The 72,089-nt window shown below is 40.9% G+C and overlaps 1 protein-coding gene across 1 annotated transcript; it reads right to left on the bottom strand.

Annotated features, from left to right (window-relative positions):
- Window positions 1–22,062: 22,062 nt before the first annotated feature.
- jakmip2 (janus kinase and microtubule interacting protein 2) lies at window positions 22,063–67,633 on the bottom strand. Its single transcript, XM_048236633.1, has 22 exons — window positions 67,387–67,633; window positions 45,896–46,139; window positions 44,890–45,387; window positions 42,869–43,078; window positions 41,671–41,769; window positions 41,162–41,308; window positions 40,719–40,859; window positions 38,536–38,592; window positions 38,301–38,423; window positions 38,049–38,177; window positions 37,634–37,717; window positions 34,699–34,761; window positions 34,408–34,506; window positions 34,113–34,211; window positions 32,399–32,452; window positions 32,212–32,277; window positions 32,035–32,103; window positions 29,061–29,138; window positions 27,659–27,862; window positions 25,402–25,467; window positions 24,649–24,710; window positions 22,063–22,994 (listed from the first exon to the last, which is right to left on the bottom strand). The coding sequence occupies exons 2-21, from the start codon at window positions 46,022–46,024 to the stop codon at window positions 24,660–24,662; spliced, it is 2,466 nt and encodes an 821-aa protein (XP_048092590.1). The 5' UTR covers window positions 46,025–46,139; window positions 67,387–67,633; the 3' UTR covers window positions 22,063–22,994; window positions 24,649–24,659.
- Window positions 67,634–72,089: the final 4,456 nt, after the last annotated feature.

Below are 72,089 nucleotides of genomic sequence, written 5' to 3'. Positions count from 1 at the left end.
TCCATTCAGTATAGCATTCATAGACCACCCGTTCGCAGTCAGCCCTCCTCCACCATCCAGTAGCAGAGTGAAGTGGCACCTAACAGAAACAGAAGAAAAAGAGATAGACAGTGTTAGATAAATATGTTCAAATGAAACTGAAGGCTACTTATAATTGAACATTTAGAATAATCATAGAATATATATTATATATGTTTGTTGAGTTTGCTGTCATAATGCCAGGCTGAAGATAGTGTTAGAATAATTCAGTTTCGCAAGCTGGGTGAGCTCATTGAACATGCCGTGTTTGCTAGCAGCACCAGCCATTCGGGCAGCTCTGTTCGTCCGAACAATTTTGCTGCCCAATGAACGGTTAATGATAGCAGTCTAGTCAGATATGACTTAAAGTTAACTTATATCAGTATTGCTAAAGTTAGCCTATTAAACACACAAAAATATGATCACCAGGAGTTACATAAATGTTAGCTAAATCTCCACGTTAACCAGCAGCGCATCTTCAGCCTATAATTTTGACAGTAGCCAGAAGCTAACGTTACCGGTAGGCCTAGCACTACTTCATATTTTATTATCATGAGTATAATAAACTGTAACTTACTGACAACAAAGGTAGGACCTAATTATAAATCAGACTGCCAAGTAACGTTAACCTAACATTATGATGAACTGCCATAATGTAAGTTAGCCTAAACATTAATTTGACAACAGCAAGTACATTTAGCCAGCCTAGCATTTGAATGAGTTTGTAAGTCAGACAGTACAATGTACATAGACTGTAAACATGACCGAATTTAATGTAGTACACTTTTACAATAAAACATAATCGTTTGATAAATAAATGCTTGCTTACCATTAAGGAGGAGTGAACTTGACAGAGAGCTGAACACCCCCGTTGGTCTGACTGAACTGTTGCTGAAAACAGTTTCTGGGGACGTCACCGTCAGGTCCCTCGGATGACATTTGCATTTGGTCATTTCAAATACCTCCTAAGGACCCGACAATAACGTTATACCGGGGACATGGGGGGGACGTTTGTTTATTCACACATGTCAGCGGAGTTGAGAGCGCTCTGGCTACCGCCTGCAGGACGGAGACATCACATCCATGCACGACTTCACGTTATACGTCTGGGGATGACTAAAGTATCTATCTATCTAGTCTCTAGCTGTAGCTGCATTAGCCTACCGTAGTCTAAGGCAACATATCATACAGTTTATGAAGTTACTTTGCTCAAAGACGCACAACTTCATAAACTGGGAAAAGTGTTGTTAACGTTAAACTCAAAATGTATGTGCTACATAATTCGCAGCCATGCTCAAATTGGCTGCGAATTATGTAGCACATACATTTTGAGGTTAACGTTAATGTATAACGTTGCAAACTAGGGAAGGGATTTATCAAATTCATGTTCGCTGATGTGATGCTTAGTGTAACGTTAGCCAGGGTTGCCAACTCTCACGCATCTGGCGTGACACTAACGCTTTCAGCACCAATCTCACGCTCTCACACACGCAAGAAATGTCACGCCAAATCCATATTCTTCTTTTTTTTTTTTTTTTTTCCGTTAATTTTTTTTGTTGATGACTAGATTATAGACCACAGCATTGTTTCTAAATAACAGGAGAGTTTAAGACATACATATATGTCTTTACACCAACAGCAGGTATTAGGTCTAATATCTGCCTACAACGTTTACAGCGCAGTTCTGACACCTTCATAGAACACGTTGTTATTTAGACCTATGAGGCAGACGGACACGAAGTGTGGCCGCCCATTCTTCTCTGTTGAACTACTCACAAAGTAGGCTAGCCTAGTCATCACACAGATATCACATTAAATAACTTTTTCTCGTCTTTTATACGGTGCTATAGCCGCTATTTGCTGTGATAAACGGTTCGCGAGAAAATTAACTTTCAAGAAATAATCATATTACTCTACAACTCTGTGCTGATCTCAATTCATATAGGTGGAATATCTCACACACTTTCCGTTCAACTACAAACTGTAAACCAGAATAAACAGTAGAGTTTACCGAACACAAAGGTGTAATGCAATCCCCTGTTAGTTCCAGAGTAGGCCCCTAGGCCTAATCCGGTTTTGAAATGGTAGCAAATTGTCTCCAACTTTGGGCTTTAAGTGTCTTAAAACTGAGCTGTGCTTAAATACCTATATATCTGTAAATATTGAAATCAGAGGATATACAGCTCATAGCTAAGAGTTTGTCTATGTTTTTATTTTCACAAAATGCTAAGCATGCATGTATTTAAGTGTCTTAAAAAAAGTGTGCTTAAATTGGGCAATGCATGATTTCATAACAGGCCAAATAGAAAATAAATGTTAAATATAGCCTAGATATAATATTAAAATTAGATGATAGGAGTATAGAGTTAGATAAAGTTGGATGGCTCCAGAACTCAGTGGCTCATAATCCTCCCATGCCACAGGGTAAAAACACTGGTTGTTTTCAAGTGCAATCAATAAATTAATTGTACATTTTGAAGAAACTTTTCCATTCTATTAGTTTTTTTTTACATAGGCCTAAATCAGGGATTATACATAACAAAAGAGTCAGGGGACAGACATTTTTCAAATTAGGTTTGGGGAAAAATTTAACGCACACGCACTATGACTTCACAAAATCTCACTCCAGCCAAACACCCAAAGTTGGCAACCCTGTCTATATTCAGATGTGCTGGTTATCAATGGGTTTGTGATTAACGCTCTTCAGGTGAAAAATGGAGGAATTGAATGTGATTATTGTCTTTAAACCTGATATAGATTAGCTTGCTAGATGGCGAGTTTTATGGCGTTATGAACCATGGGCTGAACATGACATGAAGTAGGCTAGTGTCCACGACTCGTGAACGACTCGTTGTTGTTACTGGTGCGTGGCTCTTGTGTCCCTTGCCAGCCCAGTCCTGTGCCACTATCACTGTTCCAAATGGGACAGTGGCACAAGCAGTAGGCGGGTGTGGCACGAGCGTGGTCGTGGCACAGTATAGCGTCTGTAGCCTACAGTAGGAGTTTTTGCTCCAACTGATGATCGGTTTCAGTACATTTAGTTTTCAGTAATTTTACATTTCGTGTTGGTGTTCTTGGTGTAATAATTTTGATTGCATTATCTGCCAAGTAATTTGTCAAATACATAGCGAAGTTTGCATGGAAGAGACTGACGTGACAAGAGGGCATTGCCTTTCATTAGGTCAGTGATCTTGTAAGTAGGACAAATGTCTTTTTTTGGATAACTGAAAAGTGTAGTCAGGTTAGTAGGGCATAGATCACTCTGAAAGTAATCCCCAACAAAATCACTCTTCATGTTGTTATTGTTATAGTTTTGTGTGGACTTGTGGCACCCCCAACCAGCCTTGCAAATGGTTGGCTGTGTATGGGTATGTAAAACTCTTGCTGGCCTCTTGCTTAGGTTTCTGCTACTTACTTAATGTGTTGTCCCAAGTATACACTGAGTGTTACCTGCTTTGTTCTCTCCCTCCATTCTCCACTGTGCCTGTTCTGCTTATCCAGGACCAAGGATGCAGAGGACAAGAAGGGTGTGCGATATATGACTGGAATAGTTAGATAAGATAATTTTTTATGTTTGAGGTCCACACGATGGGGCCCTTACACAAATGGAGTTGTGTTGATCCAGCATCTTCCACACCTCCCATAACACTCCCGACTCCAGCCAAATGTTGCATCCTCCTTACCATGGTAGTATAGGTGTACAGAGTACACGGAGGGCTACATCCCTTCCACATTGTGTCTTTTGTGTAGTTCACACACAAGTTTTGTTCAAACTTTGGAAACTGAAATCTTTTTTTTTGGAAACCTAAATGAGTGTCAGACCTCCTTTTTATGTTGCAGTGTCACCATACCTTCCTCCCAGACTTTTTTGCATTTGTTCCTATTATTGTTTTAAACACACATTGAAAACTTAATAAAAATTCAATTGAAAACCTAACATGTATCAGTCATCCTTTTCATGCTGTAGTCTCACCAGCCCGCTGAAATATACAAGTTATAAGTATTTTATTGAAATAGTTGATTGCTTTTTGAGTTACAAGTGTGTTAATGAAACAGTGGGTGTCTCATCTTGCAGTATTAATCTATCTATAAAATACAAGTTGTTATTGATTCTTATTTAGCCTATGTGTTTTTGACATGTTTATGGCTTAGTCTTAAAATGTTACCAAGGCCGTGTGGTGGCCACCTTTATGCTATTTCTCTAAAAGAACTGAACAGATTTAATGCATTGATCAAACTTTTAGAATTTAAGGTGTTAGGCTACTGAATGCCATTCATATATTTGATAGACGTTTATTGCTAGTCTTACAATGATCAAAGTTGTGTGGTAGACCTTCATCTTCATCTCACCAAACGAACTGAAAAGGACACTGGATCTAATGTCCACACACAAAAAGGATGCAAAATGCATAGCCTACGTTTTGACAATGTAAGTAAAGTATATGTAGCGTGATACAGGCAAATGTAGGAATCCAATAACAGCTCATGTCCAGCAAGGAAACAAACATTCAATGTTAGAACTACCAAAGAACATATTTTAGATCGATGTTGCAAACTAATTATACTCGAACTATATAATTGACACTATAATGTAAGCATGCTAACACATAATAACACTCGTGTTTGGTTGTCGTTGTTGTAATGGTTCCCGTTCAATAACGCACTCGCTGCTGTCCATCCCATTGAAATAACACGACACGCAAAGAGCTGTTTGGAACTGTTGAAGCGTACGTGAACCACGTGGCGGCGACTTCAAAGAGTGTCGCAACTCTCTTTTTCTATGGCTCTGGCTTTGGCACTGTCTGCAGGTGCCAAGTCCTGTTGGAAAATGAAATATGAATCTCCATAGAGTTGGTCAGCAGCAGGAAGCATGAATTGCTCTAAAACTTCCTGGTAGACGGCTGCGTTGACCTTGGACCTCAGAAAACACAATGGACCAACACCAGCAGAGGACATGGCACCCCAAACCATCACTGACTGTGGAAACTTTACACTGGACTTCAAGCAACGTGGATTCTGTGCCTCTCCTCTTCCTCCAGACTCTGTGACCTTGATTTCCAAAGGAAGTGCAAAATTTACTTTCATCAGAGAACATAACTTTGGACCACTCAGCAGCCGTCCAGTCCTTTTTGTCTTTAGCCCAGGCGAGACGCTTCTGATGCTGTCTCTTGTTCAAGAGTGGCTTGACACAAGGAATGCGACAGCTGAAACCCATGTCTTGCCTACGTCTGCTGCGTGGTGGTTCTTAAAGCACTGACTCCAGCTGCAGTCCACTCTTTGTGAATCTCCCCCACATTTTTGAATGGGTGTCTATTAATGTGCTTGGACACAGAGCTCTGTGAACAGCCAGCCTCTTTAGCAATGACCTTTTGTGTCTTGCCCTCCTTGTGCAAGGTGTCAATGGTCGTCTTCCCCATGATTGTGTAGCCTACAGAACTAGACTGAGAGACTGTTTAAATGCCTTTGCAGGTGTTTTGAGTTAATTAGCTGATTAGAGTGTGGCACCAGGTGTCTTCAATATTGAACCTTTTCACAATATTGTAATTTTCTGAGATACTGAATTTGGGCTTTTCATTGGTTGTCAGTTATAATCATCAAAATTATTATCAAGTAATAAACACTTGAAAAATATCAGTATGTGTGGAATAAATGTATACATACAAGTTTCACTTTTTGAATGGAATTACTGAAATAAATCAACTTTTTCATGATATTCTCATGATGTTCTAATTATATGACCAGCACCTGTATTTTGTGACAAATGTAGCAAGTATTTGAAAGGTCAAAGGACAAAAGAGAGTCTAACAAAATGCGCAGAGTTAAGACCTGATGACAAAATCAGAAGAGCAGCCGCCAGGAAAGGTTACAAAAGAGTATTATCCAGCCAGTCGTGACTAAAGCCCTCCTTACACTGACTTTGGAAAAATTTGGAAAAATGTGTTGAAAGACTACAGTCTCAGACCCTCTCACATCTAAAGACAAGTAGTAGAGTTTTAAGTCACAGACTATGATTTTGCAATGAAAAGGGATCTTGCAGGGTCACTATTTACAAGACTGCAACTAGATTCCTTTAAATTATTACCCATCGTGCAAGAGATAAACAGGAACTGAAAATTATAGCCTATAAACTCAAAGTCGTATTTTCATGTCTGCAGCATTGTTTCATGCGTGACATCCTTAACCGATATAGAGTTCTGTCACGTGAGAGAGCCGACTACATATGTATAAGAAATGACCAATATTATAAGATAACAAATAATTATAGGCTACAGCTGTCGCCTACTTGGCCCCTTCCTGTTTGCTGTTGAAGAGAGGTCACTATTGTTTTTTATAGTTCACGTCAGTATTTGCATGAGCCACAACTAGAAAGACTAGTCAGTCAGAAAGACTAAACATGTTTGATATTGTCGTAACGGCAAAACTAGAAAAGGACTGACTCCGACTGACTTAAAACCGCTAAGATTGGTACCTTACACATAACGATCTAGTTGACGGGAGCGCGCCGCGATTTCAGTACAACTCCCATGATTTCTGTCCGACTTTGGAAATTTAGTCGCCGACTGTGAAAACAGTAGCCCTGGCAGCAAATGTAATTTGCTAGGGGCGCGTCTAGATTTCTAGGCTATGAAAACAGACCAAAATCGTACAATGTAAGGCCGCCATTAGTAGCAGCAGAAGGCCATTACCATAGATCCTGCTACAGGGCGTACACAAAGGAAGATTCAGACATAGACAAAGATGAAACTAACTTGGCCTGCAAATGTGTACGGACCTGCAAACTTCCTGACTGCTCCTGCCTTTCAAACAAATTAAAGTGCACGGAATTGTGTAGGTTACAAACTTGTAGCAATCAGATGGAGGAAGAGGAGGATGAGGAGAACATACTGTTAATGCCAGTCTGGATGAATATGATGATAGTGATGAAGATTAAAAATATATTTTTGAGTCCTCATTAATCTTGTCTTCAAACGTTTGAGCACATCCACCTATAAATTCCACTGTAGCCTATGTTGAGCCCTTTTTGCAGCCAAGACATTATGGTCTCTATCAAAGCCAAACATGCCTATTCAGCCATTTAATCCATATATTTTTTAAAAGCCCATACTCTCTAGATGTCACAAAACATTTTATTTAATTTAGCCTGCATTATTAATGAAAAACTAAATCATCTATCTAAATTTTATATTTTCTACAAGCCTATGTCATCTAGATGTGATATAACATGGATTAAGACATGTCCCACCTTCCTCCAGACTTTGAGGCACCCAGATATGTACATAGGCTTGTATTGTATAATTCACTGTGTGCAGGTATAAAAGCTAGGAAAAATACAACTAAGCTACCACTTAGAGAGGGTTATCATACCAAATAATGTCCCTCAGGCATGGAGGATTACAAAAATCATTGGTAGATTTTGCCACCTCAGGTGATACCGATATGTGATTTTTTAGGTCCTGGCCCATAGATTGCTTTATAGATAGATAGATTATGTCCTGTCCCAACTTTTTCTGATTTGGGGTTGTACTCTCCAAATGTTCATATTTACATTTAAATGTAAATTCTGTTCCAGATAATCTGGGCCATCAATTGTATTCATTTTTTCTTCCTAATCGTTTGCTTTAGTCCTTTACTTTGTTTAAAACCCATTGACAGAGAAATGCCAGTGAAAACTGTGCTCTGGCAATCTAAAGTGATACTACCAATTGAGAAAATGTATTCATGCATTCAGGAGCTGAACTGATTTTTCCACATTTCCGTGCTGTAGACATCACATGTCGTCTTAACTGCACATTGTCTGACAGGTGAACCTTTGGGGCAAGGCAAGGCAAGACATTTTAAGTCAAGTGATGTGAAAAATGATGGGATGAATGAATTGAGCCTGGATGGGGAGACAGATGGGGCTGCATGCATGTGTTGATCACACTTCTTAAAATGTCTGTCTTATCCTGAATGTGTCAGGAAAAAAGAAAGAAGGTCCAGAAGAAAATCAACTGATAAATCATGGTCACTTTCGCCTTCTACAATAGTGTTAAGTATGGCCATTGTCTTGGTAATTAGGCGGTAGTCTGTCAAAATGGAAGCCCTGCTATTCTGATTACTTGAATTCTGAGCATCTGGTGCACCGGGCTCATAATTAGCCTTGTGGAGGGGGGAGCAAGACATATGTGCTTCTATCAGGGCTCTGCCTTGCTGATTAACCTGCCCACTGAAAGCCAGTGGAAGTCACCAGAGGCCTCGATCTCAGCCCTCCCGTTTCACCTCACCTCTTTCTGTCTAGAGATCCATCAGTTGGGTGGTGCTTCACGCTCATTTTTCTCCTGATTTTCCATGGTGAATCCACAACATCTTGTTGTAAGGGATATGAATATCCAAAATACATCACAAGCAATTCTGAACTTAAGTTGTTTTTGGGGGCCAAGCAGCGAAGCTGCGAAGGCACCCATTGTGTTTCTACGTTTTCTTCCCTATTATTATTATTCTGCCATTGAAGTCAATGGCAGCCCATAGAACCGTCTGGTGAAAAGTTGTGAAATTTGGCACACTGAGAAGGGACAGTCCCATGATTCATGTCACCAAGTTTCATGTCGGCACCTCCCGCGCTCTAGCGCCACCAACAGGCCAAAGTTGGACTTGCGTTCACGCACGTAACTTCTGACCTGTTGACCCGATTGTCAAAAATGAGGTATCATTGGAATCCTTGTACTATGCACCCTAATGACGTCATTTTCCGCCATGATGGATTTTCCACCATTTTGGATTTCATCAAAATCACTGAAAACGTATCAGAGGTCACAAATGTTGTCCGATCGACACCAAACTTCACAGATATCATCTACAGACCATGCCTCATTAATGCATTGCTTTTTGTCTTCGGAACTAAAACCGTTCGCGCGTAAGAGCAAATCGAAATTCATATCTCAGCAACCCATTCATCTATCATAACCAAACTTAGTCCATGGACTCAGGACCCAATCAGGGGGACGCTCTTTCTCTAATTAAGAAACATGCCTTTTGGCCTGTAGCAGCAGTTGTGCTTAGAATTAATGCACTAGTGGTGTCTGGTACTACTGTTGAAGGTCCTTAGGCCGACCCAAGCCAACTTGTGATGTCATCGTAATTGATTCGGCCGCCATATTGGATTTAATCAAAAACACGTACAAGTTTTCGCAGGTCACAAATTTCAGCGGATCCTCACCAAAATTGGCAGAGACCATCTTCAGACCATGCCTTATCAGTGCATTGCTTTCTGGAACAATTGACAGAAGCATTCGGCTGTAACAGCCAATCGAAAGTTGCGGCGAAGCCGCCAAACAGGAAGTGAGCTCATATCTCAGCAACCCTTGCATGTATCAAAGCCAAACTGGGTGCATGGACTGAGGACCCAATCAGGGGGACACTCAATAATTCTGGTGACCTTTGACCTCTAGGGGGCGCTGTAATTAAGAAACATGCCTTTTGGCCTGTAGCTGCTGTTGTGTTTGGAATTAAAATGTACTAGTGGTGTCTGGTAATACTGTTGGAGGTCCTTAGGCCGACCCAGGCCAACTTGTGATGTCATCGTAATTGATTCGGCCGCCATGTTAGATTTAATCAAAAACATCAAAACGTTTTTACAGGTCGCAAATTTCATCTGATCTTCACAAACAGTGGCACAGACCATCTTCAGACCATATCCTATCAATATATTGCTCTCTGGAACAATTGACAAAATCATTCGGCCGTAACCGCCAATCGAAATTGGTGGCGAAGCCGCCAAACAGGAAGTGAGCTCATATCTCAGCAACCCTGCCATGTATCATAACAAAACTTACTACATAGATTCATGACCCCATTAGGAGGACGCTCATGTTGCTGATGACAACATGTTCCATCCAGTTAATTGTAATGCGGGCTGGGGTGATTAGGTGGGGTGCTGGCTGGCGGAGGCGGTGGCAATACTCAGCCCTGTTTCAGCCCTGTTGATCCCGGGTGTCTGCTGAGTTCTATCTTGTAACCGTGGCTACTCCGGCCTATTTTGCTTGGCCCCCTCATTCCTCATATATTTTTGTATAATGTCTTTACTATTATAGTAGGTCAAGTCAAGGAAAACGATCTTGTATAAGATTTGTACGGTCATAAAGTTGTCATTGCACTCCATGCCGGACTCAATTTTGGATTTGCTTCCTTCTGGGCAATCACTTCTTGTTTACACTGTACACAGTAGGCTATGACAGAAATTGAAAGATTACTTGACTGTCAGTTTTAATAGGCTATTTCTTTTTTTAAGTATATTTTTGGGCTTTTTATGCCTTTAATCAGATAGGACAGTGGAGAACGATAGGAAGTGAGTGGGAGAGAGAGTCGGGGTGGGATCCGGAAAAGACCACGGGGCAGGAATCGAAGCCGGGTCACCGGCGTACGGTGCAGGTGTCCCAGCCAGCTGGGCCACAGCTGGGGCCATAGTAGGCTATTTCTAATTGAACAACATAGCTAAAGTTATTTAAACAGTTCAATAACACCAGTTGCTTGATTAAGGTTAAGCACATTTTAAACCCTTTTCCTGTTTGCTGGAGTGAGTGGCACTCAACATTTTCACAAAGTTGGTCTACATTACCATGAATCGAGGTCCTGAGGACAATGACTACAGAAAAAAGCCATTTGTATAACGTAAACAGGAGGTTGTTATGCCAGTACAAGCAAATCAAAAATGGAGTCGTACATAGAGCCTATTGCAAGATTTGTTTGTACATCGAGAGAATGTGGACTATTTTGGTTTAGCAACGTTGATAATGTCCTTAAATCCTGGGAGAACTACGGGGCTTTTTATGACCGTGTTACAGTACCTTGTTTACTGAACATGCTGCTCCAAGGTGAATGTTGCACTGCTTGGATGTTTGTCTGGCAGAGCTCTCAGCTTGAAGCCAGAGATGTGAAAACGCTGTATTTCACTTTTGATACTGAGATTTTTTGCACATTTTGACATCAGTTGACGAAACCGGGGTTTGGTAGGTCTAGGGTAGAAAATCACATCCCTCACCATTAAATCGCTGTTGTCTAACATTTTAAACCGCTCAGTCTATGTCTCATTGTTATGCGCCGGTTGTTGTTGTGAGTGGAAGAGAACCGGGATCTGGAATTGAAAACAAACCTTTTTTGACCTGCCATCATTCGTTTGACTTTCTAAGACCTCCTCCACAACAAAAATAAATGCTGTGAACACATCAAGATATTTTGTTGGATTGATGATTTTAATGTCTTTGTCAACATTGGGCATCTAATCCAAGAGTCCAAATGTTTATCAGCTATTGACTTCCTCTATCTCTTCCTCCCACCCCTCTCTATGTATCAATCTGTTATTCTTTTTTTGTTGTATCTCTTTGTCACTGTCTTTCTTCTTAATGCTCAGTCTCTTCCCACCTCTCACTTTCTGTCTCCCTCCCACTTTCTTCTTCAGTCTTGCTCCATTCCAAGTGTTGCAGATACATGTAACCCTTGTGAGCACAATTAGTGTTGATTTAAGTTTAAAATGTAAAGATAACTCACATAATCTATAAAACCTTAATGCATCTAAAAAGGACATACTTTTCTATTTATTTTCATTGACCACAGGATTTCAGTGGAGCAGAGGAGCACACCTACACTGGGTGGCTATTCTTACATTCTTACAAGGAATTTGAGCTCTGCATTTATCCCCTCCATGAATTAGTGAATCACACAATGAATGAGCATACAGTGAGGTGAAGCACGCATTAACCCGGAGCAGTGAGGGGTTCAGCTGCCTTGCTACAGTGGCGCTAGTGGAGCAGTGAGGCGTTAGGTGCTTCAGCCGTGGATGTGGGCATGGGAGAGCAGTGCTCAACCACTTCCCTCGCCCACATTTTTCCTACTGGTCGGGGATCGATTTGGCAACCCTTCAGTTTCAAGCCCGAAGCCCTAACCAAAGTCGTTTTAGGCAAGTCCCTCCACTCGGCGGCCATATTGCAACGCTTTTTGGGCACTCATCGGGCATCTGTTTCGGCAGAAATGCGCGTGCGTAAGGCTTCAAGACACCAATCTTGCTCCAGCAGCAAGATCACAACACATGATTGGCACAATGTGTTCACAACACACCACATTATTGGCTCAATGTATTCACATGTCGACGTTTTGCCGCGGAAGGGGTGTGATATGTGTAGACACGGCCATATTGGCGTTACAAACTAGTCCCATGCATTTCTATGTAACATTTTTTGAGTGCTGTGTCTCCTCATTAGAAAGTCTCTGCCCTAACCAGTAGGCTACGGCTGCCCCAAGCATATTGCTGCATTACCATAGCCTAGGTGAACCCAGACAAACCTGTTGGCAAGGTCCGTCTAAAAAGAATCCCATTGAGGCCCCTTCACCGGCAAGCATTACCATGACACTTTGAGCAGAATGTATGTTTTTGTTGCTTGCTGATAAATTATCACGTCATACTGCTGAGGATTATTTTGCAGCTTGTGAGGACAAGAATTCACAATCAAGACAGAACCTACAAATAAACCTTCAGCATTAGATGAAGACAATTTCACATTCTTTTGTGGACACTAAAGAAGTATTTAGCTAACATTAGCTACCACACTAGTTACCCCTCTGGTCCGGTAATGAGTCCACATAGCTTAACTGAAACAGATTCCATTATCATGCTCTATGGTAAGGTAGTGGTGGAGGACTGTCTGGAAATACAGTACCTACAACAGGCTCCAGGCATTGAAGAAATTGGATTTTTTTTGGAGTGATTCTCTTTGAGTGAGTGAGGAACATGGCCTAGAACACATTGTCCCATGGACAAGGAGGTGTGTGAAACGGCACCTGAAGAGCAGCAGTCCTAGCCTGACGAGCCAGACCCACATTAAAATGTATGGTCTGGGCACTCACCGTTGGCAGTGCTCAGTCCGAAGGGCGGGATAATCGGTTGTCTTTCAAATTCCCTCTGCACGCAAAAGGACAGCGCAATCCCATGCGTTTTCCCACCAGCTGAGCTAGTTGGCTAGTTCAAACTTTTGCCAACTTAAAAAAACCTTAATTCGTGTCACGCTGTTCGCCAACAGCAACATCCATTTTCTTTGTTTTCAAGTAGCAGGGAATTCAAGCCAAACCGTTTGCAACTCTGCCATCAATCATTATGTTAAGCCCGCCTAACGTCTCTATACACGATTTGATTGGCCTGATAGAAGTTTATTTTTTCCAGCTCACAAGCCAACAGAGAGTTGCTAGACTAGCTCTGGCAATGTAATTTGCTGCCGCTAGGGTGCGTCTAGATTTCTAGGCTACAGCAGTCCCTTACCTACAACTGAAATTTTTTATTCACCACAATAGGTTTTGGACTGAATTAGATGTACAATGTGGCACATCACACTTAAAAAAAAAAAAAAACACATACATGTGTTTGAGTGTGGTAGATTGTTTAATCTCCAGTAAGCTATCCATTTTGTACTTAATTTAATTAACAATTTTGAGGGCACGGATAAAACTGATTTATAGTACGTAATTCACTTACTAGGCTGGCGTAATTGGAGGTTTTTCATCTGCTATTTATTTCAAGGTGCTCTTGAAACATTACTTGGCTATGGTGTACAGGGTGAAGAATAATGGTTGAATTATTTATTATTTTAATTATTTTGCTTTTGTTGGATACAATGTCTAAGATGTTTGCTGGGAGAAGAATTACAATGTGTTCATCTCTGTGCATCCACAAATGACTTACTTTGAATTTCAAATAAGCAGAGACAGTGGAGTGTCCTCATTGCCTATATAATATGGCTTTCCAAGGTCATGCAATAAGCTAAGATGTTACATTCTGAGACATTACATATTCCCTGCAGCCCACCGGTTGTCTTTGCTGTATCCAATAGCCCACACACCATATCCTCTCAGGTGATGGCATGATGAGAGGAGCGGTAACCAAGTGGATAGAGGCCTTACATTCGGAACAACCATGATGTCAGAGAGTAGAGAACACATGATGTGGCCATTTACACTTAGACTTAAGTGTTATATCCACCATAACCTGCAGATGGCTTCCATTGATTTTCAATGGAATACACTGGACTATGGCTCTTTCCCCCTAGGGTGCAGTTGAGTCAGGCACAAAAGAACAGAGTACTGCAAACATGCGGTTGGAGGTATGCACAGACAAGTCAGAACCTCTCCTTGTCCTCAACTACTGCACAGGGTCTGTTACACCTTGAAGTACATAAAAGACATCATCTTAAATCATCTCAATGTAATGTCATGATCAGTTGCATAATACATTTTAACACCAAGACTTTAGACATTGGTGTATACATTAAAGCAGAATCATAACAGAATGTTGGGTTAGAATGCGACAACAGTGCCAATCTGCTCAAATATATGTTTGCCTATGTCTATATCTTTATTTGTTCTAACTGTGTATCCCATTGAAACAAACTCTTTCAAACAAACTCACTGCAGAATTGCAAACTATGGCTGTTTTTCTGTCTTTGGGGAATGTATTGTCACGTATGCCTTCTTTCACTTGCTCTGAAGTCTGCATGCAATTAGCAAATCACACCAGTATATTTGAGTAAATTCACAATTAACAACAAGCTTTTACACTGCAACTTTAAGCAGATCATTTTAGATCTCATATGTTCAATGATTTACAGAGATGAAGACCAAAGACCTTACAATAAACGATGTACTCACATGGGTGCATACTGTTTGGCTCTCAGATACTGCAGGGACTTACATTCACCATTTCTATTGTATCAATAAAAACCTGAGATGGAAGTGAAGGAGTTTTTCATAAAGTTTTAAACGGTTTATGGTAAGCCATTTTTTTCATTATGTGTCAGACTTTTTAATTATTCATTACACAGCTGCTTACAGTACATTACTGGCATGTCAGCAGTTTTAGAAATTTGGATTGGGGTATGGATTTGGGATTATAAAAAACATAATGTAGTGCAACACATATGGAGGATAGAAATGAAAATATTTTACCACAGGCTGTATCAATCAATCTTGTGTTTCAAGAAGAGAGTTTTTCCAATGGATTATCAAGACCAAATGGTTTAATGACTTATATGTATGACTGCATCATTTGTTATCAGATTATTTTGTGGTTTCTCTACATTGTTAAGTTGTTTCTAGTCATATGTGTTTATTGTGTAATGACCACTAAACATAGAAAAGGATGCGTCGGTTCAACAGTGGTTGACAGTTACTTAATTGATATTTCAGTCTTAATTAATAAAAAAAGAGTCATTCGCGGTAAAATGAGGACACTGCAGTAGCTTAAACTACTATCTTCATTATTGAAATAGATCTATTATTGAGGTGTTGGACTAATTTTGGACAAATGATTTATTCATGTTAACCTACTCCATTGTGCCACTTCAGTCCATAATGTAATCAATCACTCAAACAGCATTAATCTGCCCCGCCGATACCTTGGCAGCCTGGCCGTGCTTGCCTGCAACTTCCTGTTCTCCCTCAGACATTCCCTATTTACACTGTCGCCTCAGATTTGGAAAATGCTCTCAAGCCAATGTAACAGTCAATGACACTGTGCTTTTGTGCACACCCCAACCCTGAAGCTATGTTATTCACTTGTTCAGCACCCACCCTGTATTATACAGAACTCACCAATGTCTAGAGGGACATGATTGCCCTCTATTGGCAGCATCTTGGTGGTACAAGTTGACATATGGAACGAATGCCCAATTCGTTTTTTTTTGCTGTAGAGTCCAAATAGATTGCATTGCAATTCCTCAAGGCTCCTCATGTGATGCTATACTAACATGTTCACTTTTCACTTAGATAGTTAACGTAATATGGTAAAATCTAAAATATACAAACAATTCAATATAAATAGAGACAAGTACGGTGGTTTTAGGTACTAAAGCCCCTCTCTGGCCACATTAGGGATATTACACGATACAAAAAAGAAAGACAGAAATGGGCGATGTGAGCAGAAAAGGGTTTGTGCAAGTTCGGTGATGTGTGGCTTTCAAGGTTACAGTTATATGGGGGTTATACTGTACATCTGTACTCTGTACTCTACATGATGGGGGAATTGCAAAGTCTGGTTTACACCAGACCACTTCTTAAATCTCCAATTCAGATTGAGAGGTTGTATGCAAAGGTTTCATTGACTTACAACTGAAATTAAACTTAAATTGGTGCATTTGATTCTTACCAAATTGTTTCAGAAGTGCAGCAAGCAAATCTTTATTGTAAACCTTCAAATCCACTGGTTTACTCACTTCCAAAAAAACAATACACATCCATATCCATACCCTATCTATCGCCACCAGCGCAGCCATTGGCTGTGTCATCATATAAAGACCGCCCCATGCCGGTTTCGTCTGGGTTCTCCTAGGCTATTACACTGTAGATGCATCCTACAAGTAAACCTTTACGTCCAATGACAAACATGCAGTTACAGCTATGGCTAACCATAGAGCTTGCAGGCAACAGTTGTTGGTGTAGCTGCAGGTGTGTGTTCTCAAAATGGCTGTCTATGTCCTTGTGCTTGTCCCATCAGTTTGCAAACAAGGATGTTTTGCTGTTGTTTGCGTGCCACAAGGAGCAGCCAGATAATCATGGCTGTGTGTCAGTTGTTGTGCGCTCCAGTACGGCACACACAATCATACTGAGGTTAGGGCCTGGAGCCCTGTAGAGGACAGACTCCATTGTCACACCAAGACATTTCCAAATGAAAACACAAACAGATGATTAGCCTCCATCTGCATTCTGATGAGTGGTGCTTACAGCCTGGAGCCTGGATTTAACAATGTGCTCTCATTTGTCTGGGAGCTCGACCAATTCCTATACAGAAAACTCCATTCTGCTTTGTTAGTGCAGTCTACCTCTCAGGTATGCTGATGAGAACCGCAGTGAAGCACTTTTGGAAATAAAGTACTGGCCATATTAACATAGCATTATTCAGCAACAATTGGTGTGCTGTGTAACACCCACCAATGTAATTACTTCCCACCAACGTATAATAAACCACCAGTGTAATAAAAATTGGTACAAAATCAGTACGTTTTAAACGTAATAATCCTACCAACGTAATAATTCCCACCAACGTAATAACTGTTGCCTACTGCCAACGTAATAACCCAATTTCCCACCAACGTAATAATTATTACGTTTGCAGGAAGTTATAATGTTGGTGAGAAGGTTAAAAAAATATTACATTAACTTCCCACCAATGTAATAAATCACTGATTTAGTGATATTATATCTGTTTTTATCAGTTGTAAGGGTATAGTTTTTAATAATTGTCACCATCTAAACCATCTCATGACCATAAAACTTTATACCCCCCATCCTTTACTTATACCTCAACTTATTATTCATCACCTTTACTAGGAGCCAAGCAAAGCTACATGGACATTATTTCATGTAAATAAATGTCAGAATTGCAGTCTTGTGATTCTTTTTTTAAATGTGAGACTCCCAGACTTTCATGCAAAGTTGATTTGTCATCCATTGTGTTTTTGCCTTACACAACACCTTTAGTGGGGGCCAAGCAGTTTACTGCATAGGATATCATTGTCTTTCTACCTTTAGTTATTTTCATCATCGTTTTACTGGGGGCCAAGCAGAACCCATTGTGTTTCTGCCTTCTCTTATTAGGGGCCAAGAAGTAAAGCTACAGTGTTTCTACTCTACTGACTTATGTTTTGTTAATAAATCGAGGTGTCCCAATATACAGAATTAATGGACAAGACGGAGACTGAGGCAGAGCAGATCTTCTTGACTTTAAGCAGATAGGTAATTTACCCCCAGAGTTTGAAAGGCTAGATGATGGACATTAAGTAGAGAGGGTGAAGGGAATAGGGGGATAGCCTCCGGATTTCTTTTTGTGAGGGTCACCAAGTACCGCTAATAACTGACGCTATACAATGTCCAAGTGGCAAGTTACAGGAACATAAAACAGAAGCCATTTTCACCTCATGATAAGTTGTGATTGTTGGTAGATGAAATGCTGAGATGGTGGCAGTCAGCTACAGTGCTTTGAATGGCAGGCACTGAAAAGAAGTTGCTGCAGTGGTCTTTGACCGCGCTAACAAAGTGGCGGTCATATAGGTTTAGTCAGAGGTTTTTTTTCTTACGGATTTTTTCCCCTTAAATGAATGAATTTCTGTCAACGATTTCGGGGACACTTTGATCCGTTGCCCACCCGCTGCATCGGGCCCCCCAATAGGAGGTAGGCCCGACACAGTTTTCTGTGAATTTTCTGATTTTCTTAACATGTATTCTTTTGTATTCCTGATGTGAGGCACCCACTTAGAAGAGGAGTAAATTTGTCATTATGGATTAATTTAAACTTGCATATGTTGATTGATTTTAATACACATACTATTCTGTCATGCACTTCCTTAATTCTCCAAATGTATCTGGTTCACAGGAGATATTGATCTTGTGGTATAATAATCTTGACCAATACAGACAATGAATTTAAATGCACTTGACATTTTTTATGCTTTGTATTGGCTAAAAAGATGTGTAATAACCAGTGATTTTAGAGGATAAGTTTTAGAACGCTAGAATCTAAAATTGCCCTTTGCTGAAGTAATTACTCAATAATTTCCGGTGTGCTAGTGAAATCAGAGGTCAACACAATTGTTATGTTAATCTAATTCATATCTCACCACATTAGGCCTACAATAAACAACCATTGATAAATTCACAATGTATTTATTTAAAAGCCTTTGAAAACAGACCATGCCAAACATAATGCCCTTGGCATGTCTGAGCAGGGGTGTGCTGGTTCGGGGGGGGGGTTAGGAAGATTCCCAAGAGAGCCCCCCGATAATACTATATTATCAGGGAGCCAAGAATTATTGTCTGTCATAGGGCCCAAATTATCTAGCAGCGCCCCTGTGTCTGAGACTGACCTCTCCTTCCCCGCACAAAGTGGACTCTACAGCTACAGACTCCCCTTTAATCTCACGATTGTGGCCTGTGGCAAATCCAATCCATGTCTGGATTCTCTTTCCTAGCACAAAAGAACAGAACAGAATATGTAGTATAGTGGCATTAGTGCTGGCCTGCCTTTTGTCTTCCCACAGGATAGCAAACGTAACAAAGACTATATCACGTCTGAAAAAAAGTGCCTCAACATTCTGAGTCTGTAATTATTTGTGCGCATTTATGTGGAATTACAAGTGGCTCTGGAAACAAATAAAGTCCAAACAGAATGAGGCTACAGCCATTAATATAGTACCATTGGATTAAACATACTTTAATCATTACTAGGCCACTAGATGGCAGCAGCCATCCCCTGTGTTAGGCTGAATTTTTAATTTGACTCACTCCATCTGCCCACCTAATCATGTAATCAAGTATTTTCCCCATCATTCCCATGTAGCAGTTTGACATTTTCTTATCTTTCATGCCATGTCATGCTATGCCTTTCCAGGTCGGTGCTGTTTATTTTGCCTTTTAAAGCAAGTTATTCAAGAGGCATGGCATCTGTAACTTATAGACATTTAAGCACAGCAACACTTTATACGCTTTTGACAAACTGATAAAACTGGCCATGGCAGCAACAAACATTTTGTTGAATGTTTTTTAAAAGCACATAACGCCACATAATAATTCTAATCATTCCATCATTTCCGTTTTGCTATTTGATTCTTTCCTGTCTTGGCTTTGTAATGGCATCATCATGTTATCCAGTGGCCATCGCTTTGTCACCATCACCCAGGTCCAATCTGCCGCCTGTCCCGTCCTTGCCTATTCCCGAGTCCGATCCGGATCCTAGTTGATCCGGATGCCATTCCCGAGCCCAGTCCGAGTCGGGAACGCAGTCCCAAGTCCAGTTTGGATAACTGTCCTACTCTGCTGCCAGGCAGCAACATCTCTGGTCAGCCCTGTCGCCTGGCCATCCTCCTGAGCTGCCCCGATGGTCTGGCCTGCATTCCAGCCATCCTCTCAAGCCACCCAAATGTTCTGGCCGCGAACGACCAGAACTACCCAGAGGGTCTGTCCACCCGAGACACTACGACAGGTTGCCCCCTTGATGGGCCTCACCTCCAGACCCCCCAGGAGAGAAAGGGGGTAATTGGAGCAATAGGGCCTAGAGTAATAGAGGTGGAGTTGGGATGGGAGGAACGGCAGGGTGTAAAGGGGCAAGGGGAAACGCTTTCGTTGCTTACCACAGTGAACACACCTGAGGTTCATGAAGTTGACCAGCTCAGGCTTTCATCACGTATGGCCATTCCACACAGGCCAAAACCACTCCGGTCTGATCTCGGAAAGGGGGTAGAATGGTAGGGCCTAGAATTAGGGATATGGAGAGTGGAAGGCACTGCACAATACCCCAAAATTTGGAGATTTCGCATGGATACGTCAAACTTTGACCCATGTACAATCCGTGTTGGACATCGCAGACCACGGCTGATGTAAAAACGTCATATCTGGAGCTGTCTGATCTCTGGATTGGGACCACTTTAAATCTGGAATTAATATATTTTTCCTACATGGCTGATGCTGTATTTTGAATAGCTTGTATGTCACTAACAACATACAATATGTAAACAGCATTAAAAGAACACTGTGAAGCATGATCAGAATTAAGACTTTATGATTAAATTTATTTATGCATCCACTTCTCTATGTGTGTGTGTGTGTTGTGTGTTCAAGGATTCCACATTTCAGTGTCCAGTTCAGTTCTGTACTCTGGGTTCCATGGTTCAGTGTTGATTATGAATATAACCTGGAATTTAAAAGATGTTAGTCATTTTGCAAACTGTCATCCCGTTAAAAAAGTGTCTGACAGAATATAGTATCTCTGACACTATTTCAGCCAGTCAACATGCTGCTTCAGGAGCAAGGATAGGGAGGGAAGTTATTTGATTGGCTGCTGAGTTAAAATATCAACAATCTTTCACCTCCATCACAAACTAATGACTATCCCATTAAATGCACTTCATGTGCACCTCACAAACAGACATTTGATTTGATTTCCTCAATTTGTATTACTACTAATTGAAATGAAATTGTGGATATATACACCTGGAATTCTTCCTGCATTAAAGATAAAAACTTGAGTTGACTGATAATTAATTTGCAGATATCTGCCATGAGATATTTTATTAGTTATTTTAATTATTGATGAAACCGTGGAATTTGGTGATGGCAATGTATGACTAATCAAAAATAAATTATGGATGCCTTCTATTTTAATTATGACCTCTCAAATTTAAATTGTCGATATTTTGGATATAACTTAAATTAGAATTGTTAGTAAAACTACACTATAGTGAGTAAAGGTCATTGTATTGTAGGATAAAACAGCTCGCCATATTGCTAAGGGACGGCATTAATGGACGAGGAGTTGTAAAGTATTGCTATGGGGTAGCAACACTGTGGGGAATGTCTTGACAGAAGTCAGAGAGAGAAATGTCTGTTGCATCCAAGATTGCTGGGGTGTAAAAGTTAACAAATCAAGTCAGGTCATGCCTGTAGAGTGTAGAGGTATTTGTAAAGTGTTTGTGTCAGGTTAGTTTGCTGAACCTAAAAAGACAACATACAAAGCCCAGACGTATTTACAAGACCGGACTGAGCTTTAAAGGGGCTTGAGCATTCAGTACAAACCAATCAGAGGAACCTCTAATGGCAGGCTACAGAACATTTCTTCATCAGTAACAAGTAGAAGTGTGTGTGTGTGTGTGTGTGTGTGTGTGTGTGTGTGTGTGTGTTGGGGGGGGGGTGGGGGGGGGATTAAGGAAGGAGAAGCGTTGAGTTGGGCCATTACGGCCCGTAGAGGAACTGGGGAAGAAAAGTTTGCAGCTGTCACCACAATAAATAGGGCAATTTATACTGTAGACGGGTATAAACTGCTTTTCAATTCTATTGTTCAAGCTGCAGACAGAAGATCAGTACTCACAGAATTAAAGGCAAATAGAGGAAGATTTCAGACAACATGTACATATCAACAAACATAATTACATGTAATTTATATATGTATACATATATATATAAATTACAAACCAATTGAGAGGGTATAAGTCTCAAATATTGAAATATTTCTACGCAATGAATTCCTGGGGTTGTCTTTAAAAAAAAAAAAAAAAAAAATCCATCAGATCTATTTGATTTCTTTAAAAAATAAAAGGACATGGGTGGTTCTCTGAAGCACCCTGTAGGCTCGGACTGGGGGTGGTCTGGTTGGTGGGTGTAGAGTTTGTTGTCCGACCACCCCTCTCCACCCCCCTGTCCCATCTGGCATGCTTCCCTGGCAGGCTGAGAGGCCTCCGCTCTGTCCTGTCTCTGGGGATGAAATGGGTGGTGGGTCGGAGGACCTGAGTCTGAGAGGGGCCCCTGGACATTATTAGGGCTGGAGGGGTTGCATCAGCGTCTGTATGTGTCTTTTCCTCTATTTAGGGAGAGAGAGAGTGCATGGGAGAAATCTGAGTAGAAGAGAGAGAAAGGAAGGGAGCAAGAAAGAAAGGAAGAAGAAGAAAGAAAGAATAAAGGAGAAAGAGAGAGAGGATCCAGTGTATTGGTCTGGTTGTGTATAACCTTCAACCTCTTTTCAGGTGGCAATGGTGTTCCCCTGCATGGCAGAGACTTTGGTTTCTGACTCTGTGTGAGCATTTGTGTGTGTGGTCATGTGTGTGTGTGTGTGTGTGTGTGTGTGTGTGTGTGTGTGTGTGTGTGTGTGTGTGCCTGTCTGTCTGTATGTCTATAAATATCAAACAGAGAGTGAGATAGAGAAAAAGAAAGAGGTTGAGAGGCTTCAAGCTGAAGGTCTGTTTCCAATAATTCCACAGTAGTTGCAGAAAGCTCCCAGGAGGAGCTAAGTCCAGCACAGTCACACAGTGGAATCTCGGAGAAGGGTCCCAAATAAAAAATATCTCAGAGGGTCCAGACTGAGTCCATTTGAACATACGCCACCTCCATCCACACACAATATTAAGAGTCATGAGTAAGGCCTGGGTCTTCACCGGGGAGATGCTGCTGCAGACATGATCTACGGGATGCCTGTTTGACTGTGAAAAGAAAAGACCTGGTGTAAGTTCTACCGGACAGTCAAAACACAAGACAACACATCCAATGATGCACAAATGTGTCTATGTGTCAACATGCATGAATGAGCAGAGCTGATGTCATCAAGTGATGCAGTGTTCATCTAGCCTAGTTTCACCACACCCATACACCCCTTTCACCACACCTGTGAATAGACCCTTTCAAGAGAGTTCCATTATCAGCATCATATTGGCCCCACAAGGCTTCCGTTTTAACATTCCATATGTTATCTTAATGCAGAGGAAGATTGGCAACCAAATAGAACGTTCAAGCATTGTTTTTGTTTTGATTGTTGAAAGGGTCTATAGGCCAGCATCAGTAAAAACTCTCAACCTCGCAAGCCAACGGAGAGTTGCTAGACTACCCTCGCTAGGGTGCGTCTAGATTTCTAGGCTAGGAACCACAGCGGAATGTTTTCAATCGTAGCATCCTAATGGGCGTAAACTTAACCTTAAGTTTGAAATCATTGGACCAGCCTAACCAATCGGAATGATCAGGGATTTCTAACCTTACTTTGTACTTCAACACTAACCTTTTCAAACTGATAATAAACTGGCAGTTTTGGCAGTAAAGACACAATGTCTTTACATTTGCAATGTAGCCGGCTGCAATTCTTTGGTGGCTGCTGGCATCGCTACTACCGTTTCACTGCTTCATCTAGCTCTGCCACAGCCCCTTTTCATTTCAAAACTATAACATCATCTCATCAGGTCACTGATTGGTTTACTATCCCAGCATCTGACGGAAACGACAACGAAACGTTGATAGGAAGAGCATTTCTAGACTGATATCTCAGTGGGAAAATGAACTGAGATGCCGGTGGGTGGAGTCAGACTAGTGTTCATCCACTAATCGGGAGATGAGCAGAGAGTAAGCAGACCACACAACTGCACCAACATGAGTGTGTCGCACTCCGCTTCCGGTGTTACTCAAATTCTCTTTAGGTTTGTCTCTGAAGAAGACGCATTGACGTCGAAACGTCATTTTGCACTAACAAAATTCACTAAAAGTTTGTGTGCTCCGGTCCCGCTCCCTGGTCCTAGATAGACCGTGGGTCTCCTTATTGACTGCTGCGTCCTGTTCCGTGAGCACTAACCAGGCTGAAGCGCAAGTGACCCCCTGCTACCTCTATTGTTTTAAATAGAACCCCACACACCCGAGCCAAACCCTTTCACTGCCATCGTGCTGATTGCCATTCATTTCATTTTTGTTGGTGCTGCTCAATAAAATCCATTGTTTATTGAATGCTTGTCATTTGAAGATTTCGGCGATGGTGTGCGGGGCCAAGTGACAGAATTGGCGCACTCACTCATGTCGGCAGCGGAGCGTGGTCCACTTAACCTTAATGATGGTGTGTTTGTAATGTGGTGATGCAACAACGATAAAATGTCAGACACCAACTGTCATGATAACTAATAACAGGACAGGGCATCTGCTATTACATATTTATGAACTGGTTTTCTTGGTCCTATGAGACAGGGTTCAAGTCAAGTGTTTATACATTCATAGCTAGTCAGATTACTGAAAGAGTGAAAGACCAGTGACACAAAAGAACAGATAGAGTGGTGATACAGTTTAGATGTTCAGGAGATGTTTAGAGCGCATCTCAGAACTTACCTGAGCAGACATCAAGGCCAAAGGATAAAGGCAAGAGAAAAGAATAAAAACAAAAATAAAAACTGAAGAGAAAGAGGAAGCAGAAGAAGGTAAACAGAGATGGAAAGACAGATGAGAGAAAACAAGGAGGGGAAATAACACAGATGTGTTACACATTTGAAAGAGACACAGATATTACACATAATTAGTTAGGGGAAGAATAGTTTGAAGCAGTCATTAGCAGTGATACATTATTATTCCCTATTTACTTGAAATACGTTGTGTTTTAAAGGAGAAATCCGGCAAGTTTTTGAGCTAGGTAAAACCGCTTTTTTTTTTTCCGTACCGACAGTTTTTGGTGACCTCGAGAAATGGAGATCTATGTGAAAACTTGCTGGACTGCTCCTTTAATTCTAACAAACATTGGAATTTGATCAGTATATTCTCATAGTGGAGAGATGAGGTTGAATTACATCACATAAACAATTAGAAAGCTAATCTATTCTTTTCTATTTCAGAATTCTATTGCAGAAAGTAGTTCAAATGCAGTTAGTTATGTAAAGTATTTTTAATGGTTTAAGGCAATATGGCGATCCTTATTCTTCCTATGGCAAATCTAGGCAAATTCCTAGGGGTGCTCATTGCTGCTATCAAGTGATCTTCACTGACTGGGAGTGAGTTCTTTGACAGTAATACCACTACTAACACTTCCCACTTCCTTCTACAGAAAGGAAGGATGCAGCAGGTGAGACCACTATCACTCCACCTTCTTACCTTTTCCTCAAGGTCTTTGATCTGTCTCCTCTGGATGTCTGTTTTATCCTCCAGATCACGTATCCTCTGTGAAAATTAGAGACATGGTATGCAACCTCAACTTGTCCATTGGCATGCATGTATTTACATGTTTGACTCCTCCTAGCACCCAAAGCGCATTACATTTGCTTTACATGCTTCACATTCACCCATTCACACACACACACACACACACACACACACAATGTAGAATGCATAGTTTCTTAATCATGACCATAATCATGATATTCATAAATAGTTAAGAAATAATGCAAGGATCAACATCTCTGGTAAGGTTAAAATAGCACACTTATGAAGATCATAACAAGGGCTGTCAAACGATAAAAAAAAGTAATTAATGTCACATTTTGAAATATGGAACAGTAATAGAACAGCACAGCACTTGTTTTCACTTACAGTTTACAGTAGCTCGCACACAGTGCACCACTGTCCATCTAACTCAAATGTATGATCCAATTAGCAATTAGGAAGTAATGTTCAGTGCAGTTGCAGCAAAATTTCAGCTCTGTCTATTGCAAATGACAGAGCTGTCATTCATCTTTTAGGGTATAGGGGTATACGTGTTTTGATAAACCGATTGCATATTCACTTGCAACTATATTAAACTAGGATATTCAGTGAATTTCGCTAGTTTTGACAGGATACTTTTGGAAATATCCTTAAAAGTTTGGGCATGATGGGAGAGAGAGAGGCTGGCGGCTGCATGACAGGTTTCGCGTCTTCCGTTATGTGACGTCAGCCCTCCACAAAGGAGGTAGGTAAACAAAATGTGCTAGTTGTGTTAATATCTTTTAAAGCGCTGTGTATTTCAAAATGAATTGCTGCGATTAGCGTAATAAAACCGCAACTAACAGCCGCGGTTTATACATTGATTTTGCAAAATTTCTTCAGCTATGAGGTTAATACACAGGGGCAGTTAATATGGTATTAACATGGTTTTGTTTTTTTAAACTAGCATAAAACACTGTTCTGCTGTTTATACACAATGCGGGTAATACACAGGAAATTACCGTAACTGTAATTTTGACAGCCCTAATCATAACACATCATAAAATGTGAAATGGTCAGACTGCTGAGGTTTAGGTAATCAATTTAGGTGATCAAATCCATATTAGTGGATTAACTGATTCTCTCAAACCGCCTACTTGCACACTTCAAATACTTAGTTTAAGAATTTAGTGCAGATATTGGGACAAAATTAACCATCAAAAAGTGGACCCTATGGAAGTAAGCACTCAGTGCACGCTAGCAGTGTCCTGACAGAAGTATGCGGTTTGAGACACAACCACACTCTCTCTCTCCTCTGTGTGACTCAGACACAATGGGTGAGTTAGGACGCCCTCTGTTGACAAATTAAAGAACTGCAATATTTGAGCATCAGATTTTTTTTACACCAGTGTATCTAGCTGACAGCAGGGCTGCCTCATTATTACTTTCAGCTATTGTTTGAGTGTAGCATAGGAGTTTTTTTGGAACACAGTGCCTATTATAAAGTCACCTGACCATTAAGTAGCCAACATTAGTCGTGCTTGTCTTCAATCATACATGCTAGTCACTCTCCACAGTGATGGAATTGTGTATGTTTGTTTCGGTGACCTGTTTACCTAGCTACTGACTAGCTATTTAAAGCCATGGTGTACTGTAGCTTTAATGGAGAAAAGGTTTGGCATGGTAAGACTGGCCTGCTTGTGAGCCTACCAGTGCCTCTATGTTTCAGCCTTAGAACACCAGTTGGGATTTCCTTTGCGTTTGGGTCTGTTTTTGTTGGTTTTTGTTTTGGAGTTTTCCCCCACATTTTGTGAACACTGGAGATATGAGATTCACATGTGGGCTGGTCGTCCTGAGGAAACGACATCCAAGCACGAGTCCAGGACTTGGAGGTAAGCTGGTGTCCTTTTCCATTCCATCCACTATTAGTTTGCTCCTGAACTCCACGTTATTGCACACACCTAGGTTAGGGACTTGGGTCTGGGCAACACATTACAGTATGTCCCTAGACTTGTTGTGAGCTTGATGCCGGGCCTAACATAGTGCAGTGTCAGCAGGCTTCAACTTATATTTCTTTCGAATGAATATTCTTTCAATATGGATATTCCATAAACCGCATTTCTGAATACTGAAGTGTCATGGCGACCCCCCATGTTTAGCTCAGCTCATACAGAGTGAATACATGTCTGAGAGTGTGTTGGTCTATGTGTGCCTATGTGTGTGTGTATACCTGATGTGCCTGGTGCAGCAGCTCCATGCGTTCCTGCAGCACCTGGCAGTCATACTCTCGGCTCTTGCGGAGCATCTGCCTGCGGAGCTTTTCCACGGCCGTGCGCAGCTCGTCCTTCTGCGTGTCCGTCAGTGGCTCGCCGTACTTGATCACCTTGTCCTGCTGCAGGGCATTGTACAGGGTGGCCTCCAGCTCCTGGATTTGCTTTGGGAGACAGGAACAGACAGGCAGGGTCAGCAGCGCACACACACACACACACACACACACACACACACACACACACACACACACACACAGGCACACTGCACACACACGCACACCTGAGTACATCCACTGCACACACACGCACACCTGAGTACATCCACTGCCCACACATAAACACACAGACACATGCGTACTCTACACACACATATGCACAAACACACAAATGAAAGATATATTGGACGGCACAGGATTCGGTGAGCAGAAGTTAATGCAGGTCAGGCAGAAAGCGTTACTACTCGAAGTGCAATTACCTTCTGCTACCCAAATGGCATGAAGTCCATTATCTCACTTATACCAATGTTGTAACACTTGAGCTGTGTTCATTTCTACATTTCGATAGTTAAAACGGTCTTGTTTGTAAAACTACTTTCTGCCACACATCGACTTATTTACAGGACAAACTGCCATTAGAAATACTAAATGGATGGTTGCAGCTAAAGCCCTGTCATTATAGTTCTGTCTCACTAGTTGCCAAGCTAGCATATCCGACTATTCTGTTGAGCCTTAGTATTGCAAAATTGCTGTTGTCCTCAGTCCAAATACAGTGTAACGGGGCTGAAAGTCATCTCAGTCATGTTACAATGTTGCTACGCTCTGAAGGCCTGTTGCAATGTGAAAGTTAAAGTTTAGCGAATTGATATTGACATTGGGGTAAGCAAGGCCTCTCTCTCGCCTGTAATTTGTCCAAAATGCTGCAGGTTGTCCTTTAACTGGTACCCATAAGCATGAGCACATCTTCCTCATTCTAGCCTCCCTTCACAGGCCCCCGGTACATTATAGGACTAACTTCAAGATCTTACTGTTAACTTTTGTATCAAGGCCAAACCTCTCATATCTGTTACAAAGCTATACCTCAGCAAGATCCCTCAGATCCTCAGATCAATTTCTGTTGATTGTCCCCAAATATTAAGGATTATTGTATTTGTATATTATATATATTTGTACATTATTGTATACATTGATATTGTATTTCTTTTCAACTGTAGCCTTATGCAAACACACAAAACACACACACAGACACACAAAACCCCCCACTATATTTAATCGAATTCCAGTGTACCCCAAATCATCACTGAAGGGTTGAACATCCAGATAAAGAAGTGATTTAAAGAGTGTATGGGGAAATGCACTGGTATACCATGTAAGCTTGGTCCAGAGCCTGCTTTCGGTAATCCAGCTCCTCTTCAAGGTAACCTTTCTGCTTGCAGAACATTTCCTAGGAAAGAACATCATTGTAAGTAAAAGCCCAGCTACCCACTTCCCCCCCAACCCTATGGCAAACACTATGTCATGCCTCAAGTGTCACCATTCCCAGCAAAACTATATGTTATTCATGGACAGGTTTGCAAATTATTAGCAAGACACAACCCAGCCGCTGTGCATACAGTGTGTGTTTATTCTACAACACATAACCCATTTACATATGTTAAAGACTGATTCCTTCTTTCTCATTTCAGGAATCAGGATCTATCTGACCTGGTCGGCTCTTTGTACAGTGCTGCAGCTGACACATCTTTATCAAGAATACGCCCACCCCCAAGTACTCAGAATTGGTTCAGTACCCTTATGGTGGTCAGAAAGGACTGTAGTTTGAATTTGCATACTGAGGCTGTGATTGGTGGACTGTAGATCCAAAGCCATGAAACTGACTGCTTATATTTCGCTCGTGATATGTCTTGTAAAACATAGTACACATCGTACTGACATGTTAACAAGGTTAAAATAACTTGATTTTCTCTGAAGGTGGTCTCTAATGCAATGCTTGGTTGTTAGTAGGGAAACCTAAATAGTAGCAGTCTGGCAGAAGAACTGATCACCATCAAGCCCTCTTTTTCCCTGTGGAAAATGGACATATACACTGTAGGTTCAAAAGGTTACTGCGCCTTTGGAGTCTAACCCTTTGGAGTCAACAACAATAAGCTGTGAGGCTTTTCCTCACACTTTTCAAAAGTTTGCACATTTCAGACATTGAGGTTCTACTAACATGGTACTTAGTTTACATTCATATGATCCTTAGTTTCAGTTTTTATAAACAGTGCATTCAAAACTTGAGGCTGTCAGGGTAACTTTAACATAAATGCCCACCCCCTTTCCAGCAAATAAATGTCTTATTTGACCATTTCTGAAAGAATTGTGAATCAGAATAAATCCTGTGCGTATTTCTTATTGTTCCTTGCTCTAGCACTCAGACCACCTAGAGCCAGGAAGCAAAGTGAGGTGTGAGAAACACTACATTTGTAGAATCAGTATGAGGCCAGGCCTCTGAGAAACATCCCAAGCAATGGGGAGTTCTAATTTAAAGAACAATAAAAGGTGACCAGACATTTACAGTGTTGGAGGGTCAGCCCTTCCACCTATAAATCTTCAAACAGAGGTATAACAAGAGGCCACGTCCCCAGCCCCCTTTTGTTTGTAACATACTTAGGTCAAGGATATTCCCGTTTCATTAGAGATCGAGTTAATCCTCTTGGTGAAGCTTGTGTCTCTCCCTTAATGCGCATCATTAAAAGAATAAAGCCTATTTCCTGATTGACCATCATCCTGACTGATTTTCCAGATAACTGTGGTACTAGGAATATTACCATTAAATCTTTCAATTTTTTTTCCACCATTTTAGAAGAATTTCAAGGTTCAAATTCATGTTAAAAAAAGGTGGATGGAAACCCAGCTATAGATATGAGTACAAAAATAAGGGAGAGAACATTTTATACCAAAGGCCATTCTGCCTATCAGACATAAACAAATAAAACAGTCAGTCAGAGGTTTTCCATTCAACACCTTTGCATACAGTATGTTAGGTGCATTCATGAAAAAATGGAAGTGCAAGTGTCTGTGCATTTCTACCTGCTGTGTCATGAAAATCTCTCTCCTAATCAAAGAGGCAGTTATGTGGGTGCAGTGCATTCAAAACTTAACCACTTTGATCTCAATAGAATTGCCTGAAATTGCACTGTGCCTATTTACAAGGGCATTGCTCCCACCTCTTTTGGGGCCTAGTATCAAATGTTGGACCTCTATAGAAAGCTGAGAACCTGTAGTTTTCGTAGGAAACAGTCGAAATAACTTTGTGATGTACTCACACAGAGTTACAGAGACTAGAATATACTTTTTTCTTTCTGCCGGATTACAAGCATCTCTGAACTGACCACATTTCAGCCCTCTAGGTCACTTGATATCCCTTAGAAACACAACTGAGCCCTAGCACCAGGTCTTGTGAAGCTGTGTGCAAAAGTAGATCAATATAGAATGAAAATATGAGTGCTTTAGACCATTATTTGCCAAGGTATGCTCATGCATTTTGTAAAATGCCTATGGAAACTCCCCATAGGATTTTTTGTGCATACTGACAATCAAATGCTTACTGCACATGAACCCCTTTGTGTAGAAGCATAATCCTGGTCTCAAATGAAAGGTAACACTTTGAGGTTTCTTCTGGATTATTTAGATTGTATGTCAGGTGTTCTGATATAGACTGACTACACACAATATGGAATAATTACAAAAAAGTCTCTATTTTTGCATTTACTTTGTTAGTTCAATGAGTGTGTATGAGATAGACTATACATCTGTACAACTAATATTAGATAATACAACATGAAGATTCAATTTCTATGGATTCTTGTGAATATTTCAGTACCCAATATGCTGCATCTACTGTACTTATTGTGCTGCAGCTACACTGCAGCCAGAAGTCAGGGTAGCACCAAAAGCGGTGGAGGGGGGCATTTTGGATCAAATTTAATTGAGACATAATAAGATTAATCTGAGAATGTAAAGCACTATACAGATTGTACAAGAAAAAAACATTTTTGGATTCCCAAGAGCCAATGAGCCTTTGAAATGGTGTATAACATTACTATGCTACATAGCAATATGGTGCATATAATTGATTTAGAATGTTGGGGGGGAGGTGTGTGTGTGTGTGTGTGTGTATGGGGGGATTTAAGGTGGTCCAGGTAGTCCATTATCTCTACCTACCGTTTGTGAATATTCCACAATGCCTGAAATAATGCTTCATTCATCGGCCTGCCATTCTGGGCAGTAAGTGCAGTAAGTGGGCCACACTGAACTGAGTCAGTGAGTTTTAGAGACAACCCCAGAGCATGACTCACCATCTCCAGCTCCAAGTCCATCATTTTCTGGTGTAGTGCTGCCTCCGTTCCCTCAATCTGCTGTATCCACTAGGGGGCGACAGAGATTTAGTGTGAGAGAGGTTACAGTATGTGCTGATTGTCAGTAGTCTTTCTCAATCTGTATGTTACACTTTAGACATACCCTCACTCACTCACCTTTTCAGCAAGAGAAAGCACCGTGCTTGCTTGAATAATGGCTACTTGCTCTTCATTTCGTAAGTTCTGAAAAGAACACACAAAAAACAATGCTAGAAAAACAATGGTCAAAAAAATCGTATTTATTAAATATACAGTGAAAGAAACACAACTGTATGAAATATACTACAGTAATATTCTTATTTACCCCATTGTCTCCCAGTATGTCTAGAAGTTTAATGAGATCAGGTATACACACATCCTGAAAAAGAAAAGAAGGACTTGAATCATGACCTGACAGACTGCGGATTAATAGCAATGCTTTCCGGAACATCTTTTTCGGGGATAGATGTTCACCTATAAATCTGAATTCAGCACACACAGCACATTCTCTTGAAAAGAACTGACCACATCACTCCCATACTTTAGTCCCAGCACTGGCTTCCAGTGAGTCACAGAATTGACTTTGAAGCACTACTGCTTGTTCATAAATCATTAAATGGGAGATGACATAACTAGCGATCAGACATACTTCAGCAGTTCAGGCATTCCAGATCTCTCAGGTCACAGGAATATATTTGTACGTAAGACCTGCTGTAAGAATTAAACATGGTGAAGGACCTTTTAGTTGCTATGTGGTTCAGATTTGGAACCAACTTTGGGATGACTTCAAAAATGTTCCAACTGTTGCTAGTGTCAACTACTGTAGCTTCAACACATCAAAGGCACCCTCTGTTTATCAGATGCACTCTGTTTTATGACTTTTAATTAAATTAATTTAATTCAATTGTATGTACTTTACTTTATGACCTATTCTTAAGCTCTTGACCTTTTATGTTTTTATTTACTATTACCATTCTTTGCTTGTGTAAACACATTGCATTGCCCCTGCGTATATATAATTGCCCCTGCGCTATTAGGGCTGTCAAAATAATGTGTTAATTCGATTATTTACAGACAAAATAAAGTGTTAAAAAAGTTAACGCTGATTAATCACATTTCGTTGTGACTTTTGACCCAGTGCAGTCTGGCTACAGTGACTGAAGGAGGCAGACGAGAAAGCACTGCTTGGTCCTCCCTTACAGAAATTTCAGGTTTCTGGCGAAGTTGCCGCAAATTTGCGGCAAGGTCATATTTTCACATGCAAATTAGGTTTCTGGCAAACAGTTGCGGTTAACTTTTGGTAATGTCTCAGCAAATTTTCAGCAATGTCATTATGCAAATTAGGTTTGTCACCAGAAGTTCACTGGAAGTTTGCCATTATTGGCAAGTGTGATGGAAAATCACTGGCGAACACATTTGCCACCAGTGGCAAATTTCGCATTGTTGCCAGAACTTTGCTGGAAGTTTGCCTTTAGCGGCCAACACTGGCAAACTTCTGGCGATATTTTCTAGTGAACTCATTTGTTTCCCACAAATCACCCACAAGTTTGCTGCAAATCTGCCACAAACATTACATTTTTGTAAGGGCTGTGAATGAAACATTTAGCCTACATTTAAACAAACACCCAGACCAAACCTGTTGACAGGAGCATCATTCTCTACTATTTCTGCAGTAAGGAATTTCTGTTGCCTACCATAAGAGTTCGTCAAGTCTGAAGCATCACCTCAAAGCAAAGCAATCCGGAGGTACAAGTTAGCACAGCTGTTGATGATAATAATGCTAGCCGCCAGCCTTGTCAAAATTAACTTGGCAAACTTTGTTTAGGCCTACTTAGCCTACCCTATGGTCTACCCTCATTTCCATTCCAATAACTTCACACATTACATTTCCGTTCTTGTTTGTAGAACTACTTCTTTCCGCCACATACAGTATCAACTAATTTCTCAGCTTGCAGGACAAACTGCCGTTACTAGTTCTAAATGGATGGTTGCTATGACCAAAGGCCAGTCTTTAGTTCCATCTCTCCAAGGTGCTTTACCTTCACCCCCTCTTTCATACAGTAGATCTGGAGAGCGCTGACTCCTTCAGAGAATGGATGGATCCGGAGGTTAAAAGGAGGAGACCTCCTCTCTCGTTCCTTTAAGAAATAAATACATACTAATTTCATCACCTTCAAATATCCATCAGATTACAAAGATGACCACCTCTCAGATTATATTATATTTAAACCTCATGTGCTTATAAATTCAGTAAAAAAGTGCAATGTCTCATGTTTAGTTATAAATTCAGTAAAAAAAGTATAATGTCTCATGTTTAGCTGGCAGAAAAAGCACCTCTAGCTCCAAGATACGGAACTCCAGGAGCTCATTCTGGTCTTTGGAGTCTTGCAGTTCCTGATGAAGTCGCCCAATCTCACTGTCTTGCTTTTCCACCTAAGGGGAAAACAGGTGTCGTAGCAATAGAATTACTAAAGCAGCACTTTTCACCTGTCTGAATGAAATCAAGAGATCAACTTGACAATTAAAAGGTTGTCTTGCAATTAAAGGTTGTTTTGCAGAGTAAAGCTATTATATTAAATTAAGCCAACTAGGGGAGGTTAAAATATGCACATGAATTAGACAAACCTTTTCCAAGAGTTCTTGGTTCCGTCGCAGAAAGAGCTGTTTCTCTTCCACCCATTTTGAGTCCTGTGAATGGAAAACAGCAGATCATGGATACTGGAGTCACAGAAACCCAACAGTGTCCCAAGGGATAGGCATATCAAGGCATATCAAATCACATGTATGTGTGTGTACAGTACATATATATATATATGTATGTACACACACATACATGTGTCATATGTTTATATATGCCTGTGTATATACACACATATATTGCATCATGTTTTACTTTCTCATGTATCGCCAATAATATCAGTTCTTCAACAGCACCCACATTTTCTCAATGTTAGTGTAACAGTAGCCAGTATGCAGCTGTGCAGTAAGTATGCTGTGTAAACCTCCCTCCCGATGCCTTAAGAGTCGTGTTAGTGACAGAGCTTGCAGCCTGGGCTTTTAGCTAAAATGCTAGCCTGCTCGACTCAGATCCGTCAGTTGTTAGTGACAGAGGGCTTCATGCAGCCTGGGCTTTTTCAGCTGTAAAAATTTTTACCAGGTGTACACACTGTAAAATTACTTTTATGTAAGATTAATACTTTCCAAGATACAGCCAGATTTACAGTGGGAGGGGTGTGTCCATCCAGACCAAACGTGACGATTTTGCTATATACTATTCCTATTTATGTACCAGCATGCAAAATGTGAGCCTCCTACATGGTTTAGTTCTTGTGCTATGGGCTTGTGAACTTTGACAAAAAAAAAAGAGGCCGAACAAAATCGACACCCCCCCCCCTGTAAAACTGGCTGTATCTTGAAAAGTATTGATCTTACATAAAAGTAATTTTACAGTGTGTCTCCTGGGTAACATAGGTACACCTGGTATTTTTTTCAGAATTTTTTGAGACCTAAGTGCGTGGGCCCTGGTTGAATTGACGTGGAATGACCCAATTCTCATTCACTTATATGGGGTGCAGCTCTCAGTTGTCTCAGAAAACAATAATTTCTCTAATTTTATATCTTAGCAGAGGCTGTTATAATTAGCTAAGCTGTGGAAAACATAAAATAGGTAGGTAGTCTTATTGTTGAAACAAACCATTTTTGGAAAGAGTTTGCTTATGTTACTACTTGCCCACTTCTCTCAAAGGATTCCATTCAAACAACAGCTTCTGGTCTCTCTTCATAGACCCCATGGCCAATGTGCATATGAATGATTATTTTCTTTTCAAAAAGCACACCGCTACAATACTGCTTAAAGTGCAGTACTGAAATACTGAGTTATGAATTCTCATGTGGCCTTTTTACCGTGAAATGCAAATAAACTGAACAATACACAGTTTTCTTTTCTTTTTTCAAAAACATACCTCAGAATTTATTGGATAAATATGTAAATATCAAAGAAAAGAAATTATGTAAATATAAATATAATACACAGTTTTCACATCTGCTGCCTTTTGGTATGAGCAGCAAAAGATTACAATGCATAATTTTGTAGGAGCCATCCGTAAGTATAGCTACTTAAGCAGTGTCCTGTTGGAACACATTCTTCAATCAAGAACAACAATTAGATTATCCAATTTTACCTGATATGTTACAACCTTTTGACTTGGTGTGTTACAATGTCCACTGACTGTTTCTGGAGCTAGAGAAATATGTTATCATAATCATGTCTGCTAGAATTGGAGGAAAATGCAATTTTGTAATTTTTCCCCCCTTGCACAACACGGTTTGATGTTGTAGCTATTAAAGACCTTTCCTAGAAATTAAATTGTTCATGCTTGGCCTTTAAGACTTATATGAGACAGAAAGAGCCCAACAGCATTCCCTTCTCAGCTGGCCATGCCTAACCTGACTCTCGCCAGATGAATTTTGTTCCGCCTAGCTCCACTCATCCATCTGGGACCAATCCATTGGAGTGTTGCTGTAGAAGGCTGGGCCTAATCAAAAAATGCTTGCATATGATTGAATAAGCCACTTGTCCGTCATCTATTGACGTGCTACTTCAACCACTCACATCGAAGCCAACCCGTGACGCTGATAACAGTCTCACGGTCGCTTCTACGCTATGTCACATCTATGAAACTCCCCCCTGCGGCCTGATTGGCTGTACCATAAAATCGGGTGCAGAAATCACTCTCAATGGAAGAGGTCCCAGATGGATGTGAGTGAAGCTAGGCGGAGCTAAGCGGAACGAAATTCATCTGGCGAGAGTCAGGTTAGGCCATGCCAGGGAGGATCTTAAACACTACTTCCAGGCTATGGAACAGTTTTGAAATGCACATCTTACAAGCATGAATCACATTCATGTTCTCAGAAATTCATTAGGAAGAGATCAGCTAAACCTGCTCTTTGTGGTATAACTAAGTAAGGGATAATGTATAGAACGCCGGTAATTATTGGGAAAATAAGACCCGACCGGGCGAACCGGTCTTGTTCCACCCTGAAGGGACTTATTTTCCCAATAATGACCAGCGTTCTATACATTATCCCGCTTATTACATGGCTACTTGCCAAAATGAAATAATAAACTCCCCACGATATGACTTTAGCCTAAATAGTCTAGCCTATTTGTTTGTTCATCGTGGCATTTGCTGAAACAAATAGTTCGCAACAACACACGCTGAACTTGAATCAAACATTCTTTAGAACACAGCTGATCAACCGTCTGCTTTCACTTTTGAAGTTCCAGTCCTTGCGTAGTGATATGAAATACCTGAATTAGAAGCACAAACTCCGTTGCCATTGACAGCGGTCATTATTTTTTTCAGAGGTCCTTTCCTCGGAAATAATGACCGCTAGAACAAATCCCATTCAAGTCAATGGAGCGTTCTACTTGCCTTGTGAAGAGCCATGTAATAACGACTGTTATGTGACCACCCTCCCTTCTTCCAACCCTTCTTTCTTGGTCACATGTCCCCGTCTCAGAGCCACAAGACAATAACACAAACGGTCTGGCCCTTACCTGTCCTTTGAGTGTGAGCTCCTTCTGCAGGTCCTCGATTTTGGCCTGGTAACGCTGCACATCTGCCTGAAGCTGCTCCTGAGCCTGAGAGAGACAGAGAGAGTGAGAGAGAGACACACAGAGAGAAAGGCTACCAATATTATACTACTGTATATTACATAATACAGACACAGAGCTTGTGATAGAAACTCCAGATGAACTGATTTAGTTCCACTACTTGCAGTAGCAGCCCAGAAGTGCTAGTATCCATGATTCTGAATCAGTAGAAGCAGACAGGTCTTATCATTCAAACGTCACAGACTGGAACGGTACAGGAAGCCCGAATATTTACTATTCTATGACAGTATTACAAAAGTGTCTTTTCTAGGCTGCAGTGTGTCTCAAGTGCGGGTGATGGATCAGGCTCTGTGTGTACCTTGGCCTCCATCTCCGCATCCAGCATGCCTCCCTTCTGCTCCTGCAGGAGAGCGTATGCGCGCTGAAGAGCCTGGTACTCCCGCGTCAGCTGACGGAAGCGCAACTCTGCCTCCTCACGAGCCAGACCCTGCACACACACACACAAAGAGGGTAAGAACAATCACACCCACAGAACAATTTAGGCTTAAAGAGGCAGGTTACATTTGTACACAACAGAAGAGATCCACAAGGCATTTGAACATATTCTAACCTCGTCCAAATCCTCGTCTGGAGTAGCAGGAGTCCTATCCATTCTCAAGGAAGCTACTGACGAGGTCTCTGAATCCATTGACTCCTCATCGTACCCAAAGAAGGTGTCCACAACAATGTGCCTCTGCATCGCAGAATCATTAAGTGAGGAAAGGCCCTTCTCACAGCTACAACAGCCTTACAAAAACATTTCACATTGGAGACATTTCACTGCCTTCTATTGCAATAACACTTACCTTGATGGGTCTGGAACTTCGTTTATGTCTCTTTTTCCTTAGCAATTTCTCTCGGTCCTGTGAGACAGGGTGAATCAGTCAAACAAGGACAAAACACTACAAACATCACACAACACAATACTCAAAAGTACAGATGTAGCCTGTATGTACTGTGTGAATATGTAAAAAATGTAGATAAGATTATGTTATCTGGCAGGCAATGATGATATCTGTCTTGGATATGAAAACTGCATGCTTTTGTACCAAATGTGCAAACTTACAGGACACTAGATATACCGTGGTGTGGAGCATATACTGTACTGCTTCAAGCACTGAAAGAGTACAGTACCATTTGAATCCTTTACATTTTAAGAAAGGATTTGAAGAGGAGACAGAGGAAACATGTTTTGTTGTAGTGATCAATTGAGGGTGATTTGTTTTAAATTGGGGATATCGCTTTTACATTCCATTATGAATGAGCTGACAATGTTCCATGAAGATGGGCCATTTGTATTAGCTTAGCTACTGAATTTTATTGGCCAAATTTAGCCCAGAGATGATTCCAAAAGGGTAGATTACAATCTTAGCTGTTTTCCCGTTGAGAGAGAGAGAGTGCAAAACAGCATTATGTCCAATATTCCAATATGTGGTTTAATGTTATATTTTATATATTTTTTGCTATATTTTTCATTAGTGCAGTAGGTCACTTTGACCCTGAAGTAGCGCTCCTACTGGTCTCTATATGATATCTGTACTGTGTGTTCCCAATCAGGGACAATGTAATTGTCATTACTGATTGCTTGTATGGAGTCAAATGCCATGTACTATACATCATAGATTAGGGTAGCCTGGATGTCGTCTGACGTCTTGGGGGATGCATTGGGGGGCTGGGCCCGTCCTGGAAGACATCTGTGCCCGTCCTGGACGAGCTTGGCTGCACCAACCAACCCACCCCACTTCCCCAATCCCATGGATTGATTTTGAACAGTAATTTGATGTAGGCCTATATAGGATGTCAATATAGCAATTATCAAATAAACTGGTAAAATCTGTATTATTCTGTAGACTATCAGAAACATTAACTAAGCCTTAATAGCTTATCACCTTTATGGAGAGGTTTTAGTGGTATAGTTTAGGCTACTTGACTTCTGCACTAACCAGTCATCTGATGACAAATATAGGATTTATCGGCCCACAGGTAGGCTGTCTCATATCGTAGTTAGTAGTAGTAGTAGTAGTTTCTGGGTTTGTTTGATTTCGCTAACGTCAGACCTAGTCGGAGAACATAGGGGAACTTCATGTTAACGCACCAGGGCCGAAGTTATCCGTAACATTGGGGCTAACTCCCTTTTCCCTCTATCTGAAAATGGTTAGCAAATGAATGAGGACTTCGGTTTTGTCTGCGGAGTTATTTTTTGCATTTTTTTCCAACATGACTCGCTCCAGTCTCAACAGCACGTCTACTTTCTCCATAGGCATCTCAGTTCTTAACAGACATACCTCGCTTTCTCTCTCCATCCCGGCCTGCGCACGGGGCTCTCTTAAAGGAGCTGCACCAATTTACAACAGTAGGTTATGTTGTGTAGATACAGTTAAGCTACTTGGGTTTAAGTATGCAAATGACCGTGATTTCCTTCTCCCTCGGGGGTTATAAGATCTACACTCTATAGGCTACCCCAAACATCTAGATTTTCATATTAGAATGTTTTGTCAAGTGTAAGTTTGTAATTGTCATTCTCATTGGTTTAAAGGATGTTACGCCCAAAGCACACCCATGACTGATTAAGAAACATAAGAACTACTCTATTGCACCCGGCACCCAGCTTTTGATCACAAAATCACGTCATTAAAGTAGTGATTGTGGACTAGCCATGCCTTTAATGTCTATAAACTTTGCGCCCCTGACCATCCGTTTCTGATCGCCAATATAGGGCCCTACATTTTTACCAACACCATTGACAAAAAAGTAATGGCTAACTAGCTGTAGCTTGAATCATATGATTCACTTAGAATCAATATCACCTTGTTTCATGTGAATTAGTTACCAAAAATTACCAAAAATAGGTGAAAAAGAGATAAAATAACAAAAATGTTGACATAAACCAGCAGTAGTGTAGCAGCAGTAATACAAGTCATATGACCTGCAATCAAATCGCACCAAGAGTTCAAATTGTGCATAAAACACATTAAAAGCTTTCACTTACTCTTGTCAGTTCATCTATCATAGTCTGTTGTTCGAGAACCTGAAGCTTAAGGAACTCAATCTCCTGGTCATCGTGAGCCTGGTCAAGGTCGTTTAAGGACTTCAGTTTCTTTAGTGGAGGATGAGAACTAATTTTCTCTTTCTGAGATAGAGGGAACACAAAAGTTATATATACAGTACATCAACAGCTAACACAGCCCCACAGATTTGTACAAACGTCCTTACAGAAGAACATTTACATACTGCGTATTAATTATTATCTATAGCACACGCATCAGTCAACTTCAAAGCACCTAACCCTAACCTTAACCCTAACCCTTGCCTAACCCTAGTGCCTTTCATGTAGCGCTGCCTGGAAGACGACGTTGGGAGCTTAAACCACCAAACACCCATACAGTATGATTTGTATTAGCCTTAGGGGCATGAGGAGCACTCTCTCCTCACCATTTCCATGTTCTCCCTGGTCAAACCCTTCAGTTTCTCCTCCATTCGCTGTAAAGACTGAGTCAGCTCATCGTTCCTTTTATTCAACAGCTTGTTCTTCTCCAACATGGGTTTGCACTGCTTCTCTGACTCCCGCACACGTTTCAACTAATGAAAGAGGGACATAGAGAGAAAGAAAAAGAGAAAAATAGTCCATGCGTATAACATCATAAGCAGTTGTAATGGCCTGAAAACTCAAACTTGTAATCAGTTTCTTTCATTTATGTCGTGCCATTAACAATCAACAATGACTTGACACTACATACACCCCTAGACACACCTAATTTGACTACATTTTGAAGCTCTGCATCTAGGCATAAATATGTATGTTTTATTTTACATTTTCACTTTTCTGGACAATTTGGAAGATCAAAAGTAGAGCAAAAATAATCTGTGCATAACGATTAACTTAAGTGGACCAGCGCAGTCTTGGCCAGTACGACCAGTACATCTCCCACCAAAGTTCCTACCAGCTCATTCCTCTCCTCGACCAGCAGTGTGTTGCGATCCTCCAGCTTCCGGATGGTCGAGTTCAGCTCAGCCACACGCCTTTGATTCCTTCTCATGTCCTACATACAAAACACAGGCAGGCAGGTTAGGGGTGTTATAACAACCCAACTTTTGCTGAAACACGATTCTACCCCCCCCCCTTACTTTCCTATTTCAAAACGCCCCCCTCACACACACACACTTTTAAAAAGCTTGATACGCGTCACATACACACACACACACACACACTTATGCTTCTCATATACATAGCAATTGAAAAAATAGTGGTGGATTTAGCAATACACCATACATAATACCATATCATACACATTTTTACATGTGTAGGTCAAAAGGTCTGGTTGAAATTTTCATGGTCATGGGACTCAGACACAGGAAAAAGTCCCTTCCTTCTTCTTAGATGGCAGCATAACACTGTTATCTCTTGAGGAAGGAATTCTGATAACACAAATGTTGTGTAATGTTTTAAAACCCTTTTTTTCTGATAACTGGTAAATAGAAATCATGTGCAGATATCCGTCACAAATGAACTTAACTCATGAAATAATTTTGGATTATTGCAGCAGCATGAAGACACATCCCACAAGCCACTAAGTTTCACTGATTTGTTATGCACCAGCCACAAGCTCTGAAGCAAATCCCAAGCACATCTTCCCATCTCCCAGCAAAAAGGTAAGATTTATTTTTCTTTATCACATATGACAGCGTTTATATATCTTTTAAATGAAAATGTCAGTGTCAGTGACGGAGGCTAATAATTGAATTTAGTGGCAAAATTAGACAATTGGACTGAAGCACTGAACAAAAAAGAAACCTCCTTACATTTGTATGTCTGAAACACTGCATAATCACATTTGATCTTATACAAAGCCATGTTTCATATGCAGTACTAGACAGTTTGAAAAAGGGAAAAAAAAACCTTTGGGGCTTAGAATGGCTAAAATATAGCAGAAAGGGAGTGGATACATCAGATGAGGCATGATCCTCAGACTACACTCAGCTCATAGTAGCATCCTGACTTGTGGGAATGTGGAACAAAACCTTCATAAGCATTACATCAATTTGTGGCTTTGCACATCCTGTAACAACACAAAACAGCTACGAGTGAAGCTAAGGCTGCTTCCCAGATGATGTCTAGCTCGTATAGGCGTAGAGACTCACGGGGCTCCCGCAGTACTCGGCTCCGTCGCCTGCCCGGCCAGGGATCTCCCTTTTGGGGCTGCCCAGGTTGCACTCAGCCTCCTTCACCAGAAAGAGCTGCTCGTCCAGGGCATCCTTCTGTAGCTGCAGCTTCTGTAGGAAGCCTGTGGCTGTCTCCAGTTCCTTCTCCAGGGCGAAGACGGTGCGGTCCTTTGCTTTGATCTCATCCACCTAAACCAAGAGCAACATCCATATTTGGACAATCGGATTAAAATGCATTCATCATCCATTCCATTTACGATTTAAAAACACTGATGAAATCTAAAAGTTGATTGCTGAGGTACTGGATTTAAAAGTGACGAAGTGGTTAAGTAATATAAGAAGCTATGTGTTGATGCTTGAGTAACAGCTGAACTAAATGTCTCATGCAATGAAATGGAATGGTAGGTTTTTGCAGCAGAAAATCGTTGTTACCGTAAAACCTCAAATTATGGCCGGGATTCTATTTATAGCCGGGCCTCGGATAATAGCCAGGGTCGTGGTCGATTCGGACAAATAAAGGCCGGCCCCCAAATACAAGCCGGGGTAATAATTGGCTATCAGTAGGGCTATCAGTCCACAAGCACTAGAATACATTGTTTCGATTTAACTCAATGAAATAAAAGAGCACTTTTTAATATTTTATATTAAAATAAATATTTTATATTGTTGGTTGGTTTAATAGTAGCCAATGAAAAGTCATTGTACACTATGGGTCTCCAACAAGTTGCTCTCAAGATACCAGTCGCTTGCTGCCCACTTCTGAGCTTGCCAGAGGCTGAAGCAGTTATTAGGCTTACTACATTTAAACACAATTGTTGCCGCGCTAAAGCTAGTGCACAGAGCCCATTCACTGTAATGTAAGTGTCTTGGAAAAAAATGTCTCCACCATTATGAGGCTAAATATTATGTGGCTACTTTTGCTGTGCGGTGTCACACCAAATCCCTTTTCATTAAATTAAGCTTTTCAACGGCAAACGGCATTTGTTTGTTGGGGAAAGATGGATAATAATATATGTTTGTACATTATGCGGTAAATGGTGAGGATTCCGTTCCACTGACACAAAAAGGCTGCCAATGGGAGCCGCATCAACAATAGTGTTCCAGGTTCTAAATAAACTAAAAAAGAGCACTGCTAGAGTTACTTTTGTCAGAGTGCTATTCAAGAGTTTGAAAACTGCTAATACGAACAACTCATACCAACTGTCGGGGAAAGCTTTCCTTCCCATTGAATAGTGTGTGTGTGAATTGACTGAAACCTCAAGGAAACGTCAAGAAAAATGTACTACTTGTACTACTTTTTTTTTGCATATCTGGGCTTGTCAACCAGATAGCCAATATGTCTGGCCACTTGCTAACGTCGTCTACCAATTGGTCTACCAATTCTGTCAGCTCAGGGTCAGGCAGACAATCGCTATTCACTAAGTCTAATTTATTAAGGATACGGCCCTTGGGTAACAATGACTGTGCATACCTTGACAGCACAAGCCTTCTTAGTGTTTCAAAAATAGCGATTTTGATGCGATCATAGTAGTGCCCCTAGCACTCCCATTCAAAAGGCCATTTGACCCTAAAACCCGAAAATGTGGTCAATCTTAAAAGCGGCGCTTACTTCGTAATTATGCTTTTAAACGAAAGTTTGACTCAGGTATATTCAGAAAAAGACCCTGCATTTTGGTTGCATTTTGGAGAGTTTTACTTTAAGGGAGGGAGTCTAATAGACACAGCACTGATGTCAAAGCCGGCTTATGTCAGCCACATGACAGAGAGTAATAGATGCTGGACCAAAAAAGTGTAGACTCTCACATCTCCCTTTGGGGATCAATAAAGTATCTATCTCTCTATCTGACATGCCAAAGTGTCCTAACATCCAATGACCAGCCGATATGTAAGTTGTGTCCATAAACCACACTTGGGGTTGGGACATCTAAAGGATCACTGCTGTGGAGGTGCCTGGCTGCAGTGGGGTCAAAGGGCAGAAGCACTGTTAAGGGCTGTCGTACCAGCCTGCGTATGTCTCTCTCGCAGTCCCACTTGATCTTGGTGATCTGCTCCTGGTGCATCTGGTGCTCTGAGCGCAGGTCTCCCGCCTTCATCTTGTCCGCCTGGATGATGGTGCTGAGCGCCTCGTCCGTCTGCTTCTTGGAGGACTTGAGCTCGGCGATCTCCTGCAGGAGCTTGACGCGCTCCTGGTCAAAGAAGCGCCGCGCCTCCTCCTTGGCCTCCAGCGTGAGGGCTGTGCGCACCTTCTCGCCGCTGCCGTCGCGCAGTGCGCTCATGGCCGTCTTGAGCCGCTGGATCTCACCATCCTTGATCTTGCCGTGGCGCAGCAGCTCCTGCTCGTGCTGGCGCACCAGGCTCTCCCGCAGCGCCTGCAGCTCCTTCATCTTCTCTTCGTGCCACTTGGCCCGCTGCTCAGTCAGTGCCACTGTGTGCCGGTGCTGCTCCTGCTCGCGGATGCGCTTGGCCTCCTGCACCTTCTCACGTTCCAGCTTAGTCACCTGTGGTGGGAGAAAGGCACAGACGACGTGCAACAGTTACGCAAGACGCTATCAGTATGGTCACACAAGACTGGAGACTAGAGAGTTACTATGGCTCTACAATCTGAGGTGGAAAACTCCTACCACTTGTTCCAACCATTCACTACACCAGCTGATTCTAACTAGCACTAGAACTTTTCAGCCAGACAGATTTAGGGTTAGAGTTGTCCACCTCTGTCTACTGAGAGTATTTGAAACATTTTATAAAAACGAATGATTTTTGTATTTATAAGTAGTTTATGTTCTGTTATGTGTTATTGGGATAACCAACGCCAGATTGGATGCCAAAAACAGAGTACCTTCCCAGGCAGATAAAGTCCAAATTAATTTTACTGAAAAGGTGTCTGAGTTATTGCTCCAGGTCTATTCATGATCACTGTCACTTCAAACCTCTCTGTTATAAGTACATACACTAAATACAACAAACATGTCTACATTTTATGTGTAATTCAAGGCATGAAAGGCCTACCTTGCATTTTTCCTGATGCAATTCGATTTGAATGTCCGTCAGTTTCGACCTGAGGTCTTCATTGGCAGCCTGTAGGGCAGAGATTAGTGCTTCGGGCTTTTCGCCCTTAGTACGGGCCTTCTTCGCCATGACAATGAGTTGCTACAATTCCTCCTCAGACACGTTCATTTAATCCACTTCCACTGCTTCAAAGAATTAAGTTTCCAATTTTTCCTCTTCTTCATATTCCTTGGGGACAGTAGACCTATGACATGGAAGAAAAAAAAAGAAAAAAGTTTTTAGAATTTTGACTGCACAGCACTTTCACCTTTTATTTTTTATTTTTTTTTTATTTTTTATTTTTGCATTGTTTTTATTTTTGATAGGACAGTGAGAGACTGACAGGAAATGAATGGGAGAGAGAGAGACACGGTGGGATCGGGAAATGACCCAGGTCAGACTTGAACCTGAGGCCCCGTGGGCTCTTGGACCCGTATATGGTACGGGCGCTGTAGCCAGTTGTGCCACAGCACCCCCTACACAGAACTTTCAAACTTTTCACCAGTACACTATAAGCTACCCATGTAGTTCTGCAGACAGCAGCTCAAAAAATGGATCCGCTGGAATAGACCTGGCCCAGGTCTGATACAGTGCAGCGCCGGGATCTATTCAGGAAGTCAGCCGCAATGTGGGATTAGCACACCACCAGTCATCAGAGTGAGTGTCCTCTGTGATCGGCAGCGACGTTGTGTCTGTTAGCTGGACCTTCGACCCCAGCAGTTGCCTCGCCACACACATATCATTGCTAATGGGCTTTGACTGAATCAGACCCAGACCAGCCAAGAGAGTGCAGACATTGTGCTGATATCATCAATCTTAAGAACAATGAAAAAAACAGTAAGACCCAAGATCAGGCATAGGATTTTACTCACTAAGTAGGAGCTGTCTTCAGCTTGATGTGAAATCAATACAAGTTATTTTGGTGTGTGCTTCTCTGAGGATGTCCGTAAACACAAAGATGCTCTTAAAGGGGATTTATGAAACTTCACCAAGTATTGCTTTGACTATGAAACTGCTGGCTGTAGCCACTTGAGCTTGGTAAAACCGATTTTTTTTTTTTTACAAACAGTACTCTGTGACCTCGAGAAATCTATGTGAAAACTCAACGGATTTCTCCGTACATTCGGCACACATCTGTATTGATTACAGTAACGTCCTGTACGTACAGTAAATGGTTTGGTACGTATACATGCGTATACATGTACCTTTACACTCTACTTACATCAGATCTGGAAATAGATGGTTTAGACTGAGGTGAGTTAGAGACGGGCTAGAATAAAAGGATGAAGGTGCTCTGTGTTACTGATCTAAAATGAGAGATCACCTAAGCTACACTGACGTGAGTTAGCGCAGAGAAGAGCGAGAGCATGTGTGCGAACAGTCTTTCCAACAGCCTGCCGAGCTGCAGGTGGGATGGGGCCCTGGGGGAGGGACTGCCAACATGACCAGGCGTCGCCTTGGCAACGGTGTACTGCAGCAATCTCCTGCATGCCCGCACACACACACACACTGCACATACATATGCTGCTGTGCTTCTTGCCAGCCAACAAAGACTATGGGCTGTGGGGTAGAGAGGAATATGGAGTTCTTGTCCAGTGTCATTTCTGCCCATTTAAGTCAACTGACCATCAGCCAGAGACATCCTGCTGCTTCACACACAGTTAAAGTTGTTTCTGACCTTCTTAGGTAACTAGTGAGGCACAAAATGTTCACTAGTTAACTAGTGAAGACAGAAATGCACACTAGTTAAACACTTTTTGTGCCTTGCTAGTTAACTAGTGAGGCACAACAATTGTTACTAGTTGACTAGTGAATGCCAAATGCCAGCAAGTTAACTAGTTGGAGTCTTTTACCTTTACTAGTTAACTAGTGAGGCTACAAAATGTTTATTATTAAACTATTTCAAGCCAAACTTAACAAAGAATGATAATGAGGAGGTGGGGAGAAGTATGCTGAAGTTTCCTTTTGGCTCCCCAGCAAGAACTCAAAATTTAGTGAGGTGCAATAAGAGTCAATTGTTAACAAGTAAGTACCAAATCTAGTTAACTATTTGAGTATTTCTTCATCTGAACCGTATTTATTCACCCTTGCTTTGACTGCTTCATTTGTATGCAAGTGAACCATTGTGCACTAGTGGCACATACTGTACACATACAAGCCTTTTGAGTATTTATTCATACTATTTTGCTATACTATTTAATATTAATTCATATTATTTTGCCCCACCTGCTTCATTTGCATGCAAGTACAGTATTGTACAGTCATCTAGTCGACTTAGTGAACTAGTGGCGCATACATTCAAGCCTTTTGAATTTTTTTTTTTTTCATTTCACTAGTTTACTAATTGGAGTCACTCTTTTTTAAATTAATTAGCTAAAGCCTTTTGGCCTTCTGTCTGAAGTCTGAAAATGCTCATTAGCTAACTAGTAAAAGCTAATATGCTCACTAGTTAACTAGTAAGAATGTATTTTGCCTTACTAGTTAAATAGTGAGGCCAAATGTGTTTACTAGTTAACCAGTAAATGCAAAATTGGGTACTAGTTAACTAGCTACTTATTGAACTAGTAAGGTCCAAAAAGAGCAACTAGTGAGCGTTACATGTGCACTAGTTAATTAGTGAAATGTTTAGCTGTCGTGCATTAACTAGTGAAAATGTTAGCGCCTTACTAGTTAACTAGTGTGCCCGGGTCATCAATTAGTGTACTAACTAGTAAGGTCCAAAACACCTTCACAAGTTAATTATGACCGCCAAGGCAGCGAAGCGGGCGGTCATATATGTTTAGTCAGATTTTTTTTTTTTTTTTTTTTTTCTTTTCGCATGTCCAAATTTCTCACACGATTCCTGGACACTGAAAGACCGGGTAGACAAAACTTGCGGGCATGTAACCCCATATGGATAGTAATGGAACCATCGTTTTCGTTTTGATCTGTAGCCCCACGTTGGACTGCACCCCGAAAGGAGGGTAGGGCAGACACAGTTTTCTGTGAATATCTCGAGAACCGTAAGGTTTAGGAGGACCACCTTTTTTGTATGTTGATCTCTAGGGGCCATGTCAACCCATTCCATAACCACTAATTTCATGTATAGCGCCACCTAGTTAAACACAAAAAGTAAAATGAGGTGTTGTAATTGTAGGTATCTGTGACCTAACATAGTCAAAACTGCACGAAATTGGAAGTGTAGGATCATTTTGACACCTTCTGAATGCACGCCAAGTTTCGCGGAATTTTGTTCATGGGGGCCACACAATAAATTAATTTATATTACTATACACCAACTGGCCTGTAGGTGGCCGGAGACAGTTTTCTGTGAATATCTCGAGAACCGTAGGGCCTAGGGGTCCACCTTTTTGTATGTTGGTCTTAAGGGGCATGTCAACCCATCCCATTACCACTTATTTCATGTATAGCGCCACCTAGTTAAAATTAAAAAGCAAAAATTAGGTGTTTTCATCTCAATATCTCTGGCTGACAAGGTCAAAACTGCACGAAATTAAAAGTGTAGGATCATTATGACACCCTCTGAATGCATGCCACGTTTTGTGTACTTTCGTTCATGGGGCCTTACAATAAAATAATTTATGTGTACATTTAGTGACGCATACCCAACAAGGATTCCCGGGACACTGAAAGACCGGGTACACAAAACTTGGTGGGCATGTACCCCACATGGATAGCATGGAACCGCTCATTTTTCGTTTTCATCTGCAGCCCCCGCTGGACTGGACCCGAAAAGGAGGGTAGGGCAGACACAGTTCTCTCAGAATCTTTTATGGTATGTTGGTCTCAAGGGCCCACATCAACCTGGCTCATAATCACTCATTTGTGATTTGCCCCCGGTAAAAAATGAAAATCAGTAGGATTAAAAGAAAGCCAAAATAAATATTCATCATCATCATCATGGCTGCATTTTCAGTATTGGTCGCTTATCGCTTGTCCACTAGATGGCGCGATCGCTGCAGTGAGACGTAATTTTGTTGGAAGTTAAAAGTGGGTTGGAAAACAATGGACGCCCATACAAGGACTGTATTTTACCGCAGCGAACATCTAATAAGGATAGGACGATGTTCACATGAAGTGTAATTCCCATTTCTTCTTGAAGCCTAAATAAATCTCAGGATGTTTATCGGACATGCTTGGTTTTTACTGCAGGTAATGCTAATCTTGTAATATCAATAAGGACCTAGGTAATGTTACCGTTATGCGTTGGTTGAGTGATGGAGGCATTTGATTTATTGCATTTGTAGAAAACTATAAATGCGGTTATATAAGCAAATGTATAGCAGCACTGTTTGTATCTTTCGACTGTCATTTATTGCACGCGCTACAAAATCATTCTGTGCAATGGAAGATTTACCAACGCTACACCGGGTCTGATACAGTTTTGCCTATACATGCGTGAGACTGAGACGCCTGTTTATTTTGTTTTGGCGCGTGCAGGGTGTGAGAGGGGGAATCGATGTGCTTTGATTACAGCTTGGTAGTTGTAGTCTGTGAAATTAAAAGCACGCGTGTGTGAAGTATCCAAACAATGACACCTTCATTTCATTATGGCTGCTTTAGCAAAACACCTTAAGCTACTGTGTAGTGGGTCCCATTTAGAAGTGGCTACTTCATTCAAGCTTTCCTTGACTCATGGAGCTGGGCGTGAATGTTATTACAACTTTTCGCCAACATATGACAGTTTAAGTCCGCTGATACTGTAAGGCGAAGCCATTGGTTTCCAAAGGAGATTTTATTTGTGTCGCCAGCATAGCCTATTGACAATTTATGTTGTCATTAGGCCTACCCCTAATCCTACCTGTAGCTTAGGAAGCTAACAACTTTCTATTAGGATCTAGTTTGTTAGTTACCGCTTTGTCATAACTCCCTGATGCATTTTTGCATTTAGAATAGCCAGAGCGTGTATATCTCAATCGAAAATTAAACAATATCGGTGCCTATGGACTAGGCTGGGTGAACCCAGCCTGATCTGCCAGCTATTTATTTTTGATTTCTTAAAAGATTGAGCTTGGTCTGATGAAAGCCAGACTAGCCATGGACCTCAGTTAAACAATGCAAGGGAACATGAATCAGCCTATATTTGCACTAACAATAACGGACAAAAGCTCTTCAACTTTGGGTCTGCTAAAATGTGTATGAACAGTCTAGCGAATGCATTTCATCAAGGCCCATTTGGACATGTCAGTTATTTGCACCACTGGTTAGATGTAAAACAGCATTTCGTTTCAGACTAGGCTACTGTTACTTAATTTGTTCATTAACAATAACGTTTTCAGACTACTGTTACTTAATTTGTGCATTGACAATAAAGTATTACATGAACTAAAGATGACTAAAATCTTATGTAGAAGAAGAAACATTCACAAAAATCCATCCATCCAAAAATGACCTTTGTTTTTGATAGCTGTTGAAAACGGCATGGAACTGACAGAGATGGTTTTGTTTATAAATACATAAAAAATAAATAAATAAATAACATTATGCTGATACCTTTTGCTTTTCCCAAATACAATGTAGCCTACAGGTGTAAGTGACCTTTCATCAATCCAGTTGCAATGGATGAACTGTGATGAACTGCCCTACTTGTGATTGTTTAGAGATTTTAAAGGTTTTATAACAATTCTACATCTTCTTTGGCTATTCTACAATCTATTCACCTTTTCAGCACCAGTAGGGTACTTTCTGTGCAGCCACACACACACACTCAGGCATGCCAAATAAGCATACACAAAAGTTTCAAGAGTGGGGATGGAGTAAAATATGGAGACAAATTGAAGTGTGATTTATTTTCGAACGGATGTACAGGACTGAGCGGCGGTCATATTTTGTACCGCTATGCGGTACATCTAGTTAGTAGAGACTTTGGTCCTTACTCGTTAATAAGTGACTCTTCTTGCACAACACTAGCTAACAGGTAGGGTCCAAATTGCCCTCACTAGTTAACTAGTGGACATTTTGCCCCTTAATAGTCAACTAGTTATGCTTCTTGCACCTCACTAGTGAACTTGAGAAGGTTGAAATTACCCTTACTAGTTAACTGGTGGGCATTTTGGGCTGCACTCGTGAACTAATGACTGTCTTGCCTTGCCTAACCTAGTTAACTAGTGAGCCGTTTTGCCTTGACTTGTTAACATGTAAGCTGCACATTGAAGCCACTAGTTAACTAGTTATAGTTTCTCAGGCCAACATGGTGCACAACATGCAAATGCAGTGGGTGGGGATAATGGCCATTTCCTGTGTCTTGATTGGTTGGTATGTTTTATTTTGAACTGGGAAGCCAACAGGAAGCCTCAGTGTGCAGTGCACCCCGCCTCCTCATTAGCATTCTGTGCAACTAGTTAACTAGTGACAATTCTTGTACATCTTCACTAGTTCACTAGTGTGGACAAAGGAGGCTTGAACTAGTTAACTAGTGAACATTCTGGCTTGAACTAGTTAACTAGTATACACTTTATGTCTCACTTGTTAACATTTACTAGTTAACTAATAAGCATTTATGGCTCTGACTAGTTAACTAGTAAGGCCAAATATGTGGTCACTAGTTAACTACTGCACATTTTGACCCTCACTAGCTAACTAGTAGAAGCATTTTGGCTCTCACTAGTTAACTAGTGCAAAAAATGTAGTTCACTAGTCAACTAGTGTCACTAGTATTGTAACTTGATATCAAGATGTCGGAATAAATGTTAATTCGGCTTGCCATACATGCCCGCACACACACACAGGCTCTTTAGTCAATCATCTCTCTGCAATCAGAGCGGAGTCACAGGTTATGTGATGCAATCGTGTGAGATGATTATATCTGTAACATTGCAGATTGCAAAGAGCAACACCACGTGCACAACTAAGACTCTAAGCTGAAACTGTAAGCTTACAATGTCAACCAAGTTCTTACAATATTGTGTGCTAGAGCTTGGGGATGTTTCAGGCATGATGGTCTACACTTTCCATATCATAGTAGTAGTCTTATAGCTAAATTCTGAACTAAATCCTCAATAATTCTCTGCTATTTACTTAGGTTACAGTGAGGTTGAAATATAAAATAGTAATTAACATGATCCATATGTCATGCCGACAAAAGATGGAGGGTATTGAGCTTTGAGAAGACAGAGAACCAGTTCTGAAAAGAATGACATGTCTCTGCAAGTAGCTATTTTGTGAAATCCAAAGGCTATCTTTCCTAATCTCCCTCATCTCTTTTTCATTTAACAGAGATGAGAACATTCACCATTAACCTTTCTTAAAACAAAGGGATCCACAGAACAATCCCCCTCATTCATATCACATGTAGACAAGTTCACAAACAACAACCTGACACTTGGCTAGTCCAGTGTAATTACAGTCCATGTGACTCCACAGTGTGAGGAGGTCTGAGGGAGAGACTGTTGGCATGTCGCCTGTGACTAAACAGCTGGCTGCCACTGCAATCAGCTGAGGTCTTATCTGGGACCACAGTAAAGATTTGGCTTGAAGGGGAAAACGTTCACGTTCCTCAGACGCTGAAATTCACTTCATTCAGAAGTATGTAGTCAGATTTATTATTACTGCATATCATTTACTGTGATAATTTTTCTATATTGTGAGAATACTTCATTCTGCAATATTGACAACATAGTTGTGTGATGTTTTTGCATATCGTAGTGTGAAATTTGCACAGTTTTCCATATTCAAAAAAGTGCCCATGTGTATTGTTTTGCAAAGCTGCAAGCACAATCTGTTTTTTAATTGGACACAATTATCAAGATGTATTATAGCATGATGTGTTAATGCAGTATAAATATATCTACACACTTTATAAGATTTCATTGCACCATATCATGTTGTATATTGGCATTTTTCCTCAGCATATCTAGATCAGAGTTTCTTAGCCATAATCGCCCAGCCCTAAATGAATTATTTCTTATCCGTGGGGAGTGTCTGCACAATGTCTGACTATTTATGCACAGTGACACAATTATGTAAGGGATAATGTATAGAACGCCGGTCATTATGGGGAAAATAAGTCCCGACAGGGCAAACCGGACGCTGAGGGGATCTTGTTTCGCCCCTGAAGGGACTTATTTTCCCATGATGACCGGGCGTTCTATACATTATCCCGCTTTATTATACTGGCTACTTGCCAAAACGAAAAATAAACTCCATGATATGTCTCTTTACACTTATTTGTTACCGCTTTCGTCGTGGCTTTTTGCTGAGAAACAAATAGTTCAACACACGCTGAACTTGAATCAAACATTCTTTAGAACACAGCTGATCAACCGTCTGCTTTCACTTTTTGAATGAAGTTCCAAGCGCAAACTCGCTGCCATTGACAGCGGTCATTCTTGTTTTCAGAGGTCCTTTCCCAAGAAATAATGACCACTAGAACTTTCGGAAATCCCATTCAAGTCAATGGAGCATTCTACTTGCATTGTGAAGAGCCGTATAATAAACAATGGTACAACACCCCCAGTATAAATAAATCAACATTTCCCTAAATTTTCTTTTAGCATGTCACCTTGAAACACCAATACATGGAGGACTTGTACATTAGTGGGCAAATACTGTCTGCTTGGTCCTTTCTTCATCTTGTGTCATGGTGAAGTGCTATTCATCTCCTCTACTGTGAATGATCTCTTATCAAACAAATTGCTGACACACTCTTGCTACTTTATCCAGCGGAACATCCCCACGACTATGATTAACAGTTGACTGGACTGAGGAGGCACAACACAATGGATTAATCTCCTTAACTCATTGTTGATCCAAATTGCAAATTGCCCATGGCCATCCTCACCCCAATAGAGCAGATCTATTTATTCAACATCAGTCCTCCTAGCTAGCCAGCCACCAGGCAGACACAACTGTCAGCATTGTGAGATGGATCAATTACCACACAACTATGTCAATTGTGACCACATAAAGTATGTCAGTGGTGACCACAACTATGTCAATGGACCAGAAGGGGTTGGTTTTCCAGTGTGACCTTGCCGCTAGTACTGCACAGTAGCAGAATTGCGACGGCCAGATGATGTGCTCTGGCCAGATGATGTGCTCTGATGTGCAGGAGAGTTGCTACCACTGAGAACAAGCGCTCTCATTTAAATCCTGTAACGCTAATGCTTGTAGCCTTATTAGTGCTTCCCTTATGCACTTACAAGGCACCCTGGTACATGGTAAAATGCCTAGATTAATCAAATTCCCCTTTTCTCTGTGTTGTATACAATCATCTGTCTCTGTTATTATAGTTAAAACTTTGTCTTCTAGTGAAACAAAATATAATTATAAAACAAAGCATAGTAGAGCATAAAATAAAGGCAATATGCTTTGCAAACTAATAGCTTCAGACACCATTAAGGTAACACTGTGTCTGCACTTTGACTAAAAATTCACATGCACTCAAGCTCAACAAGAGCCCCTCCATGTGTTGAACTCAGCCGAGCTCTTAATATTTCATTACAGGAAAAACAGGTCTCTCACGCTACACATGATTCATTCAATGGTGGTCCTGCAGCTCAGCTGGCTGTAACATCTACAAAACCCAGGCCATGAGTTCTAGATCCAAAACAGGACAAGTAATAATATCATACATTACAGGGTTCCCACTCCATGACTTTTCCCTGACAAACAAAAAAGGAATTTCCATGGCCTACTATATAATGAATGATACAGACCAAAGCTTTCAGAGCAGCTGCGTAGCATTCAAGAATATTTTACTTTTTAGAGCAGGAGATGAATAAATGGGCATTAAATACACAAAGTTGGGCTAACCACAACTACTCAAGCAAGCAGTAAAGCTAATAAGATATACACCAGTTCTGCATGGACAAATATTTGTCCTAATGTATTTTGGCAAGTCAATTTTAAACTTATACAGTAAAATTCCCTGATATTCCATGACTTTGTCCTAAAAAATATACAATTCCCTGGCTTTCCATGTCTAGGTATAGACTTTCCAAAATTCCAAGATATTCCAGACATTCCATGACCCATGGGAACCATTACCTATTACTATACCTTAACAGTAGGCTACTATAAGTAACTATGGGTAAAGGGCACCTGCTAAATTATTAAATGCAAATGTAGACTCACTGCAGTCACAAGTGGTCACACACCACATACTATCCTCCAATATTCCTCTACAGATCCTCACGTTCATGTCATATCCTCCCCTCAAACTTCTTCCAATCATAGGATGCTTTTTAGTCTGGAATAATTGCATCTGCTGTCCTAATTCTAACTAATCCAAACTGATGGTACAGGACACAGTGCCAAAGTTGAACCTTTTTATATAAAAGAAAATATTGTGTTGTCAGACACTGTGACCTCAGATCATCTTCTGTGAAACCATAATCCACAGAGGACATGTAGAACAACACTGTGCACTCTCTGCATCAGTGTTTTGGCAACAGGGAAAGAAAAAAGAAGCACACTTGGCTACTGTAGACCCTGTCTGGCTCCCCTTGTGCACAAAATGAATGGCCAAAGTCAAGTGGCTGCCCTGTGTTGATAAGTGACACTGTGTATCTCAAGGGGTTAAGGGGTTCCTACACAAGCTGCAATGACTCACAGGGAGGGCACCGGAGGCAGGGATTTTGCAGGTTCAAAGTTACTTTTTTAAAGACCTTTTTAAATACTGTACCACTATGAATAACATATATTTATTTCATGGTCACATTGGCAAACAAGAACAAAGGATTTGTAAGAAAATCTGAATTTCTATGCAGAGTAATTGAATTAAGTAGTATAAGTATATACTCTTTTGTTCCCGTGAGGGAAATTTGGTCTCTGCATTTATCCCAATCCATGAATTAGTGAAACACAATCAGCCACTGACGTTTTGGGCGCTAGCGATGTTTCGGGCGTTAGCCCTTCATCAGACAAACGCCCGAAACGTTGCATTAAATTAATCATTCATTGGGAGCTATTGGTGTAGCGGACTTTTTTTCATTCATTCAGTATTGCCCTTTTTGTCCAGCACCTTTTAATCTGACCCATAATAGCTGATGCTCCAGATGCTCAACTCATCTAAAGAAAGCCAGTGGTATTGCTTCTAATAACCTGTTTGTAATGATCAGTTGACCATTTAAAATTATAGTCAGATTTGCAAACACAATATGCCATTGGAACACAGGACAGATGGTTGCTAATAATGGACCTCGGTACACTCATTCAGTGTTGATATTGCATAAAAAGTATCCATTTCCTAGTAAAATAGCAATTTACAACATTAACATTGTTTAAATTGAATTTCTAATTGATTTGGTGTTATTTCAATGGCCAAAAATGTTGCTTTTCCCTCGAACACAAGGAAAGTGACTCAATACTTTTAACAGTAGTGTGTGTCTGGAACATGCGGAGAAATTGATAGAGCAGAGCAGACAACTTTGTAGCCTGTCAGTTATCAGTTACACATTGGCTTCATTTGTAGTTTTAATGCAGTGTGATATATTTAGACCTTTGAGAAAAAGAGCAACATGAACCCATATAAACTATAGACACCCTTACACAACTTGTAAGTGTCTCTGGGCAGCATCACACACAGGAGACAACTCTGTCCCAGAACAGGGCCAGCTCTGGAGTGATCCGGCCTGAATAGCACTGTCCGTCTCCATATTATGTTGAGGCTTCTGACTAACCTCACTCTCAGGAATCGCTTTCCGTGTTGGCGTGCACACTGCCTTTTGTCAAACATACCACCCTTTTGTCTTGAAGTTTTGAGTTATGTGTGTTACCTGAATGTTTAAATGATCAGTAGCAGTTGCTTGTGGTAAGCCCTGTAATGTGTATGAGCTTGGAGCTCATTAGAGACCATTACTTCTAATTGCCTGATCAGTGCAGGTCCAGTGAGAGATGTTGGCATTGCAGCTGGTTGTGAACACGCCCACTGAGTGCAATGTATATCGGCATTTATGGATGCTTAGATTATGAATAACCATGAGGTGAGTGTTTTGTCTTTTGTGATGTGACTTTTAGTGCTATAGTGGTCAGCCCACTTTTGTAGATCCCTTATGGATGTTGCTAGCTAAGGCAGCAACTTTGTTTGTGTGGTAGTGAGCCACACTAGGGGCCTGTACTACGAAGCGGGGTTACTGGCTTATCTGGGTAACTTCGAGAGTAACTTGATCACGTGTGGCGAAACTTCCCGATTAACCCGTACTATGAAAGGTGGATAGGTTTTGACCGAGGTATGCTGCCATGGCAATTTACGCTGCATCTCAAACCTGCTCCGAGCAGGTTATGTTCTTGGTTAACCCGAGGTTTCCGTTAACCACACCCTTTTATAAGTACCACCCCTCCACTAACAATTGAGACAATGTCGGCGCCTGGATGATCCATACGACATTGGAGCTAAAATCGGAGGGGCTCTCTTCTCAAGCGAGGGTTTTAGAGGGCCATATATAGACTATATATATATATATATATATATATATATATATATATATATATATATATATATATATAGTATCTATGAAGATATTGATTGTCAGCCGAGGGAATTTGTTATCTTTGTCAGATGATCTAGGCAAAAATCTCTAATGTGACCCGTCATAGCCATGCCCAATGCATTCATGTATTCCATCTAATCGGTTATGCTGAACATCTGAGCAAGAATAGCCTACTGTATGTCCTAAAATAAATCGGACATAAGCCTAGCCTACAGTATGCTGAACATCTGAGCAAGATTAGCCTAAAATAATTCGGACATTGCCTACAGTAGGCCTAATAAATTAAAATCACCATTTTAACAAACTTGTTGAATTGAATGTCATATTACTGTACCCTGCAAATAAAGGCTACACATTTCCACAGCACCAGAATCCGACCGAATGCCTCCCTCAACCCCTTCCATAATCGGCCTTCCACTATTATTTGCGATGTATGGCTCCTCTCTGCTACTGTAAAACACTCTGGTGCCTTACAGTAGTGTTCAAAGACACCTTTTTCTTGTTAGCTGTAAAACAGAGGCAAAGTTAAGGCTATAAGCATACTAGGCCTACATGTTTTCATAATTAAGAAATATTAATGCAAGCTATGACTATAAACCACTATTCTGAATAATGTGTTTGTGTTTCATTTTCACCTGCTGCCATGTGCATTTGGCAATGGTGTTGCATCTGAAATGTTCACAGGATTAGGCATACACTAAATCAGTCAATGGGGCTACTTAAACATTCAATTATCCTTATTACTGTAATCTATATGCCCACTTCTAAATTGTGTTGCATCTGTAGGCATTTCTATTAACTCAAATCCTCCGTATTTGAAGAACAAGTCAGCTAACGTTATTATAATTGTAACAAGTTAACATAGCTGTTCATGTTATCTGGCTACCATGTTATCATGCTACCGTTGCCCAAGCCATTTAGTAGGCCTTCAAAGTATCATGGTTAAGTTTACAAGCGTTTCACTAAGGTTAGGCTGTGGCACTACCTGAAGTGTCTGTAGAGCCACATGAATGTCAGCAAATAAATTAAATTAAAATGTGTTGCCTAATTGTGTATCCTTTTGTCCAGCCTATTCTTTTAAGAATTCAGTTCATGAAACACGGGCATTGAAACGCACATTGCAATGGGCAGGAGAAGTCTATATAGTGTCCATATTTTACACAAACTTTGAGCACAGGGAGAGTCAAAACTCTTAGGCTTATAGGCTATTAACGTTAATGTTGCTGACATGTAAACATGGGTTTGATGTTTTGATACTTTATTTCCCAATTCCACGAGTTGGTGCTTCTCCTGTGGCGCCAACAGGTTAATGCCTTTACATTTTTTTTCCACTTGTTCGACATGGGTTCAATCCTTCTCATCATCACACATTTTTTTTATTATTATTTATTTATTTTTAGACCAGCAACGCCCCTCAATTTAGGAAGGCTACAGATACTAGGTGGCCACAGAGAGTCTGACCAGCAGTCAGTGAGATGTTTGAAAACTTAACCATGATACTTTGAAGACCTACTGGCTTGGACAACTGCTGTAGCAAGGACAACACCATCAGCCGTGTTAACTTTGCTAAAATCATCAGCTGACTTCTTCTAATTGTATAGACTAAGTCAAGTAAATTTCCTATGATTTATCAGCTGGTTAATTAGCGCAAGAAATGCGTAGATGAATGGTTATCATGTAGGAGGTTTCATTTGGGAAGCAGGTTCGATACCCATCGATGGAGTTATTATTTGGGTATTTATTTTTTGGTGGCATATTCATGGTCCAGTGTATGTAGCGTACTACAGACAATTTTGACATTTAAATATGTCATGCATATTTGTATTTGTTAGTCTCCAGTTTCCATCAGAAAGTGACAAATCTGCAATGACCACATCTGTCAAAGCGTCATCACTTTCGGAACGTCTTCAAGCAGCCAGTTAACATGGGTGCCAGTTGCCATGTAACACCGGTTTATACAAAAGTAACCCTGGGTTACATCTGGGTTAAGTTAAGCTCCCCTTAAGTGGTACAGACCCCTGGACTCCGTTTACACGTACATGGTTATTTTGAAAAACAGTATAAATTTCCATTCGTTTGTGCCTTCCCGTTTACGCCAAACAGAGAATTAGCCTCTGAAAATAATTCTTTCTACTTTGGACAGAGTGGAGATTTTGAAAAACTTTGTTTGCATGTAAAGTGAGAAAAACTGAGTTTTAGGCAGCCGATGTCACAGTATGCGCCAGAACTTGCACCTGTGCCAAAAGTGCAGCCTATGTTTACATTTTCATTTGGCTATGGTGATTATGGATGCATTCAGAGTAGCAGTCGCATTTATGTTTGTGCAAACCCTTTTCGTCTGTTTGCATTTGCAAATACAGTTCAAAAGAAAGGGAGGGAGTGATTCGTTGCTGTTGTTGCTATTTTCAGGATTCTGATTGGCTAACATGGGTTTGAGCCACTTGTTACTGTTTTCTGTGTTCATATGTAGCAATTTGTCTTATTCACCCGGCGACCAGGGGGTCGTTTCTAGAAAAGTTATCAACGACGTTGCTCAACCGCCATGGTACGACGCAACTTGCGACCAAACAACGACATTGTTATACCTGTTTCCAGAAACATCGTGCCATAGCCATGAATTAGCTAGCTCCGGCGTTAGAACACCCGTGGTTTTCAGCGTTGTTGATGATGCAGCGATACATATCATTGGTGGAAACGGTGGCAATGTGTATTTACCCACCCCCTGGACATTTTCTGTCACGGCCTATGTCGACATTTTTCTAATTTAAGCCGGTGATTAATGCTGGCATTGTCATTGCCATCAACCAAAAACCTAAACCTATTGCAAGTATATAAAACAGTTAACTTAAGGCGACCAATATGAGTCATTATTTATGTTAAATATCTATGTTGGAAAAAATATATAGCCTGGAAAAATTTCTGGATATCCACGATTTCATCAACTGGCTCGTTTACTTGTAGTGGCCCAGCGTCGATTGCACTCTTGGCCTTCGGCCAGGATTAGCATCCCATCTCTTCTTTTCACCTCTGGTAAAGAGTAGACCTCTGAGACACAACAATAGGTTTGACCATACCTATTTATGTACTGTATATAGTTACTCTACATCGATAGACCAATAGGTACAAGACATCAGTCAAAACAATTGAATGTACGTGTCACACTAGTTCACCTGCAGGTAGCGAGAAGCAAGAGGACAATCTCACATCATCAATCGAACCTACAACACTGGGATAACAAGTCACCTGCTTTAGCCACTACACCATTCATCACTGTGCTGATTTTAAGAGTCTGTGAAGATTATAATACTAGCTTATCAAAAAGCAAGGCAATACTCAAAGCAAGAATGAGCCAAGTAGGCGAGTTAGTCTCCACGGGGAACAGAGTCCAGGCTACTGCAGCGAAAAGTTATACAAACAGCAACATCATGCCCTTTTTGAGCTCACAGTAATCAGCCCGGCCTCAAGTGTTCTCGGCTAACCGGGAATTCTCCTGATTCTCCCAACCACCACTCTGCTACCTTTTTAAATATTTTCTACCACTCACATCGAAGCCAACCCGTGACGCTGATAACAGTCTCACAGTCACTTCTACGCTATGTCACATCTATGAAACTCCCGCCTTGCGTCCTGATTGGCTGAACCATAAAGTCGGTTGCAGAAATCACTCTCAATGGAAGAGGTCCCAGATGGATGTGAGTGAAGCTATGCGGAGCTAAGCGGAACGACATTCATCTGGCTATTGTCAGGTTACCCAAAGACAGGACCATATACAATCAGTCACATATTTTTATTGTATTATTAAAAAAATGTTGTGCCTTTCACAAATTTCTTACTAGAGGGATTAGGCCTAACATAAGGTCAGCCATGTGTGCCGATAGTGCTGGTATTGTAGTAGCCTAAAAGGCTTCATACAGAAGTTCAATTGAATTGAATGGACTGTCCCAACATTCAGAAGTTCAATATTTCTGCTGTGACAAAACAATGATGCTACCTTTGACAACAGATTTTGAGCTTAATTTAATACAACAATGAATCAGTTGCAATGAGATATAAAGGACACAATGAGTTTCTTTCCTATTTAATTCCTATGCAGCTACTGGGAGAGCTTTGTCACTTTTAAGGACTGCATGGTATGACACATTGGAGGCCCCAACAACCAAATGCTAAAAGCAGCATTCAAAACCTCTTTTGAAATACATTCAAGAGCTTACTTCACTTAACAACCATGAGCAGAATTCATTGAGCAGTCAGTTTTGGGATGAGAGTAATTTCCTGGATATAATGGCTCATAAATAAACTGTATGGCAGTGTTTTATGCAAATTTGTGTATTGCAACTCTTGCTGTGACAAAGAAGTCTGAAATGCAGGCATTTTGCCCTAAACACTTCTATCATCTGACTTTGAGTGGGTTTTGTGATCTTCGGTACATTCCATTCTGTCTCCATTCACTCCAAATTGGGTCTTTCTTAATTTCCCAACTACACTGTATATTAACTGCATAATATAAAACTATGTTATGTAATCTTCAACAATGCAACTATATAATCTGATTACACATTTTTTCTAATGTAGGCCTAATATGGACAGATTATAGTTACTTGGTTTTTGTAGGCCTAATTTGATTACATAATTGATTAAATGTAAAAAATGACTACCAAACCCTGTCCTCATTCAACAGTTATATAGCAAACTAGCTTTAGGTTCTTGGGTTAACATTTGCCTAAGCATGAATTTGGCAGTTTATCATATTTCATCTTGATAAACACACTTCTTCCTCTTCTTTTGTGGCAGTGTGGCTCATAGATAGGGGTGTGAGTTTCGAAACTGACGTCTCAAATAAGTTTCGAGGTTTCAAAGCACAAGTGAAACGTGGTTTAAAACAGCCATGTCATGTGACCACTGCTTTGAAACATTGTTCAAAATCCCCATGTCATGTGACCAAAGCTAAGTAAACCTTCGGTGCATTTCACCCATTTCACCGCTGTCAGCGGCAGGCTACTATTTGACTGTGCGTTTAATTAACAGTGTAGACTTTTCTTAAGCAACAGCCATGATGGTGTAGTGGTTAGTGAGGGTGTTTTTCATAGACAGTAAAAGATATGGACAGAAAAATCCGTGACGCATGTCGAGGCAGGTGAAGCAAATTTCAACCGTTTCCTGTTGGTCAACGAGGCTTTCTGCGCAGGCTCAGGGGATGTAAATGTAACGTAGGCACGTAGTCTGACTTGTGTAACTCTTGTGATAGCTGCACCGAGAGATTGGGTATGTAGCCACTTACTTCGTTACCACCATGTCTACATTACTGTTCTAAATGTCCTAGTTCGTAGATAAATGCGATTTAATATAAACAGCACTCGCCACATTCATAGCCTAGGCTACTGTCAATCCATCAAAACTTCGCTGAAATGTTGTGCTCCGATGCTTTCGTTCTTATCCAGAGAATACGGTTATTTTGCTCCTGTGCTACAGTATACAACAGGCTGCAGACTGCCTGTGTGGAAATGACCCCTCTTTCCCAGCTTGGCTACTGTAATCTGAAGGCTTCAGAAGCACACTGCCTCCGTGACCCAGTTTTGTGCCCAGTGAAGTAACATCATTCTCCCTGCTACTCTTACTCTGTGAGCCAGTAGACACAATGCTGGGAGTGTATGTGTGAGGGGATAAGCCATTATTGCTCACAGCAACTACACACACACGCACACAAACACACACATACACTCACAGAGACTTTAGGAAGTCATACACCTACTGTATTACACCAACATGTACAAAAAACCTACATCCTACAAATGTATGAGCCTACATTATCCAAAGTGTAGGTATGTATGAGCCTACATTATCCAGAGTATGTACTGTATATGAGCCTACATTATCCAAAGAGTATGTACTGTATGTATGAGCTATTGTCCAAAGTCAATGAGCTTGGTTAAAATAAACACACAAACTAGCATGCTCAGTGACTAATTTTATTAGCTGTGATATGGATTTTGTGTGAATCATAGAGCCATCTACATGAATACATAAATGGAAGTTTATCAGTGAAGCCATCACAGGTTTGTTCAATTTAGGATGTTCCTTCCTATCTTCTCTAGACCCAAGAAATAATCCTTTGGACACAATATTTGGGCTATATATTATGCAATGGATGATGGTCGATGTCAGCCATTTAGAGTGGCATGCCCATGCCAAAGATAGCCCCTGCTTTAATCAGGTTTGGTAGCTCAGCATGTGGGTTATCCTGTCTGACTGTTTGTGCTGGTCTGTCACAGTCATCCGATTACAACTCTGAGGTTTTTTTTTCTTTTTGCTTCCCCATGAACAGCATTTCTAATCCCACTGCACAGTGATGTAAGGACAATAGAACCTAGTAGTGCAGTCCTTTCCAGTTCTTCTGTCAGGGATTAGAAACGGTTCAAAGAACAAAAATGAAAACGAACAAAATTGTCGGATGAATATAACCGAAAATGGGAACAAAACCAATTTCACTTGTTCTGGAGTGAAAACGCTATTTTCCATTTTAGATAACCGGTTAATAATAATGGTATTTATCGTTCCAATTAACCTTTCTTTGAAAATTACTATCTAACCGCCTTTTCCAAACATGTAGCATAAATTACTGAAACATTGTGTAAAATAACATACCAGAGAAAGAAAATATCTAGGCCTAGTGTCATGCAGTTGGTAGCATCATGCATAGGTTAGGCTATTACAGGGCTTAAAACAAGGACATTTTCTATGCCATTTTTTTTAAAGATCTAATATTATCAATGAATTAATATTATAAATTAATTATATAATAACCTTGCTTTCAAATCTCACCCACACCTGAATAGGCAGTGTTTTAAACAGTTACCTTAGCCTTGATACCTACTTTGATTCAAGCTTTGAGGCTGCTGTGCAGAAAAAAGCTTATGCTATTGCACCTGCCATAAATCAATTTGTCAATTTGTATGTCATTTTTAAAGTCACATTATTAACCATTCTTCTATAACGTTCTAACCAGTTACAATTTAGAAAAGAGGCCGAAACCAACCGAAATGATAATCATTCTGTTTTCGGTCCCTGTCTGCTGTACATGAAATGGCCAGGCTCTAAATGTTAGATTGTGTGTTCATTAATGCCCTTAATGTGCAGTGCAGTACAGTGCAGTGTTTCTGTCCATGTGCATGGTCCATGTAAGCCATTAGTAGTGAAGGATATTTTGAAAATGCAATTTCTGATTCAGATGCAAAATCCTCTAAATCTATCTGACCACTTTTCTTTTAAATTCATATTTTTTATCAGGCTCCTATAGGTTTTTGCCTTCAAATTGATATTTCAGACCAGAAGGAAAGTGGTATTTAGCAGGTTTTTGAAGCAAAATTATTTGATTAATGTATGTGTGGAGAGCATCATCACCATCATTTTTGACGGAGGTGGCATTTAGAGTTTTGCATCTGAACTCTTCATATGTGAAAATGTTTTTTGCATAGGGTAGTATGCTATTTTCAAAAATTGGAATGACCCTGTCTCATTCCAACAAAGCATGCAAACTGTGCACGGCATACTGTTAGGCTAGGCCTACTATTGGTCATTTTATTATTTTGAGGAATGTATAAGACTCTTTTCGGATGTTCCTAAGAAACTTGGTGCCATGGATGGTGAACATGATGCCTAGTGGGTCTTACCCAGATTACATCCATCTCTGAGCTTAGCCCTGCTCTCTCTGCAAAATCATCATCATAGCATTTTTATCATATCATTTTATCATATCATAGCATTTTGTGGCCTACAATCTATGTTTTTATACAAAACTGCATGCAGGGTGTTACAGCTGATAACGTAGGCCTCGTGTATCCTACAGTGGTGGCGGCATACAGGCATACCTGTTTATTAGGCTTACTCTCAGAAATGTTCTGGGTCTAGATGAGCAGCTTACAGTTGGTCTAATTGTAGGCCATACAGTAGCCTAGGCCTACACATTGATGTAGGCTAAAACAATAATTGTTGGTAGTAGCCTATGCATCTAAAAGTGCTCTGTTATGCATAATATACAACATATCTGCTTTCATCATTGTAAGACTACACAAACTTGCAATTTACCCCTATTTCATGTTTGCCCTGTCTTAGATTAGAGAATCAGTGGCCGAGAGCGCCGAAGAAATAGCCTATTATAGAACACATGATGTGTTGACCGGAAATATCAGTCGGCGCATATTAGTCTACTAGGCCTACGCAATAGCGCATCATCCGCTGCCTTATGATCGGCAAATCTACAATAGATCAGAGATGATTCAGACAATTCAGTGAGAAGCTCACGAATAGAGGTCAAGGGAAAAAAGCAATAGGCAAATTCAGCCCACAAAAACAAAAGAAGAGAAATTGGGTGAACTGTGAACATGCACAAGTTGCCAAAATGCTTTACCGACGAATAGCATATTCTCTGCAGCATAGGCCTTTAAATTAAATAATACTACCGCCATTGGCTTCACACACTGTTCAACACACATCTGGTTTAACATCGCCTTAGCCTAATAGCCTAAACGGTTGACCAGGATTTGTCCACAAGTAGTGTAGCCTATAGCTCCATTTTCATGCGACCCATAATAATAGGCTACCTGCAGTAGACAGACAGATGCTGTTGTCTAAATCCACCGATTGAGTAGCCTAGCCTTCATGTTTATGTGGCCTAAAGCGATAACACAACCGAGCAGCCACAAGAAAAAAAACGTCATCTTCACAGATGCCTGCGATGAGTAAACCAACCGAATTGTTACGATGGGTATTGGGCTTAGCCTACCAGCAACAGCTTTCCGTAGCCCTACAGCTTTGATTTATATTACCAGGCCAAAATGTTATCTGAACATGGTATCTCCTATAGACCACACTCGACCATAGCGGCATTGCTTGGCTAGCTAGAAGCTTAAAACCGCTACAGTTAGGCCACCCTGAAGAAGAGAAGCAGTAGCCTAACGTAAGCCTAGGCTATTTAGTGCCCGGTTTCAACAACACTAAATAAGAAACGAAACAACAGATGCTTACCGTGTAATTAATTTCCAGCGCGAATCAAAGTCTTCCAGTCCCAAATCATTCACTATGGTCCTACATCTTTCCTCTTCCTCGCAGCTTCAGCAACCATCCAATGCATTGAGATCTGTGATGCTCCCACACCCCGCCCTCATCGTTATGAGAAAATGATCTCACTAAATTCGCCGAGAACTGCAGTATATCCACCTAACCAAAAGCTACCGCTGTAGGCTTTTCTTTCTCAACAACACAAGGTGGCCTTCCTCTTCTGTATCAACTCCTCGAATGATTGTGTCTTTTGACTGCAGCAGATATGTCGGATAAAGGAGGACAACTCGACTTTCACTGTGCTTGGACACCATAGGCTATATGCTGTAGGCTAAGGGCACCAAGCTGTCATAGCGGTGAAAGGGGAGGGGACTTCAAATTAGTTAGCCTAATGGTTGTCCTATGCACTATGAACGTTATCTGAAATGAGAGGATAAAGGTGTCAAGTCAGTTGTGACAATTAGAAGCCTGAAGCTTAGGCTACAATTCCAAATATTACCTATAAGGGGCGCCAATGCTTGATAAACACAAGGAGGTGCAGATGGAGTGTTAGTTTGTTGGCTTTATTCGGCCTACGACTTCATCAGTAGCCTAGAAATCTAGAAATTACATTTGCTGCCAGGGCTAGTCTAGCAACTCTCCGTTGGCTTGTGAGCTCGAAAAATTAAACTTCTATCAGGCCAATCAAATCGTGTATAGAGTCGTTAGGCTGGCTTAACCAGGGTTGCCAACTTTGGGTGTTTGGCTGGAGTGAGATTTTGTGAAGTCATAGTGCGTGTGCGTTAAATTTTTCCCTAAACCTAATTTAAAAAATGTCTGTCCCCTGATTCTTTTGTTATGTATAATCCCTGATTTAGGCCTATGTAAAAAAAAACTAATAGAATGGAAAAGTTTCTTCAAAATGTACAATTAATTTATTGATTGCACTTGAAAACAACCAGTGTTTTTACCCTGTGGCATGGGAGGATTATGAGCCTCTGCGCCCCTGAGCACGACATGAAAAGGGCCGCCCTGCCCACCTGAAAAAGGTAGTAGCTCAGCACTTCTAGGGGGTGATCTCAATTGAGATTAGCACAGAGTTGTAGAGTAATATGATTATTTCTTGAAAGTTAATTTTCTCGCGAACCGTTTATCACAGCAAATAGCGGCTGTAGCACCGTATAAAAGACGAGAAAAAAATATTTAATGTGATATCTGTGTGATGACTAGGCTAGCCTACTTTGTGAGTAGTTCAACAGAGAAGAATGGGCGGCCACACTTCGCGTCCGTCTGCCTCATAGGTCTAAATAGCAACGTGTTCTGTGAAGGTGTCGCGATTAAAATAGTCAGTGAATCAACAGAAAACTGCGCTGTAAACGTTGTAGGCAGATATTAGACCTAGCCTAATACCTGCTGTTGGTGTAAAGACATATATGTATGTCTTAAACTCTCCTGTTATTTAAACAATGCTGTGGTCTATAATCTAGTCATCAACAAAAAATGAACGGATTGCAAAAAAATAAAAATAAGAATTGATTTGGCGTGACATTTCTTGCGTGTGCGTGAGAGCGTGAGATTGGTGCTGTAAGCGTGAGTGTCACGCCAGATGCGTGAGAGTTGGCAACCCTGGCTTAACATAATGATTGATGGCAGAGTTGCAACGGTTTGGCTTGCCTGCTACTTGAAAACAAATAAGATGGATGTTGCTGTGTTGGCGAACAGTGTGACACGAGTTAAGCTTTATATTTAGGGTATACGTTCAGACTTAGCGTCTTTTTCTGACAAAAGAAGTTATGCAGACCGCTTTTTCAGTTGAAAAAAAAAACTGCCAGCGTTCTTGTTCCAAAAAGCAGCTGGAAGCGTCTTTTTGCGATAGACAAAGTGACTAACGTTACGTGTGGGTACCAAATGTTGGGGAAGAGAAAACTCACGTTGGCTATTGCTTTTGGTATGTTATGGTAAAGTTGTGAAGTCATGTCAAACAATTCCCTATGCTCAGACACTAAAACGAAGTCTCGACCGGTGTTCTGTCACCTTCTCCATTTTTACTTGGTTGTCATGGGAAAACCACAGGTCTTGGTAATCTGCTTGTGATTGGTCATCTGTAAAAAGAAAGCATGATCGTATGAATGCGTTTTCCGCTAGAAGTTGAACATTTCTCAACTTCTGAGCTGCAGAAAAAGAGCGGTTGCAGTCGCGTTTTAAAAGAAGCCGACGACTTTTTTGAAAACACGGTCTACTCCATAGGGTTATAATGTAAAACGGACGCCGGCAGCTGAGAAAAAGACGCTTAGTCTGAACGTACCCTTAAAGCCTATGGTACGCTCCCGCGTCTGCGTTCCGCGCACGCGGCACTGGTCGACCGAAATTTAAAGGCTCTGGTATGGTCGTGCGTCACATTTGCGCGTGTCCAAGACGTGCGTCATTTTTGCCGTGGACGTGAAGCATACTCCAACTTCTGCTGTCCTGAATGCGCGTTAAATCGTTAAGGTTAGCGCCTGCGCACTACGGATTAACTGTGATACTCTGCCCTGCTAAATGGGGGCGGTATGTCGAGCATGAAAGTAGTACACAACCACCAAAGAAGCCTGAAACGACTGAAGAAAAGAAGAACGTGGGATGTGCGAGTACTGAACGAAGGAAGAGCTGATGAAGGAAAAAGCACCACGAGTACTTTCGCCTGTCTGCAGGGAAGTTTGATAAGCTGGCCCATCGCATCGCTCCATTTATCATCCACCAGAACACACAGCACACCTGTTGGTATAGCTGAGAGACCAGCTAAGCCTACTTGCTTATTAGGCTACTTAGCTAGCCTATAGCTAAGTGACTCGGTGCTGCGAGGGCAGCAATATTGGTGCAATACAAAGTAAAGACATTTTTCTAAACACAGCATGGTAAGAAAGAGTTGTGCGTACAGATGTTCTCAATTAAATTTGTATTGAGTCTTCACACCTGCCTCATACCAAAAAGTATGAATCAAAAACCTGTAAATATGACGTTCAATAAAAAGTTTTGAAGTAATTATTTGTGTTCATAATGTATAATGTCTCACTGTGATAATGGGTGTATTTAGAGCGAGAGGTAGCCGGTTATTCCTTCAATTATTATTATGATAATGCATTATCCGGTATTGACAGGCGAGTTTCGAGATTTGAGTTCAGCATTGTTCAGGAGTAGGCTAGGTGATAATGATTGCACCTGGGAGAGGTAGGCTACATTCCCTTTATTATTATAATCACTATTGATAACGCATTATATACGGAACAGGCATGCAGAATGCATCTCGATCAGCAAGTGTTACTGGGTTTCGCCTGAGCGTTGTAGATAGATACCTTTATATGGCTCCGGGTTTCGCGATTTGATTTCAGCATTGTTCAGTAATAGGTGCTAGGCTACGCTCATTTTTAAAAGATGCATTTAATCCGAAATCATGTCAGCTCTCTATGCAGGGAGTAGGGCTGTCACTTTTTATTCGAACATGACATGAAATATCCGTAGTCGAACTATAAATAAACTATTCGGTTTTTAGTGCTGTGTAGCGCATTTCTACAGTCTATGATTAGTTTTATTTTATTGTTTGCCATCTCATTCAGTGCTATATGATCCAGGGCTCATGACCAAATCAAGCCAATATAATAGCCAGTAGCCACAATGGGCCCATGCAGCCACCCTGTTTCGACAATCAAAGGTGACGCACAGAACGGCCAGCAGACAAATAATTACATCTCCAACTCATCTAAAATGTGGTGTCTTGAAATACTTTGGGTTCTACACCATAGATGGTAAAGTGACCGTTAAATATAATGTTAAAGAATGTATCTGTGGATTGTGGCTTTAATCGGTCGATGTTGACTCCATGTCGTGGTGTCTCACGTAACTCAAAGCCAGGCAAGCTGAGGACAGGCGCTCTCTCTGCTCCATCGTCGTTATGGTAACCAAACAAGTCTTCTTCTGTCTAGGTTTGTTTCTAGGTTTAAGTGTTGTTCTTCTATGTGGTCCACCTACTGGAGGGGAGTGTTTACTGCAGTTCCGTTTCACACATGCGCAGTCTACGCGTCACTTTGACGCACGGTCTTAAGCCTATGGTACGCTCCCGCGTCTGCGTTCCGCAAATTTAAGACCGCGTGTCAAAGTTTGAACTAGCCAACTAGCTCCGCTGGTAAGAAATGCATGGGACTCTTAGCGCTGTCCTATTGCTTGCAGAGGGAATTTGAAAGACTATGGATTATTATTAAAGGTGAGTGCCCAGACCTACATTTAAATGTGGGTCTGGTTCGTCAGGCTACTTCATCAGCTCAACTCAACGTGACTATATCCTCACAGCACAAATTGCTTCAGTTTTCAGGAGTTAGGACGGAGTGACCTGGCATAGACTAATTAGGAAAAGACTGTTTTATTTTTCTACATTTCATTGTGTCATGCCATGTGTTTTGTTTGCATTTCAGTTCAAAATGTTTATTGTCATGTAGGCTACTCATAAAAGGAATTATAAGTAATGGAATTCCTTGTGTTCAAGAGCCAGCTGAACTTTAAAGAATAAATTAGTTATGGCTGTAGGCCTACAAAATCCTAGCCTGGAAAATCGTTAGGTTATCTACATAACCCCGGTTCTCTGATAACAGAGTGAGGTATCTCACTATGGGAGACGCCCTCTGGCGTGACCGACCACGGAAGCACCAATTACATCACGT

This window comes from Alosa alosa, chromosome 2, assembly GCF_017589495.1.
Source record: "Alosa alosa isolate M-15738 ecotype Scorff River chromosome 2, AALO_Geno_1.1, whole genome shotgun sequence".
Classification (NCBI taxonomy): Eukaryota; Metazoa; Chordata; class Actinopteri; order Clupeiformes; family Clupeidae; genus Alosa; species Alosa alosa.
This window is presented reverse-complemented; position numbering and strand designations above follow the sequence as displayed.

What these genes read in the sequence shown, in the direction of transcription:
- jakmip2 (XM_048236633.1), bottom strand. Translation starts at nt 46,024, where the DNA reads ATGGCGAAGAAGGCCCGTACTAAGGGCGAAAAGCCCGAAGCACTAATC. An exon ending in ACATACTGGGAGACAATGGG is followed by an intron (nt 32,278 to 32,398) that starts GTAAATAAGAAT and finishes TGTTCTTTTCAG; the next exon opens with AACTTACGAAATGAAGAGCA. An exon ending in TGCTGCACCAGGCACATCAG is followed by an intron (nt 25,468 to 27,658) that starts GTATACACACAC and finishes TAATTTTCACAG; the next exon opens with AGGATACGTGATCTGGAGGA.